General features: G+C 40.7%; 2 protein-coding genes across 3 annotated transcripts in view; one reads left to right on the top strand and one right to left on the bottom strand.

Annotated features, from left to right (window-relative positions):
- The first annotated feature begins 24,513 nt into the window (after positions 1-24,513).
- Positions 24,514-69,151, top strand: dhx30 (DEAH (Asp-Glu-Ala-His) box helicase 30). Its single transcript, XM_028473547.1, has 18 exons — positions 24,514-24,930; positions 31,066-31,176; positions 35,913-36,092; positions 36,171-36,326; positions 39,155-39,307; positions 43,055-43,513; positions 44,518-44,901; positions 44,979-45,057; positions 45,881-45,985; positions 47,086-47,261; positions 50,181-50,387; positions 54,503-54,584; positions 54,650-54,843; positions 55,649-55,808; positions 57,813-57,970; positions 58,065-58,165; positions 59,293-59,432; positions 68,540-69,151. The coding sequence occupies exons 1-18, from the start codon at positions 24,574-24,576 to the stop codon at positions 68,794-68,796; spliced, it is 3,459 nt and encodes a 1,152-aa protein (XP_028329348.1). The 5' UTR covers positions 24,514-24,573; the 3' UTR covers positions 68,797-69,151.
- Positions 69,152-71,548: 2,397 nt separating this feature from the next.
- LOC114479442 (alanine aminotransferase 1-like) overlaps positions 71,549-72,089 on the bottom strand; it is a 24,105-nt gene continuing 23,564 nt past the window's right edge. The window contains exon 12 of one of the 2 annotated variants that reach the window (XM_028473114.1): positions 71,549-71,949. In XM_028473114.1, the coding sequence (XP_028328915.1) occupies positions 71,859-71,949 (91 nt within the window). In that variant the 3' untranslated portion in view covers positions 71,549-71,858. Of the gene's footprint in view, positions 72,003-72,089 lie in introns of both variants that reach the window. The other variant, XM_028473115.1, reaches the window with a different exon arrangement.

The raw sequence follows: 72,089 nt of genomic DNA, 5'->3' as shown, positions 1-72,089 counted from the left end.
CGGCGAGCCCAGAGCCAGCAGGGGCCCGACCCCAGGCCAGAAGGACCCGGAACGGATGCAGCACCAGGAGCAGCCCGCCCAGGGAGGACGACCACACCCCAAGCCGCATAAGGCACCAGGGGCCGCTGGGAGTCTCCCCGCCGGCCCCCAGGCACCCCAACCTAGCCCCCCACGGCGCCCCCAGATCACCCTTCACTGATGCCGCCCGCGCCACGAGCTTCAGTTCTTTTTTTTTTTTTTTTTTTTTTTAAAGCCAGGGCCCCCTCCAAGGGCCAAGCCAGACCGCCCCGCCGGGATGTGGCCCCCTATTCCGGCCCCCGACACCCTACCTCACGGGGCACTGCCCAAGCAGGGGCCGTACCAGTAGGTACGCAAGGGCGCGGCACGCGCCACCCCCCCCCGAAAGACCCCCGCCAGGACCGGCCCGGCCAGCAGGCCAAGCACCCCGGGCCCCAGGAGCACCCCCCGGGACCAGGCCCCCCCAAGGGCAAGCCCCCGGGCCAAGCCCCCGGGACGCATCCACCACCACCCCGCCCCGGGACCCGGCCACGCCCAGCAGGACCGCACAGCCCCGGACAGCCCACGGCCAGCAGCCCAGGGCCCGCCGCCCCCCGGACAGCGCCAGCACGGAGCAGCGCCCCCCGCAGGCCCGCGAGCAACCGGCGATCCCCACCGCGGGGACGGAGGCACCCCAACGGCACACATCAAGTGCGGGACAGCAGCCCCCAGCCAAGATGCCCGGACCCACCCACCAGTCCGCAAACGGCAGGACAGACCCACCAGGCGGCCGACAGCAACCTCCACCACCGGAACAGCTAGCGCCGCCCCCCAGTAAACAGCATCACCCCGAGGCGCCAAGCAACCCCGCCCCAACCCCGGCGAGGACACCAGCACCCCCCCCGCACACCCACCCCCCAAACCGGCGAGGCAGGCCGCCCCGGGCCCGCACACCGCGGGGCCCGCCCCCAAGGCCACCAGGAGACAAAGCAAGCACCAAGCCACACCCAAGGGGGAGAGGCACCCCCGCGCCCCACCCGGCCGACACAGCCCGGAAAGACCCCGCAAGGAGAGACCCCGGCAAAGCCCCCCCGAGACCCACCGCCACGCCCGACCGCACCATCTTGATGTGCTTTTGCTCTATGCAGTGGCCCAGCCACCAACAGAGGGGCCAGGCCCCCACCGGAGAGGCCCAAATATGTGTACCAACCCACCACCCTGTTATGGTGCCTCTCCATTCCCCAATGGAGAGGCACTTCCCGATCCCCTGTGTGAATGTGTGTGTTTGGTGAATGTATGGGTGTGTAATTAAAAGAAGGGGGATGGAGGGGAGCGGTGCTCCCCCTCCAGCCTCTGTGGATTTATGTGTATGTGGTGTAATAGGCCGGAGGGTGTAAAAGATGATACACCCTCCGGGGGGTGACATGTTGAGATGCGATTAAAATTGGAGGGATTAGTAGGGCAACTAGAGGTGGGAGGGCCGCCCCCACGCCACTACATAGTAACACAGGTGGCGGCCCCCTCCACCCCCAGCCCCACCATCCAGCCCCCCCAAGGGTTGGGTATTGGTGTGTGGTGCATTTTGTGAGTGAGCCAGACCAGCTGGGAGTGGGGTGAAGTGAACATGTAGGAGGCCTGTCCAGTGTGAGCCGGGCCCGTCCGCGTGGCGGGCCACGCGAGAGGGTAGATGGCGCAGACGGGCAAGTGGCACTGCGGGCCCCGGAACAGCACAGCCGGAGACCCCCCCCCCACGGCACCCCCCACACCCGCGCCGGCCCCGCGAGCACGGCGACACCACCCACCCCCGGGCACAGCCAGGCACCAACAACATCCCCCGTCGCCCCAGGGGGCAGAACCCCCGCCGCCCGCCGGCCCGGAGCAACGCCCACCCCGCACCAAGGGGAGCGGCCGAGCGGGGGGAGGCCCATGCCCGCACCAGGGCCAGCACAGGCCCACCCGGCGCCACGATACAACACTCTCCACCGGGAGGCGGCCCCGGCCCCCCCGACGAGAGAGGACGCCATCCACCTCCAAGCAGGGCCATCCCGCCAGCCACGGACCGGCAAGCCAGAGTACCGAAGCACCCCAAGCCCGGAAACCGCCCCCCCACACCAACGGCGCCAATAGAGCCCCCCCCCCCCCCCCCACGGAGGGCAATCCCCGACGACCCACGCACCGGCACGAGACACCCCCCCGACGCCAGCACACCCCAAACAACAGCGGGCCCAAGGCACCAGCCCCGCCCCGCCCAAGGCTGCGCAGCGCCGCCACGAGCCGCGGCCGGTCCCCGGGCAGATGGCCGGAGAGCACCTCCCCGGACACGTAGCCCAAGGATCCGCCCCCGGGGCACCCCCGCCCCGGAATCGCGCCCACGGCGCCCGGTGCACCCAGCCAGCAGACCAGCCAATCCCAACGCGGATCCACCGGGCCAGGAACCACGCGCCGCGCCCCCGCACACCCGCCCAACACGACCCCCGGGGAGGCCCCATAGCACCCCTCACCCCACCCCCTAGCCATAACGTCCACACCCCGGCCATTGCGGTCGTACAAAAAGCCCCCGAGGGGGCCCCGCCTAGCCCGTCGCGCAAGCGACATCCCTAGCAAAGGTGCGCCCCAGGGAGCCAAGCCAAGGACCCGCAAGGGCCGACGGAGCAACCCACAGCCCCACCCCGCCACCCAGCACCCCAGGAGGCAATCGCCGACCCCGGGCAGCAGCCACCCCCAAAGCCACCCCCACCCCGGATCCCCCGGACCGGAGCCAAGGACCCCACCACCCCAGGCCCCCCAACGAGACCACCCCCCAGCCAACCCACCCGGCACGGCACCGCCCGCCCCCCCGGCGGGAGCCACAGCCCCCCCACCAGCGCCCCAGGCCAACGGGAGCCCCCCAAACCCAACCCCACAGGACGGCGGGCGCAAGAGCAAAGAGGAGGAGGGGGGGAGGACGAGACAGGGGGACAGGGAGCAAGGGGAAGGAGCGGCAGGGGAGCACGCAGGGCCCCAGCCCCAGAGACCAACCAGATGCGCATGCAAGGGGCAACGGCGCCAAATCAAACAGCCCCGGGACCCCGTGAACACCCAGAAGGAATGCACACCCGTGCTGAGGCAACAAGGCACCCCGGCAACCCACCCCAGCCATCCTGACCAAGACCACCCCAGAGGCCCAAGGCGGCCCCGGCCTACAGTTGGGCTAGTGCGTTAGTAAAGAGTGGTGCTGGCAGTCGCTTGCAGGCTAGATCATCAGGCTTTTAAAAATTTAGATTTAATGCAATTAAAAAAAGGAGTCCAACGCTCCTCAAAGCACGTTATTTTTTTTTGTTTTCTGAGAGCAGACATCTTTTCCATGGAAATAATTCTGTGAGGAGATTTTGCCATTGGTTTATGTTTAAGGATTTTTTGTCTTTCCAATTTAGTAATATTGTTTTTTTTGCTATGGCTAGTGCCGCAAGGATTGATTGTGATTGGTTTGCTGGAGGTTGAAGCATTGTCAGGTCTCCAATCAAACAAAGATTTGGAGATAAAGGAATTCTGTAGTCCAAAATGGAGGACAGTTTTCAGTGATTAGAATCCAAAAGTGTTGAACTGGGGAGCAAAGCCATAAGGCATGTAAATAGGAATCCGCTGTATTCTGGGTGCACTGAGAGCAGATGTCTGTTGCTGAGAAGCCCATTTTATGCATTTTCTGTTGGGTAATGTGGGATCTGTGGAGGACCTTGTATTGAATTAGCTGAAGGTTTGTGTTTTTTGTCATCTTAAAAGTATTACAACAAATTTCTGCCCAGAAATCAGTGCTCGGGGTGATTGAGAGTTCGGCCTCCCACTTCGCGATTGGTAAGTAATTACAGTTAGTGTTCGAAAGCGCTCTGTATATTTTTGAGAGTTTTTTTGATTTTGTTGAGATTTTTTTCATATATATAGCCAGTTCTGGAGGTTGTAACGTAGTTAAGTCTAGTGGAGTGGTTTTCTTTATTGTCTCTGTTACTTGTAAGTACTGTAGAAAGTTACTTTTATTTATATCGAATGCTTGGGTTAGATTGTTATATGACCTGATCTTGTCATTTTCAAAAAGGTCTTGGAGATGAGTGATTCCACTCTCTTCCCATGTCTTCAGATAGAGTGGTGTTTTTTTATTTTTAAAGTCGGGGTTGTGCCAGATTGGAGAGAGTATACTAGTTTTTAATTGGCCATTTGTGATGTCCAGGGCTTTCCACCATGCAGTCAGTGTGGAGGCAATTAGTGGGTTTTTAAAAGCAGTTGTGATGTTTGAGGGTCGCAGTGATAAAAGGGAGATCAGAGAGTTTAATGTGTTTGCAGTCTAACTGTTCTATTCTAGCCAGGTGTTGTAGTATTCTTTTGGATTTAGCCATTCTGTTAAATATAGTATTTGGTTTGCTAAGTAATAATGCATGAAATTAGGGGCTTCTAAAACCACCCTCGTCTTTGTTTTTTTGAAGGGTAGAAAGGCTTATTTTAGGTTTTTATTTCTAGTATAGAATTTTGTAGTTGTAGAATCTAATCTTTGAAACCATTGTTTTGGTGGTTTCAGTGGTATCATTGAGAACAAGTAGTTTATTTTTGGTAAGATTTTCATTTTAACTGAGGCTATCCTGCCAAGTAGTGAGATGGGGAGATTGTTCCATCTCCGCAGATCTTCTGTGACTTTGTCCACATCGGATCATGATTTAGTTTAATTAATTCATTTAAGTTTGGTGATATATTTAAGCCTAGATATTTAATTGTATTTGTGGTGGAGGGGTGTTGTGGATTTTGGTGTGCAGGATTCCAAGAGTTTTTTGTCAAAGGGAGGATTGATGATTTTGTCCAGTTAATGGAATAGTCTGATAATTTAGAGAAGCTGTTTATTAGATTAAATACTTCCTCTAAAGAGGATTGCGGTTCTTCCAAATAGAGTAAAATGTCATCCGCGTAGAGATTAATTTTGTGTTCTGAGATGGATGAGTGGATTCCTTTAATAACAGAGTTCTGACGTACAGCTGCTGCGAGAGGTTCAACGAATATTGCAAAAAGCAAAGGTGAGAGTGGACAGCCTTGTCTGGTTCCCCTCTGCAGTGTGAAGCTTTGGGATGTTATTTTGTTTGTGGTTACTGAGGCCTTAGGTTTATTGTACAGGGTGGAGATCCATTGTATGAATGATTCTCCGAAGCCAAATTTGCCAAGGACAGTTAGGAGGAATGACCAGTTTACTCTATCAAATGCTTTTTCTGCATCGAGTGACAAGATTATTGTTTTCTTTTAGAGTTCTGTGCCATGTTGATCACATTAAACAGTCTTCTCACATTGTCTGTGGAGTGTCTATTTTAATAAAACCTGTCTGGTCTTGGTGTATAATTGACTGTACTACTTTCTCTAACCTGGATGTGAGTGCTTTGGAAATAATTTTTAAGTCTGTGTTAATAAGTGAGATGGGACGATAGCTTGAGGGTAATATGGGGTTTTTGTCTGGTTTAAGTAACAATTTAATGTTCGCTGTATTCATGTGACCTCCTACATGCCCTTTATTTTTGATCTCTGTTACTACTCTGAAAAATAGTGGAGCCAGCATTGACCAGAAATGTTTAAGGAATTCAGCAGGGAACCCATCTGGACCTGGTGCTTTGCCTGTTGACATGCTATCTAAAGCATTTTGTAATTCTTGTAAGGTTAATGGTGAGTCTAAGGTGGTTTTCTGATCTATAGTGAGCTGTGGTAGGTTAGTTTATTAAGAAAGGTTTTAATATCTTCAGGGTCAGGGTTTAAATTTGATGAGTATAAGTTTTGATAATAATCATGAAAGATGTTATTAATGTCCTGAGGTAAGTTTAAAGTTTGACCTGCGTTATCAGAAATTGCTGCTATAAAGGAATTTTCTTTACTATGTTTGAGCTGATTTGCTAAATATTTGCCTGATTTATTATTGTAGTCAAAGTTTTTGTATCGTAATTGTTGCAAAATGAAGTCGGTTTTTTTTAGATAAGATGATATTCAGATTAAGTTTTGTATTTTGGAGTTTTTCCCATAAAAGTTCAGAAGGGTTAGCTGCGTATTCTTCCGTAAGTTTTTTGATCTTTTCTTCAAGTGTTTTTTCTGCCATCTGTTCCTGTTTTTTCTTAAAAGAAGAGTATGATATAATCTTCCCTCTAATGACAGCCTTGCCAGTTTCCCAGAGTAAGGACGGTGATATTTCCGGGGAGTCGTTTGTCAATAGAAAGTCCTCCCATTCTTTTCTTATAATTTTTTCAAATTTACTGTCATTAAGTAATGAAGTGTTAAAGCGCCATAGAGAGGATACTTTCTGATTAGAGTCACACTGCAGGGTGAGGGATATTGGGGCATGATCGCTAATAATTATAGGATGTATTTTAGAGGACATCTTATGTACGATGGAATTATTTGAAAGAAAAAAGTCAATTCGGGAGAAGGATTTATGCACAGGGGGAGAAGAAGGTATATTCTTTTTTAGTTGGGTTATTCAGTCTCCATACATCTCCTATTCCAAGGTCTTCCATGTAATCCATTAATACTTTAGCAGATCGAGATGGTTTTGTATTTGAGCACTTACTAGATCTGTCCAATGATGTGTTGAGCGCCAGATTGAAGTCACCTCCGATGATTAGAGACGAGTCTGCAGAAAGGTCTGAAAGCTCTGAGAAAATTCTATGGAAAAAATCAGGGTCATCATTATTGGGGGCATATAGATTAAGAATTGTGAAACATTTATTATAGATTACTACTTTGATAATAATATATCTACCCTCTGGGTCTATGACGGAGTTGATTATGTTAACGGGTAACCTTTTGTTGAGAAGAACCGAGACTCCTCTTTGTCTGGAATTAAAACATGAATTATATATCTTGTTAAAATTTGAATCTGTCAGGGATTTTTCTTCTGATTTAAGTAAGTGAGTTTCTTGAAAGAAGACAATGTCTGCATTTAATCTTGATACATAGTCAAATATCTTAATCTTTTTAGCCTGTGAGCGAATGCCACGCACATTCCAAGAAGTTACTGTAAACTGATACATAGAATGAGGTGAGTGTTAGTCCATACAGGTGTGAGCATAAGTGAGAATCTGTGAGCATTTGTGCACTGTGTTGTAAAAAGCTTGGATGCAAGGAAAGAAAGAAGAGGAGACATATTTATCATGCGATAGCACCACGGGGTAAAGGACTGGATTGAATAGGTTAGTGAAAAGCACAAACATACAATGACAACAACCAATATCAAAGAGTAAAGGAGCATGGGGTAATTATAGGAGGTATAGGAGGTGGGGGGTGTTGTGGGTGTTGAGTGAGTGTGAAACAAAAAAAAGAGTGAGGGGTTCGAGACGAGTGAGTTGACATGAGGGTAGAGAGTGTCCTGTGAGAGAGTACGTGCCAAAAAGTGTTTACCAAAATCTAAGCCAATATGTAGCATACATACAAACATACATACACATACGTGTCTATATATACCTATCCATGTTTTTATTTTAGTGTTATTATTATCTTTATGTATTTATTTATTTTATTATTATTATTGTTATATATATATATACATATATTTTTTTTTAATTTTTTTTTTTTTTTTTATGGAGTTATCATTATTTTATATATATTTTCTCTATTTATATATATATATATATATATACACACATACATACATACATATATACATACATACATACATACACACATACACATACATATAAACATATATATACAGATATACATAGACATATATATACATATATACATACACACATACATACACATACACACATACATACATATACATGCACATATATACACACACATAAACATATACACATACATATATATATATATATATATATATATATATATATATATATATATATATATATATATACACACATACATATACATACACACACATCTACATACACATACATATATAAACACATGCATATACACACATACATACATACATATGTATACATATATACATACACACACACACACACATACATACACACTTTTTTTTTTTTTTTTTTTTAAATGTATTTATTGTTTTTATTTGCCCTTTTTTTTTTTTTTTTTTTTTTAATGTACAGATATATACATACACACATACAACATATATATTTATTTTAATTTTTTTTTAAAATAATGCTACCTTAGCTTCACCATAAGTGGAGAATTATCCTTTCAATGTTAACTCACATAACACCTGTGTTGTGTTTTTTTTTTTTAACTTCATTATTATTATTATTTTTAGATTTGTCTTTCTCAGTAGAGCCAGGGGGTGATGTTTAAGTCCCTAAACAGTTGGCCATCTATGTAAAGCTTGTCTACGACCAGTTTGGAATTTTTGCCTTTCTGTCGGTTTTCTTTAAAGATAGGATACAGGGTTTTTCGACGTTCGTTTATTTCCCGAGGGAATTGATCATTCATGCCGAATTGCGTACCTTTAAGTTCCCGACCTTTACTTTTAACCTGGATCTTCTGTTGAAAGTGCTCAAATTTGGCAATGATGGGACGTGGACGGACAATACATCTAGTGGACAGCGATGGACGACAGCACAGGGCACAACTACGACATGCCCTCATATGCCCACAACATCTTTTCAGTGGCGAGAGCAGCCGACGGAGGAGCAACCATAACTTTCAAGAAAGGAGAGAGTCACATGATCACTAAAGATGGTAACAGATTTAAAATAACTTAATATGAGAAACTATATTACTTATCAACTGTTTATGCAAATAAAGATCAGTGGAAAGTTTGTCATGACGTACAAACATGGCACGAGATTCTAGGGCACTGCAATTTTGAGGACGTAATCAAACTCCAAACTGTGGTCAAAGGTATGGTAATTAAGGGAAATGTTGATAACCCAGATCAGATATGTGAAATCTGTACAAAAGACAAGTTTACCCAACAAGGTAAAGGGAGCTACTGTAGCTGCTAAAGCAAATCAACCCCTGGAGGTAAAGCTGCACTACCTGATTCTTGAACCATGACAGAGGGGCGTGGCTTAATTCAAATCGTAAATCCCGCACCCCACTCTGATAATTCCTCCCAGTCTCCTCCTCTCACAGAAGTGCACAACATCGTGCACGAGAGCTGAATGACTTTGTCTTCTGGGGTTTAATTAACTAAAATAATTAATTATAAGGCACAGACAGAACGCAGACGTACAATTTTTTCAGAAAGCATTACTTTTATGATATACTCTATGATGCTAATAAGATTTTTTTTTTAAATAAAGAAAATAAATCGAGTACATCAGCTTTAATCTATACAGACCTGGCAGGGCCAAAGAAAACTGAGAGCTTAGAAGGACACAAATACACTGTGTTTCACAGATGATTATTCAGGTACAGTATTAGTATATTTCCTTAAGTCAAAAAGTGATGCAGATGCTGCAACAGAAAAGTTTTTAGTAGATGTAGCATCTTACGGAAACGTGAAGTGTATACGTTCAGACAACAGCACTGAGTTTACAAACAAAGTGTTCTAAATGTTATGAACAAACAACAAAATAAGACACGAGACGTCACACCAAAAAGACACAGCAGAGAGAGGATGGCGAACACTCTTTGACATGACGAGATTCTTACTGATAGAAAGAAAACTACCAAATGATTGGTGGAACTCTGCCATTCAAACAGCAGCTCACGTTAGAAACATGTGTTACAATAGATGAACAAAGAAAACAGCATATGAGTTACTGACAGGAAATGTGTCACAAATGCAAAAGTTTGGGTCTACATGTTTTAGTTACAAACAAGAAAAAGGAAAACTAGACAAAAAGTGAGCAGGGCTTTTTCATAGGCAATGATAAAAATAGCCCAGCCTATCTGGTACATTATCCAGAAATAGAAAAGGTCCAAAAGATCAGATTAGTGAGACTCACAAACAAAACAAGTGTAGAGAGAGAGACACAAACTTTGGAACCACACGCAGGACATGACATTGGAAACAGAGACAATGCAGTGACAGTGACCAGAAGAATGAGGATGAAGTTCAGCCTGAAAACAGCGCTGAGAACTTCAATGAGAGGCAGATGTGGAACATTCAGAGACAAATGATGAAACAGGAATCAGAAAGAATCCATTCAGGATAAAACAAGATTCTGAGACTGATTCATTTCACAGGTTACAAACGTTTGATTTCTGTTTTCGAGCAGTTTGCGACATTCCAGAAACTTATCAGGAAGCCGTGTTATCATCCAAGTCAATGCACGGGAAAAATGCCATGGATGAAGAGATGAACTCACTAGAGGAAAATGACACATTCCAGTTGACTTACTTACCACCAGGTAAACAAGCTTTAAAAGTTTATGCACTAAAAACAGACACAGATGGATCTAATAAATATAAGGCAAGATTTGTTGCTAAAGGATACGAGCAGGAAGCAGGAAGTGATTACGAAGAGACGTTTTCACCGACAGCTGACACGTTAAGTGTAAGAATTCTCACGCAGAAAGCGGCACAGGAGGACCTACTCTTACATCAGATGGACGTGAAGACAGCGTATCTGCACACACCCATCGACTGCTAAATCTATCTAGAGCAACCACGAGTTTATGAGAAAAACTCTAAGACAGGTGAAAAACTGGTATGTGAACTGAACTAATCATTGTATGGACTCAAGCAGTCTGTAAATACAGTAATACAGTGTTACATACCCATTTATGTTGATGATGCAGATTTTTTTGTATACTTTATTATCTCACAATGGAGAAATTCACTAACCATTCCTTGGGGAACAGTTGGCAGCCATTTTGCAGTGCCTGGGGAGCTGTTCGGGGTTAAGGGACTTGCTCAACATCCCACAGTGATGGCCCAGGTGAGGCTTGAACTGAGAACCCTCAGATTACAAGGACAGCGTCCTTAACCACTAACTTATCATAGCTGCTCACAGCTGTACTGACGTCTTCTCAAGCGTTGGGCTCGTCTTAACTCCACACCTTGAGGATCTACCAATTTAATGATGTGTCTTATGTTATCTTGTGACACAACATATCCTCGTTGAACTGCACAGAGATGTAGCCAACGGTAAACCCTGCATCTGTCCATTTGTCATGATCTCATGTTGCACAAAGTCAGCACATCGCCCATGTCAGACTGGTTCTTCCTTCTAAAAGTAACACTTATTACTATCTGACTGTTATGTGCTAAAATTGCAAGTATTTCCTTGTTACTGAAAGACATTCTGAAGTACGGTTTGATTAAGTTGTTCAAATCCAGTATATTGCAGACCTTGTTGTGAGCAGCACAATTATGGTAACATAATCATTTTGAGAGGAAACTTTTGCAGAAACTGAAGAGGGCAATTTGGTCTCCGTAGGAAGGGATGTCATTTGGTAGAGTGACATCATCCATCAGCACGATGACGTTGTGTGTGCTTTTTTAAATGTTGTTGTTGCTGCTGATGAATTAATTAATTTAATAATAGTAAATTTTCTGATGTGTCATTTTACTGTGGTTTTTATGCTAGTGTTTATTTTCTTAACAGAGATCTAAGTGTCTGTCTCCTGCCCAGGGATTATAGATTCTAATGATTATAGTAAACTCTGGTACAGCAGAGAAGCTGTGCACTGTCAAATAAACAAACACATAAATATATGGAGCTAAAAACGAAAATCATGCTTTTTGTTTGCATGATTCTGTGTAGCGTTTAAAACACTGCAGCGCCCTCTCCTGGTTAATAATCATTTACAGTTTTTATGGATTGCTTCCACACTAAAATTAATAGTCGTACACTATTAGTAAAACCTTACACTGAAGAAGTAAAACATCAGCCCATATTTGTACAACTATAAACACATTGTTAACCTCACACTTGTTGCTAAACTCTACACAGTGATTTGTAAAACATTAAACACACTTAACATACATTACACACATAAATCTATCATGAAGTCACTTCCTTAAATACCAAAGCACTGACTGTCACATGACCACACCGTCCAACCAATTGGTTTGTTTAATTGTAGACACACTAATCAGGTGTGTAAGCCCTATAAAAAGCAGCAGGTGAGTTCATCGTCTTCAAACACAATGGAAAGAGTCAGAGAAAGAGTAAGACGAGGAGGAGGACGAGGAGAAAGAGGAGGATCAGGAGGAGAAAGAGGAATCAACAGAGGAAGAGAAGGAGGCCATGCTGGAGGTAGAGGAAGAGGAAGACAAGAAGGTTCTCAAAGAGGACCTAATCTGACCAATGAGATCAACACTGGTTGACCACGTTATCAACCACTGCCTGACGCTGAGGGAGGCTGGACTGTGAGTACAGTCACATCTAAGCTGATATACAGTAACACGTGTGATAAGAACATTTCTACTGGAAAATAGGTTTTATAAAAATATCATCATATCAAAAACATCTGCATGTTTCAGTAACTGCTTACAGTACTGTAATATATGCACTATCAGCACTTCTGTTACTGTTTCCTGTGAAATGACTTGTATTGTAAACTGTTCTTTTTTTCTACATAGTATTGAAGGTCAGGAACGACAAGGGGGAGGGGCCTCCCATGTTCACAGAACAGCAAGAGAGGGAGATAGTAAACATGGTGTTAGCCAACAATGTAATAACACTCAATCAGCTCCAAGCTAACATTATCAATAACCATATTCAACAATGTCCATCAGGTCTGGACATCAACACTGACACGCATCATAAAAAAGAACCATATTCAAATGAAGATCATTTATCCAGTGTCTTTGGAGCACAATTCTGAAAGGATGAAACGACTGTAACATGATTATGTAGAGATATGTATTCACTGTAGCAGTGTGATCATGTTTACTGTCTCATTATCTTATACTGTAATATCTATACTAGATCTACACAGTGCCTGATACTGTTCTTCAGAGAGTTCTACAAATGGATGGAGAGGAGATCCAGCATGAGTTCATGTACGTAGATGAGGCTGAGTTCAACCTGACGAGAACACGAAGGAGGGTCAGAAACATCATTGGCCACAGGGCTATAGTCAATGTCCCAGGGCAACATGGGGGTAATATAACACTCTGTGCAGCCATTACACAGAATGGGCTCCTCCACCACCATGCCCATATGGGCCGTACAACACAGCACTCATACTTACATTCTTGGACCAATAGCACAACATAACAGCATCAAATGGATCATATTCTATACATTGTTGTCTAGAACAATGTGTCTTTGCTCTGGTTCAGAACTGGTTTCAGCAACATCCACATTTCTTATATCTTCACCATACTCTCCATTCCTCAACCCTAGAGAAGAGTTTTTCTCGTCATGGCGGTGAAGGTATATGACCTCTGTTTCCAGGCTGAGGTACCCCTCATCCAATCCATGGAGGAGGCCTGGGACCAGATGGAGGTAGCAGCAATGCAAGGATGGATTCATCATTCAACACGTTTCTTTTCAAGGTGTCTTGTTAATGACGACATTGTCTGTGATGTAGATGAAATTCTCTGGCCAGATCCAGCTACAGTAGACGAAGAGACCATGTCTAGTTTTTTTTTTTTTTGTTTTTGTCACATTTTGTCTCAGTATATGAATCTCCATGTCAACATTATGGGCGTGTTGAGAAATAAGTGAGTTTCTTCAGTCTGCAACATTGGTCTTGTGTAGTGTTCGGTGAATTTACATAATATTAGTACTTTGTTGATAGTAGCTACTGTAATCATAGGGAAGTAGAAGTGCTAAAAGTGTTTTAGGTTTATCACAGCAGACTGTAACTCATGCTAACAGAGTACAGTAATGTGAAATGTGTGTGTTTCATATGGTAACAAAGTGTGGTTTTTAAAAAGAAGTTTATAGTTTTTACAAGAGTGTTTATTATGCAAATGATCTGTAGTGTTTAGCTAATTGTGTGTGTGGTTGTGCTAATTGTGTAGTGTTTTAAAACACGGGCCCTGTTTTGAAAATTGTGCTTAAGCAAACCAAAAAAACTGTAAATAAAACAAAAGCCTGGTAGTGTTAAACCCTTTACTGTGAGTCATCACTGGCATGTTTGAGTAAATGGATGTTGTCAGCAAATCATAACTGATATTATATATTTGACTCCATTCTAGACCCTTTCAAAGTAGGCAGAGCTTATGTGGTAATGATGAACTTTCACCCACACTGTTGTGTTTCAAACAACAAATGAACACGCTAACTGACTCTAAGGAGTGAAATGTCTATGTATCATTGTATGTATGTAACATTATTCTGTTTGTTATAACACCTGTATAGATTTCATATCAGTAGCTTTTCTTTCTTTTCACAAACACCATATGTTTCTTTTTCACTCACTTGTTGCTCTTACATTATTGTAATGGATTCCTCTGGGACCCCACGAACATGTAGAAACTCCAATAAATCATCCCATTTAGTTTTTTATGTCTCCCTCCATCATGTAACTTTCTCATATATCACTCTCTCACTGAAGTTGGTTCATTACAAGGAGTTTACCCATAATCCTCCCTTCATTCTGACTTTAGTCTCACAATTCTGAGAATCACATGATTCACAGTTTAGAAAGCACCGTTACCCAGAGAAATGTTCGTCATTTTAAACTGAACAGCATGAACACACACATACACATACACACACACACATACACACACACACATATACACACATAGACACCCCACACACATATACACACACATACACACATATACACACCCACACACATACACACATATACACACATACACACCCACACACAAACACACATATACACACATACACACCCATACACATACACACATATACACACATACACACCCACACACATATACACACATATACACACACATACACACATATACACACCCACACACATACACACCCACACACATACACACATACACACATACATATACACACATATACACACATACACACCCACACACATACACACATATACACACACATACACACATATACACACCCACACACATACACACATATACACACATACACACCCACACACATACACACATATACACATATACACACATACACACCCATACACATACACACATATACACACATACACACCCACACACATACACACATATACACACATACACACCCACACACATACACACATATACACACATACACACATATACACACATACACACCCATACACATACACACATATACACACATACACACCCACACACATATACACATACACACATATACACACCCACACACATACACACATATACACACATACACACCCACACACATACACACATATACACACATACACACCCACACACATACACACATATACACACATACACACCCACACACATACACACATATACACACATACACACATATACACACATACACACCCACACACATACACACATATACACATATACACACATACACACCCATACACATACACACATATACACACATACACACATATACACACATACACACCCACACACATACACACATATACACACATACACACCCATACACATACACACATATACACACATACACACCCACACACATACACACATATACACACATACACACCCACACACATACACACATATACACACATACACACATATACACACATACACACCCACACACATACACACATATACACACATACACACATATACACACATACACACCCACACACATACACACATATACACATATACACACATACACACCCATACACATACACACATATACACACATACACACCCACACACACACACATATACACACACACACACACACACACATACACACATATACACACATACACACATATACACACATACACACCCATACACATACACACATATACACACATACACACCCACACACATATACACACATATACACACACATACACACATATACACACCCACACACATACACACCCACACACATACACACATATACACACATACACACCCACACACATACACACATACACACCCACACACATACACACATACACACACACACACATACACACACACACACACACACACACACACACACACATATTTACACACACACACATACACACACACACACACACATATACACACACACCCACACACATACACACATACACACATATACACACACACACACACACACACATATACACACACACCCACACACACACACACACACACACACACACACATATTTACACACCCACACATAGACACACACACACACACACCGCAGCTCTAGAGGTTAGCAACATGGTGAAAACATGCGGCGTGCGGCCCCTTCAGGGTCACTAGTAAAGTAACCTTGGAATGGCTTGAAATTTTGGGTTTAACTGCAAAAATGAATTTAGAGATTAGTATGAAGTTGATCTCTGATATTCTGAGTTTTAAACATTTTAAACACTGCTATGAATGAGACATTTAAAGTGCATACTTGATGTTGTTAATGTGTTTCCTAGTCCCCACAGGTCTACTCATGGGTGTGTGTACAGATGTCTGACTGGTCTGATATAAAGTCACAAAGGAGGGCTGACACTGAACCAGGTTGACTGATGACAAACAACAGGTGACATGCACTGAACGCACTCAGACAACAGATGCAGACTGACATGTGATCTAACAACCAGACGATGAAATGATGTAATGACCAAACCTCTGAACAAAAGAATTTGGGGTACAGCAGAGACGCTGTGCACGTAAACTGAGCTCATAAATTGTGGGGTTTCTCTTCCCTGTCTGTCAAACGTTAAGCTAACCTGTTTCTTACAAACTGTTAAAAAGAACAAGAATGTTTTGTTTGTTTTACATGTTTAATGTTTCATTATTTTCCAGCTTTTTTGAGCGTGAGGTTGCAGAGACTCACCTTCAGATCAGATGGGCACCTGTGGCAGTCTTTCCTCACTTTTTCAGCTTCATAGAGCTGAGAACAATGGGTTTGTAAGTGCCGTCCTGTCAACATCCCAGCGCTTTGGTGAACATTAACATTAAAGGTCCGACTGTGGAGGAAGATCATCAAGAGCGTAACAGAACAAGCAGGAGGAGCCATGACCACACTCGTTTATGCCACTGGTTCCCAGGTGGAGAAGATGTGGAAGGGTCACAGAGGGAGAAGATCCATCAACTTCATCGACTTTTTAAAAAAAATTGACACCATTGGCCTCCCAAGGGGAGTACCATCAAGTATTTGACCATCGATAACCACCAATAAGAATGTGTCTATTATACTGTCCAAACAGGAGCTAATTACACCTATGAGGAACATCTGGCTGTAGTGTGGCCCTGGATGCTATTTTAGCTAAGGAGGGTGGTGTATTCAGCATGTTGGACAGCTGTGTTGCACATGTATTCCAAATAAAACTGCCCCTGATGGGAGTCTTACCAGGCCCTTAGAAGACCTCAGGACATTGTCCAGGGAGCTTAAAGCACAAAGAAGAACACGGAATCCCCTCCAAGACTGGTTCCAGGGTTATTTTAGCCAATGGGCTGCCATCATGGGATCTGTGGCTGTGTCCCTCAAAGCTATGACTTCTGTTTGGACTATCTGCAGGTGTTGCTGCATTCCCCTCATCAGAGCCTCTGTTTTTGGTGGATCGACAAGCGATTTGGAAAGGCCCCCTAGGGAGGGATGGAGCCCAAAAGAAGAGGAGGGGTGAAGGAGATAAAGCCAGGGGAAAAGCCAAAGCTTGCTCTCTTTCTTCTGGATCTCACACGGTGAAGGAACTCAGAGCCGTATAGTATCTCACTCACTCGTAAACTGTATCTGTAATAAATGGTGTCAACTATTCATTAACTTCAGCTTCATTAGACGTGTATGATTATAAATGTGTGTCCTCCTCCAGCATTAGAGAACCAAGCTCTGCTCAGCAGTGTAGATCCTCTAGGGCAGTGATTCTCAACTGGTGGGTCGGGACCCAAAAGTGGGTCGCAGACCTGTACTGGGTGGGTCCCGGACAGCTGGTCAAAAATACATAAATACTTAAAATGAAATGAATTACTTACTCACATGTTAGACGTGTCTTTTGACATGTATGTTGCACAGGAAAGTATATAGATTTATGTTTTTTTTTAAAAAAAAACATTATTTATGTGTGTTTTCAACAGCTAAGAAAAACTCAATTTGGTTGGTTGAATCAAAAAAAAATTGGGTCGCGATTTAATGATCGTGGCAAAATGTGGGTCCCAGGGTGAGACCAGTTGAGAACCCCTGCCCTAGGGACTGGACCAGAGCACATGTAGAGATTATAACCCAACAGCATCAAATGGTATCCTAACAAAACCAGCCACTAAACAAAAGTTGAAATGTTTTTCACAGAAGATGTTTGACATTTTGGGATAAAGATTGGACACTCAAAGATAATCCTTTGAGAGAAGACGCTGATGATCTGACCTGGTCATGTGCACGCAGTAAGGACTTTTAGTGACGGGTGTCGCCCGGTTTAGCCTCCCACTGTGTGTATGTGTGTGTGTGTATGTGTGTGTGTGTATTTGTCATTATTTTTGCTTTGCATACTTTAGTCAGATGTACTTGGTTATTTGTAGTTGAATGTGTTTTGTTGTCTTCATTTAGTTTCTCAGGCCAGAGACTTGACCAGTGAATATATTTGAGTTATTTTGAGGGGTTTTTTTGTTTAAAAGTACGCGGTCAGTGTGGAATGTTCATTAAATTTGTGCTGATTAATTTTGTTCGATTGTATTCTTCCTCTCCCTGCATCTGTGGCAGCCATCTGTGGCAGCCATCTGTGGCAGCCATCTGTGGTGGTGGTGTTTCTTCAGTCCTGGTGTGGGCGTTTGAGTGTTTCCCCTCTCGTAGCTGTGGCGTTGTCATATTTCTTTCACATAACTGGTTGTACTATACACCCTCGTATCGCCACATTATTATATGTAAACAAATAATCCGATTATAACTGACATAAAACAGACACTCTTTGGTTCAGGAAGAAGAGATCAGAGACATTTTGATCCACATGATGTTTTATTCAACATAATTGATATTAGTGATTAGTGTGATCAACCATTCTCTATGTGATGTTCTTTAGTTTACCTTTAGTTCCTCTTTTCCTTTGATTTACACTCAAACCTGTGATTTATGACATTATATCAGAGGAAAGTGTTGGTTGGTTTTTTCACCAAAAAAAAAACATCATAGCCTTCGCAGCCGTCAGAATATGACGTCACCTAGCGGAAGTGCGTCTGATTGTCAAAACAAACGTGACGGCCGTTTCCTAACTCCTCTCCTAACACCTTTCCTTAACCCCGTGACGTCATCCATGGGTTTATGGAAAAGTGGATAGGAAAGGAGATAGGAGGGAATATTTTTTAAACTGTAATACCTCGTGAGAAGATGGGAGGGGGACGTAGTTGGAAGCTAACCGGATCGGACGTGCAGAAGAAATTCCCGCGGAGATTGAGGAGGATTTGAAGTGCTTGAAAATATCCGGCAGATCGTCATAGTTTTACCCGCGTTTGTTGAACATTTCACTGAGTTTGGCGGGACGAGTACAGGAGGTGATGGCTTCTTCCTCGGGAGGAGGAGGAAGGATAAGTCAGGAAGAGGACAGAAGTAAAATAGGGAATAGGAAGAGGGGTGCCGACACCTCACTCGGAAGAGACGGAGGCCGATTTATGAAAATGGCAAAGGCAATTGAAGAGTTTCGAGTTATCTTTAAGTTGAAAGAGCAAACTGGGGACGGGTTTAGGTGTGTAAATCCGTTAAAAATCGCCGAGTCACTTAAAAATGTAGGCGAGGGCTTGGATGCTCGAGTGTTGGCAAATGGAGCACTGCTGGCTCTGTGTAAAAGCAAGGAGCAGATGGACAAAGTAGCCAAGGTAACAAAGATTGCCGGGAAAAGAGTGGAAGCAACAATAATAACAAAAAAGGAAATAATTCAGGGCGTCATCTACGGTGTATGTGCTGAAATATCAGAGTGTGAAATAAAGGAAAGTATCAAGGGTGGGATTGCCTGTGAAGTAAAACGGTTTAAAGCTCGTGAAGGTGGAAATCCTAATGCCCCAGTATTAATCACGTTTAGTGGAAGTACTTTACCAGAAAGAGTGTTTATTGGCTGTTTATCATTTCCGGTTAGGAGTTACCAGAAACCTCCAATGCGATGCTTCAAGTGTCAGCGATTTGGGCATTTGGCGGCTTCATGTCACGGTAAGAGGCGATGTGCCAAGTGTGGAGGAGAGCATGATATTATGTCTTGTAGTGTACCTTCTCCAAAATGTTGTAACTGTGGAGGGTGTCATACGGCATCCTATAAGGAATCCCCAATGTATGTAAAAGCTAAACAAGTAAAAGAGGTGAAAGAGCAACACAAGATCTCTTATGCAGAAGCTGTGAAAAAGGTGGAGGCAAAGCCACAAGCCCAGAGTGTAAGTATGGCTCCTCCAAGGGTCTTAAAAAGAGGTATGGAGACGGGGGGAAGTTCTAGTCAGGATCCTATTGTAAATAAAGAGTCCCTTATGGCTTTTATTGTGGATGTTGTGTACGAATCACGTGGCAAAAATTCAAGATCTGATCTAATTAGGTGGGTGGTCGAGTCTGCAGTCCGGTTTTTGGGGCTTAAGGAATATGCCCCCGAGTCCCTGTTTAAATACATGAAGGAGACGCAGGAGGCTCAAATCCAGTCGAGCGTAAGTAGTGGGGTGGGAGATGGAGTAGAGGAGGAATCATTAAGTAATATGGAGGAAGGGGGGCTGGAAGCCTGGTTCAGTGGTACTTAGCTTAAATCTTCATGGTCTGCATCCTGCAATGGAATGCTAGGAGCCTTATAGCTAATGGGCAAGATTTTAAAAAGTTTGTCAGAGATTGTGATGTGAAACCAGATATATTGTGTATCCAAGAGACATGGCTGAAGCCATGCCTAGATTTCTCAATTCCGGGTTATAATTGTTTACGTAAGGATCGAGGGCATAGGTCTGGTGGAGGGTGTGCTACATTTATCAAAAAAGGTGTTCACTATAAACAATGTGAATGTGAAATTGCATTGGAATGTTTAATCACAGAGGTATGGAGCACTGAGGGGAAAATAACTATTGTAAATTGTTATAACCCGTGTAAACCTCTGATTTTGGCAGAACTTGAGGAAATTGAGAGGAGGACAGGTAACTCTGTGGTTTGGGTAGGTGATTTTAATGCTCACAACCCTTTGTGGGGAAGCCAGGAAAGGGATGCAAATGGTTTAGTGGTAGAAGAATTTTTAGATAGAAGCAATTTTGTAATTTTGAATGATGGAAGAGCTACTCGAATTGATATTAATACAAACAAGACTTCTTGCCTTGATCTCAGTTTTACGTGCCCTTCATTGGCAATGCTAGCAAAGTGGGAAGTTTGGGATGATGATACACTCGGAAGCGATCATTTTCCTGTTATGGCTACTTTTGGTAGAACAATTATGGTAGAATCTTCAGACAGATGTCACAGATTGGATTTTTCCAGGGTGGATTGGGACAAGTTCAGAGAAGGTACTAATAAGGGGTTGGATGGGGTAGATAGTAACGGGTCTATAGATAACGTGTAAATCTTTGACAGATATGATTATGAGAGTAGCTGCAGAGACTATTCCGAGTAGAAGGTTGCCCCGTGATCGAATAATTGTTCCATGGTGGAACAAGGAATGTGCTGAAGCAGTAAGCAATAGAAGGAAGGCTTTTAAAAAGTTAAGGATGCATCCTACTCAGGAAAATGTTATTGATTATAAGAGGTGTAGGGCTTTGGCTCGGAAAACAATTAAGGGGGCAAAAAATAAATGTTGGAGGGAGTTCTGTAGTACGATAGGACCAAGAACCCAAGTTAAAGAAATCTGGGCTCGGATTCATAGAATGGTGGGGAAAAGGAGTAATACTGCTCTACCTGTGCTAAAGAATAGCAGCGCAGAAGCTGTCTGTAGCAAAGAAAAAGCTGATATGTGTGTAGAAGTATTTCAAGAAGTGCATAACTCGACAGTTTTGGGGGATGAAAGTCTTAGAATGAGAAATGAAGTTCTGCGAGATAATAATTGAAAATTAACATGCAGTGAAGACACGAACAGCTCGTTTAATCTGTATTTTTCTTTTAAGGAGCTTAAAGATGCAGTAGAGGCTGGGGCCAATACTTCACCAGGACAAGATGAGATAAGTTATAAGATTTTGTAGCATCTGGATGAGCCAGTGCTGGAAGAGATCCATGCCTTGTTTAACTACATTTGGGAAGCTGGATCGATGCCAAGTGTGTGGAAACATGCTGTAGTAATTCCAATCTTGAAGCCGGGAAAGGATCCCTCTTCTCCGTCGTCGTATAGACCTATTGCATTGACTTGCATTGATGGAGAGGATGGTCACTAATAGACTTGTGTATTTTTTTAGAAAGAACTGGTTATTTTGTGAATTATCAAAACGGATTTAGGTTTGGAAGAAATACCATGGACTCGGTTGCAGTATTGGATCAGGATATCCGAAGGGCAGTGGTTAACAAGGAGGCCGTGGTGGCAGTTTTCCTCGATATAGAAAAGGCTTATGATAGTATGTGGCGGGAGGGTTTGCTGTTTAAAATTTTCGACGCTGGCATTAGGGGAAGAATGTTTGTATGGATTAAAGAGTTCCTTAATGGTAGAACAATACAGGTAAGAGTAGAAAATCAACTTTCAAAAATCGTTAGTATTTTGAATGGTACGCCTCAAGGATCTGTAATTAGCCCTGTTTTATTTAATATAATGATAAATGGCATTTTTCAGGGTGTTAATCCAGGTTTTGGAAAATCCCTGTTTGCAGACGATGGCGCTATTTGGCATAGGGGTAAAAATACAGAACACTTAATCAAGCAAACTCAGGTAGTCCTGGATCAAGTAGTACACTGGGCAAAAATGTGGGGTTTTAGGATTTCAGCATCTAAAAGTAAGTACATGATCTTTGGCCTGAAAAAGAAAATTCCACAAATGACTTTGTATTTATATGGAAACCAGTTAGAAAAGGTAAAAGTGTTTAAATTTCTCGGAATGTGGATGGATGAGAGGCTAACATGGAATACGCATATTGAAAAGACTGTTAGTAAGTGTGAAAAAGTTGTAAATGTACTTCGTAATTTGGCTGGCAGTGACTGGGGAGCAGATAGGTCAACTCTGATTATGATTTATAGAGCAATGATAAGATCTGCATTAGATTATGGTTGTTTTGTATTTGGAGCTGCGGCAAAAACTGTGTTACAAAAGCTGGACAGAGTTCAAGCAAAAGCCTTAAGAGTGTGCAGTGGAGCTTTTAGAACCACACCCATACCTGCACTGTTGGTTGAAATGGGGGAAACATCTTTAAAAATTAGAAGGCAGAAGCTGGGGCTCCAGTACTGGGCCAGACTAGCAGGACTGCAGCATAAATCTGTGGCCAACTGCCTCTTGGAGGATTGTTGGGAGTTTGCAAAAAGGGAGGGAAAAGCGCATTTTCTGAGACATATTTGTCAGCTGGCTGGTAACGTGGGTTTGGAGAATGGGAGTGTTGCTGAGCTAATGTGGTCCCCTGTCCCATTCTGGCTTTTGCCAGAGCCGGACGTTCAATTGGGCATGCTGGGGCTGGATAAGAGTTTTGTTTGTGGCCAAGTAAATGAATTTGTGGCTCTAAATAAAGAAACGGCCTGTCACATTTTTACAGATGGGTCTAAGGATCCGAGATCAGGAAAAGCCGGTCTTGGAGTCTACATTATGAATTATGAAATTGGGAAAAGTATGCGTGTATCTGATTATGTATCTGTGTTCACGACTGAGTTGTTAGCCATTAGGTGGGCTTTAGATTGGATTGAACGAAATAAACCTGAGATGTCGTATATATATTCGGATTCCATGGCTGCCTTGCAGGCAATTTCTGACCATCCCTCCGGGTCTAGGATAGATACTGTGGTAGAGATTTTGTGTTGTCTTCACCGGATAGAGTTGATGGGGTCTAGTATTGTTTTTTCCTGGATCCCATCTCATGCAGGTATTGTGGGGAATGAAGCTGCTGATAGGCTAGCAAAGAAGGCTCTTCTCGAGACAGAAATTGAATATGTGGTCCGATTGGGGAAGGCTGAGTGTGTCAGTGTTTTCAAAGCTACTGTGTATCAGCAATGGCAAAGGGAGTGGGAGAATGAGTCTAGAGGGAGGCATTATTTTAAGTGTCAACATTGTGTGCAGGGCACTAGACTCCTGTGGGCAACTTGCCGATCAAATCAAGTTAAGCTAACCAGATTAAGACTGGGGCATTGTGGACTAGCTGCATATTTAAATCAAATAGGCAAACATCTGGATGGATTATGTCAGTGTGGTCAACTTGAGACTATTTCCCACGTTCTATTGGCCTGTGGATGTTATTCTGCTGAAAGGGGAACGTTATTTAAAGAACTTTCAACTCTTGGGCTGACAGTGTTTTCAATAAAGTCAATATTTGCATCAAGAGCAGAGTCGATTTTAATAGATAAGGCAGTCGTGAGATATCTCCAATCTTCCAACCTCTATTTGAGAATCTAAAATGGAGTGACTCTAAGTGAACAGAAGAGGGCAGCATTACGCTTCTTTTAGTGTACAGCCTGCCGGAAACCATTAGAAGAAGAAGAAGAGAAGATGGGAGGGCGCTGTGCACATCACGTGGATCCACCACAGAAGAAGAACGTTCAGTGTAAAGATGGCGCTACCCGGTGTGTCGCTCGTGCGGCTCAGAGCGCTGTGCTCGGTGGTTACCGGAGCCGTTAAAGGGGCACAAACAGCGACCGGGACCGGGTTTCTCTGTTACGGGACCAAAGCTCGGAGCTCCCAGCGGCTCGGAGCGGCTCCTCTTAGCCAGAGCAGAGGTGAGAGAAGCCCGCAGACAGAGGACTGTGGGTCCCAACGACTCAGTCCTCCCCGGAACCCGAACCTGGACCTTCTGCAGGAGTTCCCTGACCCGAAAAACCTCCTGAACCACACCTTGACCCGCTCACTGGGAGTCACAGACCTGTCCCAGTTCCTCCAGTACAGCTGCACAGAGCAAACTGGAATCAAGGTCAGACACACACACACACACACACACACACACACACACACACACACACACACACACACACACTTAGAAAACCACATAAAGAACTTCAAAAAGCCACAAAACTCTATTAAAAATGTCATATATTGATTATTTATTTATTTATTCAGTTTATGAAGCACATTGGGGAATGTTCACGGCAGTTTACGACAGTGATACTTTACGGCAGCCGATACGATTTATGTTTATTATGAAAGCCTAACGTGAATAAAGCGGAGTTAAAACAAACAGACCTTCCCTCGATCATATCTACCAAAAATACACAAAATCACTCTTAAAACATACATTTTAGACCATAACAAGAGATGACAACAAAAGTACACAAAATGAGGCCAAAAACTCATTAAAACACTAAAATCTACAAAAAAAATTTTACAAAATAACCCAAAACAAAATTGCAACAAAACCCCAACTAAAATAACTCTAAAACAAACAGAACTATAATAAAAAATATACAAAAAACCCTAAAAAAATATATACAAAAACTCATGAAATTAGTTAATGTAATTGGCTCTGTAATTACCATGACAATGCTATAAAAATTGTCTATTATAATTTAATGCTAAACTGTTGAACTACGTTATACAGTTCTATGTACAGCTCTACACATGTAGTGGCTTAGTCCGTAGGGACATCGGTTGGGAACCGGAGGGTCACCGGTTCAAGTCCCAGTATGGTCCAAAAGAACAGAAGTTGTTCTGGTAGCTGGAGAGGTGCCAGGGCACTTCTCAAGCACTGCCGAGGTGGCCTTGAGCAAGGCACCGACCCCATACACTGCTCCCTTCATTGTAAAGCGACTTTGAGTACCCAGAAAAGCGCTATAAAAAATTGATGTATAATAATAATAAAATTATTAAAATATGTTTCATATCAAGCTTTCACACATTTTACCATTAAAAAAATATATAAATAAATGCCCACATTATAAATAATAATAATACCATTATATTAATTTATTATGAATCATAACAAGGCAACCAATAGATGAGGAACTAATTAGATGATAGATAATATTTATTAATTTTTTAAATCGTATTTGGAAAACATGTCATTATCATCATAATTGTAATCATAAATGTAATTGACCCCATGCCCGAAATGAACAAATTAAAGCATTAAAAATATGTTTTTTTTTTAGTAAAAATTACAATCATACTATGTGCTACCAGCAACTCACAAAAATACACAAAATAAGACAGAAGTATACTGAATAATAAAAAGAACAAACAGCAAAATACATAAAATGACACCAAAAACACTCACACTAAGAGAGAAAAATATTTAAAAACAACAACAAAGACACTAAATGAGAGAAAAAAGATCACGACAAAATACACAAAAATAACAGAAACACCAAAAACACACACACTGAGATAGAATAACTTAATAAATAATAACACACAAAAACAACAACAAAAAAGAAAAATATACTGAATAATAAAAAGAACAAACAACAAAACTGATGTTGATTAGAACATGAACTATAAATACAAAGGTCAGCGTTAATCTCACATCAGGAGGGAGACGATAGGAAATGTAGAAACTATAGAAATAAATCTAAATACTGTTTTATTCACTTATTTTATAAAGTTAGATTCTGTAAAATGTGTGTTCTCACTCATTCATTCCATTATTTTTTTCACAGAATTCTGAACAAACGTAGTAGTTAGACATGAGGGGGGGCTCGGATTCAGAAATAAGAGAAAAAGTAACTAGAGCCAAAACAGTTTGAGAACCACGGCTTTAGAACATCCAATGTGTCCCACAGGAGAACTTAAAATATCCAGGAAACCATGAATCATTGTTTATTTACAACTAATTCAGTTATAGATATCTCAGTGCCTCCAACAATACTCTACAATATTTATAATTTATTTTTTTATTTTTTATTTATTCAGTTCATTTCCGACATGGTTGTATTCACAGAAATTCATGTGACATTCAGAGCAAAATCACATCATTGTTTTTTTTTTTTTTTTGTCCTTTTTCATGCCGGAAAGGGCGACGGAAAAAAGCATTATGCTTATCTAGATCCGTCCCCTAATTTGAACACAGATAATTTTACATCCAACCTCGTTTCTTCCTTTTTTTTTTTTTTGTCCTTTTTTATGTGATGTGTTCTCGTCTGCAGTCATTGTTCCTGTTGTTATTCCTCTTCACTGTCCTTTTTCTCCGTATCTTTGGCGCTCAATGACCAGTTAATGAGTTCCATGTCGTCGCTGTAGAGTTCAATGGAGAGTTGACTTGAGATCTGTATGTGTGTAGAAATGTACTCCTCGTTTTCTCCTTAAATCGTTTCAGATTATCGGACTGTTGTGTCTCTGCGTCAAGGCTGTTCCAGAGGTTCATGGCTCTATACACAGTACTATGTTTGCCAACGTTTGATATGACCCTGTTTGGTCTAAACACATTATTATGTCTGAATTCATAGGAATTTTGATTGTATGTGAAACGTTTTTGTATTTGATGTGGTAGTATTTTTGATGAAGCCCTAAATGCGTGTATTTGTGTGTTGTAGTGTATTATTTCTTGCAGTTTTAGGTATTTTGACTTCTCAAATAAATCGTTTGTGTGTGTGTTGTGTGGTACTTTATGTAAAATTCTTATAGCTTTTTTTTGTAGTTTAAATAGTGGTTCAAGATACGTTTTGTAGTTATTACCCCATATTTCGGAGCAGTAATTTAAGTGTGATGCTATGAGTGAAGAATAGATTGTTTTAAGTGATTTGGTATGTAGGATTTGTTGAAGCTTCCATAGGATGTAACTGCTTTTGGCAACTTTGTTTTTAACTATTTGTATATGTTTTTTCCAGGTCAGCTTGTCGTCCATCCAAACTCCTAGTGCCCTATATTCTTTTACTTCTTCTATTATTTCCATGTTTAGTTTAGTTTAGTTTATAATATAATATAAATTATTATTAATACACACATTCAATGAAACTCTACAATATTTATAATATAATATTAATTATTATTAATACACACATGCAATGAAACTCGACAATATTTATAATATAATATTGATTATTATTAATACACACATGCAATGAAACTCTACAATATTTATAATATTAATTATTATTAATACACACATTCAATGAAACTCCAATATTTATAATATAATAATATAAATTATTATTAATACACACATTCAATAAACTCTACAATAATTATAATATAATAATATAAATTATTATTAATACACACATTCAATGAAACTCTACAATAGAGAGACATAGTCTCTCCAGCGTGTCCTGGGTCTTCCCCGGGGCCTCTTTCCGGAGGGACGTGCCCTGAACGCCTCACCAGGGAGGTGTTCAGGGGGCATCCTAATTAGGTGCCCGAGCCACCTCATCTGGCTCTTCTCGATGCGGAGGAGCAGCGACTCTACTTTGAGCCCCTCCCGAATGACTGAGCTTCTCACCCTATCTCTAAGGGAGAGCCCAGCCACCCTACGGAGGAAACTCATTTCGGCTGCTTGTACCCGTGATCTTGTTCTTTCGGTCATGACCCAAAGTTCATGACCATAGGTGAGGGTTGGAACGTAGACCGACCTGTAAATCGAGAGCTTCGCTTTTTGGCTCAGCTCCCTTTTTACAACGACGGACCGGTGCAGACTCCGCATCACTGCAGACGCCGCACCAATCCGCCTGTCGATCTCTCGCTCCATCCTTCCCTCACTTGTGAACAAGACCCCGAGGTACTTGAACTCCTCCACCTGGGGCAGAACCTCATCTTCAACCCGGAGAAGACACTCCACCTTTTTCCGGTCGAGAACCATGGACTCGGATTTGGAGGTGCTGATTCTCATTCTGGCCGCTTCACACTCGGCTGCGAACCGATCCAGTGAGAGTTGAAGGTCACGGTATGTTGGAGCCAACAGGACCACATCATCTGCAAAAAGCAGTGATGCAATACTGAGGCCCCCGAACCGGACCCCCTCAACGCCCTGACTGCGCCTAGAAATTCTGTCCATAAAAGTTATGAACAGAATCGGTGACAAAGGGCAGCCCTGGCGGAGTCCAACCCTCACCGGAAACGATTTCGACTTACTGCTGGTAATGCGGACCAGACTCTGACTCCGGTCATACAGGGAACGAACAGCTCCTATCAGGAGGTTCGATACCCCATACTCCCGGAGGACCCCCCACAGGAATCCCCAAGGGACACGGTCAAATGCCTTTTCCAGATCCACAAAACACATGTGGACTGGTTGGGCAAATTCCCATGACCCCTCAAGGACCCTGCTGAGGGTGTAGAGCTGGTCCACAGTTCCACGGCCAGGACGAAAACCACATTGCTGCTCCTGATTCCGAGGTTCAACTATCCGGCGGACCCTCCTCTCTAGTACCCCTGAATAGACCTTACCGGGTAGGCTGAGGAGTGTGATCCCTCTATAATTGGAACACACCCTCCGGTCCCCCTTCTTAAAAAGGGGGACCACAACCCCGGTCTGCCAATCCAGAGGCACTGCCCCCGATGTCCACGCGATGTTGCAGAGTCGTGTCAGCCATGACAGCCCCACAACATCCAGGGCCTTGAGGAACTCTGGGCGGATCTCATCCACCCCCGGAGCCCTGCCACCGAGGAGCTTTTTAACCACCTCGGCAACCTCAGCCCCAGAGATAGGAGAGCCCACTCTCGGGTCCCCGGGCCCTGCTTCCTGATTGGAAGGCGTGTCGGTGGGATTGAGGAGGTCTTCGAAGTATTCCCCCCACCGATCCACAACGTCTCGAGTCAAGGTCAGCAGCGCACCATCCGCACCATACATAGTGTTGACGGTGCACTGCTTCCCCCTCCTGAGATGCCGGATGGTGGTCCAGAATCTCTTCGAAGTCGTTCTCCATGGCCTCACCAAACTCCTCCCATGTCCGGGCTTTTGCCTCGGCGACCGCCGTGGCTGCACTCCGCTTGGTCCGTCGGTACCTGTCTGCTGCCTCCGGAGTCCCACAGGCCAAAAAGGCCCGGTAGGACTCGTTCTTCAGCTTGACGGCATCCCTCACCCCCGGTGTCCACCAACGGGTTCAGGTATTGCCGCCACGACAGGCACCTACTACCTTGCGGCCACAGCACCGATCAGCCGCCTCAGCAACAGAGGCACGGAACATGGCCCACTCGGACTCAATGTCCCCCGCCTCCTCCGAGACATGGTTGAAGTTTTCCCGGAGGTGGGAGTTGAAGCTCCTTCTGACGGGAGACTCTGCCAGGCGTTCCCAGCAGGTCTAACCGGTCTAACCGGCATCCTCCCCCGCCATCGGAGCCAACTCACCACCAGGTGGTGATCAGTTGACAGCTCCGCCCCTCTCTTTACCCGAGTGTCCAAGACATGCGGCCGCAAGTCCGATGACACGACTACGGAGTCGATCATCGAACTGCGGCCTAGGGTGTCCTGCCAAGTGCACATATGGACACCCTTATGCTTGAACATGGTGTTTGTTATGGACAATCTGTGACGAGCACAGAAGTCCAACAACAAAACACCGCTCGGGTTCCGATCAAGGGGGGCCGTTCCTCCCAATCACGCCCCTCCAGGTCTCACTGTCGCTGCCAACGTGAGCGTTGAAGTCCCCCAGCAGAACGAGGGAATCCCCAGAAGGAGCACTCTCCAGTACTCCCTCTAAGGAATCCAAGAAGGGTGGATACTCCGAGCTGCTGTTTGGCCCATAGGCACAAACAACAGTCAGGATCCGTCCCCCCACCCGAAGGCGGAGTGAGGCTACCCTCTCGTCTACCGGGGTAAACTCCAACGTACAGGCACTAAGTCGGGGGGCAAGAAGTATAGCCACCCCGGCCCACCCACCCACCTGCCACCTGCTAATATCAGACTGATATCTTTACCAGATGGGGACACCCCTAGTGAACATACTTGATTTTAGTGTTTGAAGGATTTTATTTGTTTAGAGATTATATTTTACATAGTCTTGTACAAAAAATGAATAACTTCTGACAAATAATTGTTTGAATAATCGTGATTATTATTTTTTATAATGGAACAGCCCTCGGTAGGAGGGATCAATTATGTTGAAATTACTGGTTTTTCAGCATAAAATCTGTGGCTCTCCGTTTGTGTGTTATATTTGGTGTTTTTGTGTGTGTGTAGAGGGCTACCGTCACACTGCTGTGGCCCTGCAGGATTGAAGAGGATGGTTACGCCTCCAGAAAGGTTGACGCTGAGCGCTTTGCTGCAGCTGCTGCTTGTCTGAAGCTCAGAGTAAGACACACACACACACACAAGCTGTTGTAATCGTAATTTAGTTCAGATAATTGACTTTATAATTGTAATTGGTATGAAAATTATATAAAAATGTGGCAATTAAAATGTAATTAAACTGAAACCTAGCGAACCATGTTACAGTTCTAAGTCTTACACATACATAATTAATAATTATTAAAGGTCACATGTCATGCTATTCCATTTGTTCTAAGTTTTCCAGAGTTTTATCTTCTCTACACAAACAGGCTGATTTACGTCCTACTTATGCATATTCATGTGTGGGCGTGTCTATAGACAGGACACTGACTTCCTCCTCCCAGCACGGTGACGTAGGACCAGAGGACGGCCCACCCACTCTGTAGCTGAGCTCACGCTGCTTTATAAACATGAGACAGAGCGTGGGGGTGGGGCGTTCACCGGTACATACATAGACTTTAGAAAATACATACATAGCACTGTGTGAAGGATGCTGAAATGCTCATCTTCGTGGGCGTGTCTGTTCACATGTCAATCACGGCAGAGAGCTTCCTGGAGGCGTGGCCTCTCCAGCTCAGTGCCGCGTCAAATTCGTCATCAAAGGGGGAACGTGTCATCAAATTGTAGCGAGTAGTTTGTGTTCACCCTGCAGTAAGAAAGGAGTAAATCACCCTCTGACTATTGATTGATGGAATCAATGAAAAACACTTTGATCATGTGTATGTACAGAAATGTTAATTTAGTGTAACATGGACCTTTAAAATATGTCATATCAACTTTACCTCTCACTCCTCTTCAGGATCATTTTACAGTTTAAAACTTTTTTAAATCTAGAGATATAATTACATAGTGCTGGGCAATAAAACAATAATGATATGTATCATGATACAGATATCAATAGAAAATATGTGCAATATGATGTTAAATAATTTTACTGAACCCCATTAGAAAAAATATTTATTACTTTATTATTAAAATATCATTATTTACAAAAATTCTAAATACTCTGCATGTGTTGTATGATTTTATATTTTTAATAGTCTGTATTTGCACATTGATGTGTATGTTTGTTTATTTGACAGTTTTATATAAGTTTTTTTTTATCGTAGTTGTATAAACCTTTTTTAATTTGTTAAAAAAAATAATGTTTAAAATAAAATTACTTGCATTCGGCTTTTTCTTCTCCTGGTCATTATTTTTAAGTGGATAAAATCTATGGATGTAAATCTTTGTGTCTCATAATTCTGTTCTTAGGTCACGATTCCATTCAAAATTAATTCTCATTTTAACCGATTCTCAATTCAAAAATTGATCTAATATATCGTGTGTTAAGGCAAATTATGACATCAAAACAATACAGTTTGTATCAGATAATTATAAATAAACTGATTCTAATGATGTCATCACACAAAGGCAAAATGAAGACAAAAAGTAACATTTATTCATGCTAAACAAATAAAAACTTACTGTACAAGAAATAACTAGCATAAATAAAATAGCCTGAATAAAAGTTTAGACTTTTTCTCTCTCATAAGATGCTCATTTAAAAATACAAAGAAACTGTTTTCTTTAATATTTCAAAAATAAAATAGTACAAATAACACAACAAACTTTAACTGTTCTGTAATGTAGACTTATGTTGGGCTGTGTAGAATGTTCCAATGCAAACAAAAGAAATAAACATGTGAATATTTACGCATTTGTCATTTCAACAATTTTCTGAGAGAAGTGGTTCATTATCTGACAGAAGTGCCGGGGGGCCGATATTTCTGCCCATGACTGTATGCGTACAGTTTACAGTGCAAAATTAAGCTTTTAATTAGAATGATAGTAAAAATAAATAATGAGAAAAAGATTAACTTAAGAACCACTATTCAGGGTTAGGGTCGATTATGTTTTTCAGTTACAATTATGTTTTCAATTATCCATGTTCAATTACAATTCAAGTATGATTACAGTGACACACATTTCATTATTTTTTGTCCTCAAAAAGTCAATTACAATTACGTTTTCAATTATGAAAGTTCAATTACAATTAATGACATTTACTGAGCCTGAAATAAATAACCTAATAAGTAACCAGTCGTCCTGTCCCTGCAGCTGAAAAATGTGTTTTTTGACAAACTCTATGCAGGCTTTCATATGTCTTGCTTTGAGGAGAAGCTTCCATTGGGCCACTCTGCCTTAAAGCCCTGACTGGTGGAGGGCTGCAGTGATAGTTGACTTTGTAGAACTTTCTCCCATCTCCATACTGCATCTCTGGAGCTCAGCCACAGTGATCTTTGGGTTCTTCTTTACCTCTCTCACCAAGGCTCTTCTCCCACGATTGTTCAGTTTGTCTGGACGACCAGGTCGAGGAAGAGTTCTGATCATCCCAAACTTCTTCTAGTTAAGGATTATGGAGGTGCTCTTAGGAACCTTGAGTGGTCTTTTGTAACCTTGTCCAGATCTTTGCCTTGCTACAATTCTGTCTCTGAGCTCCTTGGGCAGTTCCTTCAACCTCATGATTGTCCTTTGCTCTGACATGCACTGTGAGCTGTAAGGTCTTATATAGACAGATGTGGCCTTTAATAATCAATCAATCAGTTTCGTTAAACACAGCTGGACTCTAATAAAGGAGCAGAACCATCTCAAGGAGGATCAGAAGAAATGGACAGTATGAGTTAAATATGAGTGTCACAGTAAAGGGTCTGAATACTTATGACCATGTGATATTTCACTTTCTTTTTTTTAATACATTTGCAAAACTTTGCAATTACAATTCCAAAGTCAATTATCTAAACTAAATTATGATTGCAACAGATTATTAAAATTACAATAACTACACCATAATTGTAATTAATTATCAAATACATGATTACAATTATAATTGACCCTGACACTGTTACAGATTGTTGTAATAATATTGTTATACAGTACAAGTATATATTAGGAATGTCAAAATTGACGCGTTAATGCAAATTCCCATTAGCGCAACTATTTTTTAATATGTGATTAACGTACACCCCGTTGGCCAACTTGCAGGAGATTGATTTATCTTAAAACTGTTCCCCACACTCTGTGTCAGTAGAAGGCGGTAATGCCCCAAATGGTGGAGGCCGACCACCGATAAAGACAACAAAGAAGAACATGTGGGCGGCCCCGTGCGTGGTTGGCAATTCAGGTAGCAACGTGTTTGTTGATCAAGGTAGAGCAGGGCGGAGCTATGGATACGGAAAAAGGGCTTTTGGAAGGAAAGTTCAGCTTCAAAGTCCTACCAGATTGTTTACAGAGAGACTGGACAAATCAACAAGCAACAACCTTTCAACAGCAATCACTAAATGTGTGGCTACATCCTGCAGGTCCATTAGCTTTGTGGAGGACGAAGATCTGCTTGGATTAATTAGCATTGCATCTAGGGCTGGGCGATATATCGAATATACTCGATATATCGCAGCTTGTAGTCTGTGCGGTGTTGAAAATGACCATACCGTTAAACTCGCGGACTTTTTTTTTTTTTTTTTTTTTTGTTTTTTTTTTTTTTTTTTTTTTTTTTTTTTTCAGATATCTTAGTGGCATTATGCACAAAAGGTGCACTTAAATTTAGTGTTGTTTTGAAATGTCATCTTAATGACAACATGCACAAAAGGGCACTATTTGTTTTAAAATATTGTAGTGGCATTATGTACAAAAAGTGCACTTTAATTTTGTGTTTTGAAATGCCATGTGAGTTGCATCCTGCACTAATGTCTTGTTTTGAAATGTCTCTGTGACAATTTTGCACAGAACGTGCACTTTCTGTTGACAATTTTATGTTTGAGCCACTCACTGTTTAATAAATACAGTTATGTCAACTTTGACTTAGTTGTGATATCCCCTTTTTTGCATGAAAGTTTAAAATTGGCATATATTAATGCAGTATGATCAAGAATGTTTTAATGTAGACATATAGAATCATCATACTGGTGTGATTTTGTGCATCAAAGTGTTAATTCAAGGGTAATGCAAAATATCGAGATATATATCGTGTATCGTGACATGGCCTAAAAATATCGCGGTATTTATAAAAGGCCATATCGCCCAGCCCTAATTGCATCAAATAACTACACGTACACAGACTATGCTGAATACAATATGAGAGCTGTTAATAACACCATTTCTTTGTTTTAATTACACGCTGCGTTGAACCTACTTTGTAGTAATGGATGATTTAGTGTTTTATTTCTACATACAGTATGTGAGGTGGTTAGACACAATCATAGTGTGTGTTATTAGCTTTGAGGTGGAAGATGATGAAATGAAAATGTCTCTGCTGTGATGCAGAAGGATCAATTATTTATGTTAAGCTCTTTGAAAACTGGATGTTTAATAATTCTTTCCAAATATATTAAATATATGTTCCCATTTGATGATTCCTGTTGGTAAGAGTTAAATTAATTAAAATATCCTTTTAATGTACAATCAGAACAGATACAAAATATGCAATTAATTAGCGATTAATCATGAGTTAATTATGGAAGTTGTGCAGTAAAAAGGAAATCTTATATAAATATATATAATATTGTAATATTATTGCAGAGCCCTTATTATGAATGTAAATAATGCAGACAATCAGGTTCTAAAATTGTGATCACAATTAAAATTTGATTAATTGTGCAGCCCTGTTTCAAGTTGAAAATAATAATTAAAATGTTTAATTGTAATTGGAAAAAATGCCAGTCACCATAATCGTAATTGAAGATGTAATTGTAATTGAGGTGTGTGTGCCGCTCTCCCAGAACCTGGGTGTGATCGGCCCCAGCAATCAGCTGACACAGAGAGGAGGAGCTGATGATGGTGGTGTGATGAACAACCTCCAGAGGCCACACCCAGTCTCTGAAGCCCTATCCATGTTCCCACAACCCAAGTCCCTGCTGAACCGGGTTCTCCAGGTGGCCACGTCCTCCAACAGACCCACGGTCAGAACCATAGCACCCCCTGCTGGACTCTCAGAGCCCCATGTGTCATCTCTTACATGCACTGTTCCACCTTCACAGGAGTTGCTCCAGTTCAGGATCACAGGAAGAGAAGGGAAGGTGAAGAGGTGCACGCTGACTCTGCTCTGGCCTCAGGAAATGACCTTCACAGCATCAGCCAACACTCGTCTCACAGCAGAGAGAAAAGCTGCAGCTCTGGCCTGTGTCAGGCTCAAGGTAAACATGGTTTGATGATTTTATGACCATCACAGGCCTCTGTAGGTTCTATTTCATCTTCTGTACTTTAGTGTTTTTTACTCATCTTGTTTCAGTTGACAAACACATTGTTCTCGTAGGAGTTCTAATTATTTATCTTCAGCAACTCCTTTGTGCTAGAAGTCCTCCTATACTATTAATGCAGCACTAATGACACATATGTCATCTCATAGGGACAATGTCTAGGATGTTCAGTTCACCTTTTTTGGAGCCAAAAGATCAAGTGTCAAAAACCAACATTTCCCATATCTCTACGAATATTTATCGTACAAATTTGATGTTTACATTTATGAAACGTTCAGACTGGTACCATTGAACAACATTTCCTTTCAATGTGTGACCTTGACCTTTGCTCAAGGTCACATTTAATATCAAGGTCAGTGTTCTGTTTTTCCTGCATTATATAACTTGTCAACAATTCCTGATACATGTTGTCATTTTTGCCAATGTTCAATTGCCAAATTCGTATTTGCCTCGTAAATACAGGTCGTGCCTAGTTTTGTATGTTTTTGGACTCATTTTTGCGTATTTGACTTTTTAAAAATGTTTGTCAGTTTATGTATTCTGTAAGTTTGTGTTGAATTTTGCGTATTTCTCAGTAATTTTTGTGTTTTTAGTCATCTTGTTTCATTTTTGCATATTTGCCATTTTTTAAGTGTTTGGTACAAGGAGTCAGAAATAAACATGAATTACAATAAATACAATTGAATATATTTAAATGAAAAATAATCAGGTTGACTGAATAAATAAAGTAACTTAACTGCCCAACATACAGCAGCAGCTCGACACACGTTAAGTGGTTAGCCTGTTAGCCTGTTCGCTAACTCTGCAAGTGTTAATGTTTATGGACATGTTGAGTTTCTAGCTGCATTTACAGTATATAGACACAGGTCACATCATTGAAATTAAAGCATTATAATTACAAAAACTTATATTAATGCTTCAAAAAATAAATCCATTCCTTTAAAGAAAAAATAAAATATTTATTTAGCGGTGACATTCCAGCAATGCACAATATAATATAAAATAAAATGGCCAATGTGGCGGTGCGCTCTGTGTGTTTCACTCAGTCACACACGTGTCCAGTGAAAGCAGGCAGAATATAACTGACAGCGCCCCCTACAGCAGAATAAATGAACTGTAACAGCCACTGAACATCGCCATGAACTGAACGTTCAGAAACCAGCTTCACATAATGTGGGAAAGTGATGATGTCACAGCTTTAATAATAGGATGGAGGCGCCGCGTCATGAATTGCACCCTCATCAGCCAATAGGGTGTGGCCTATGTCACGGAGCGGCCTTTACATAAATTTTCTTGGAAAATTGCTAAATTATTGGTATGCGGCCAATACAGCGGTGCATTCAATGGCCCGGAAAATACTGTAGATTAGTTAAATAATAATGTACAGGCCAATAACTGACTGGGTGAAAGAGTCAAAATAAATGAGTGATTATGTAGTCCACAAAGGTGCGCTGACACTACAGTTGAATCCATGCTGCTGTCAGAATGTTTTTTTAACTATATGTCCGGCGTTGACCCTAACGGAAACATAAATGACCCTTGAGAGTAACTTTCATTGTTTTTACTCCGTCTTACCTACAACGACACGTTCCAGACGCACACATGCTGTTTGGTCGCATCATCACAACATTCTGTTTCTTCTGCATCGTTTGGGTCAAAAACAGGAAATTATTTTTTTAACCTTGTCTCACGCTTCTGCAACGTCGTCGTCTTCTCTGGAGGACCAGTGGTGTTATTGGTGGAGGCGATGCAAACTGTCACCAAACGTACAGGAGTTGTAATGACACGCTACATTCATAGAGCGAGGACCAACAGCGGCAAAATCTATTTGTGGCGGGCCTCCACAAATAGATGTGTTTTCAAGATTTTTATTTGTCACATGCTCAAACAAACGTGCAGTGAAATGTAAGACTGTCCCACAAGGCCGTGCAACAACAAACACTCAATTTAGTAATACACATAAATGCAGAAAAACATATAACTCAATACAAAAAATAAAGTTACATGAATGCACAGAGAATACAGAATCAAATACTGTAGACATTGCAAGTGTGAACATGTTAAATATGCAAAGTTCATAGTGACCAGGTTCCAGTTAAATAGCAATGTAAAATAGTTAAAAAATGATTATTGAATGTATAGGATAAAAAAACCTAAACAGTGTCCAGAGTTGTCAAAGTGCAATGTGCAGATTAATTATTTTAATGTTTTTTTAACTGAGGAGAGTAGAGTTCACGATCTGGACAGAATGAGGAAAGAAGCTGTTGACAGAGAGTAGAAATGTAAACAGTCCGTTACCAGGGTGATGGGGATCACTCCTGATCCTCTTTGATCTGGCTGTGCTCCTCTTGTGAAGATGTCCTGGAGGGTGGGGAGTGTTGTACCCATGGTGCACTCTGCTGACCTTAGCACCCTCTGCAGGGCTCTCCGCTCACGTACAGTGCTGTTCCCGTACCACTGGGTGATGTTTCCCACTTTCCATAGCTCTGGAATAAAAACTCTTGAGGATCCTCACAGAAACGTTGGGAAACCCTGCATTTTGTGTGTTCACATTTTTCTGTAAATGTGTTTGTAGCATGTGGCTCCTAGCTAAGTGTTGTTGCAGCACGGTTCCCCATTTTAGCATGAGAACGGTTGAGGAATACATCAACCAGTTGAAAGTGGAATTCCCAGTCCATGGACTTGTCTGTTGTTTACATGTGTGTAGCAGATGCTCCATCTGAACGAGTGACGAAGCTGCTGATGTTTCATGTGCTCTAATGCAGGAGCTGGAGCTGCTGGATAAGAACAACCACCCTCTGACTCATGCTCAGTACCACAGAGAGCAGGTGAAGGAGGCCGTGCAGAAGGACCGACGACCTCTCTTCATCCACGTTCCAGAACACCTGCAGGGCCACATGAGGGAATACCTCACCCAGGTCAGTGGATGTTTACTTTAAGTCCTTACTAGGGCTGCTCAGGGGAGGAAAACCTCCACAGGAACGTAAAGAAGAACTAAACCCCTGCTTTTGTCTGACCTGCCACTAGGGGACGAGAAAAAAAAAAAAAAAAACTCCATTAGGGGGCGTGGCTCCTGGAGCAGTTAAGACACACCCAGTCAATGCTATAAAACCTCTAATGAACAATCTATGTTAGGGGTTCTCAACCTTGGGGTCAGAACTTAGAGGTAGTCGCCAGATGCCTTTATTAAACTAAGAATTTTTTCTTAACTATTTTAACCATTTTTCTGCAAATCAACCAAACTCACCATATTTTAATCTATTTTCATCACTTTTTCTTTCCATATTTTTGCTCCTTTTAATGTATTTTTGCTACATTTCTGACACTTCTACATCACATTTCAATGACTTTTCTGCACATTTTTTCCACTTTCCACACATGTTCATCACTTATAAACCATTTCATACATGTCACATATGTTGATCCTTTCCAAAAAAATAGAATATCATGGAAAAGTTGTTTCCATAATTTTATTCAAAAAGTTAAACTTTCATAGATTATAGATTCAGGGCCCACAATTTAAACAATTTCAAGTATTTGTTTATTTTTACATAATTTGGGTTTCCAGCTCATAAAACCCATGAAAACAGGAATTCAAAGAATTAGAACACTGTGAAGAAATCATTTACTTTTCAGTTTTTGCAGAAAAAAAGAGGAGCATAAGGACTGTTGGTCAGTGGTCCATGGTCCTCTTTTCTGATGAAAGTAAAGTGTGTCTTTTATTCTGGAATTAAGGTCCAAGGGTTTGGAGGAAGACGTGTGAGGAACAGATCCAGAGCTGCTTGACGTCCAGTGTGAAATATCCAGTCAGTCATGATTTGGGGTGAAATGTTCTGTTCCTCACCCGTTGTATGAGCTGGAAGCCCAAATGATGTAAAAATAACAAACAAATAAATACTGATGGACCCTGAGTCTATAATCTATTAAAGTTTAACTTTTTGAATGTAATTGTGGAAATTAAACAACTTTTCCATGATATTCTTATTTTTTGTAATTCTTTGATGCATTATTGACACTTTTAACCTCTTTTTACCATATTCACCATTTAACAGGAAATTGGGAGTAATTTTACATAACTGGACAATAACAAGCATAAATATGGGCTTCCACTAAAAATGTTCTCAAAGCTCTCAATTTACCGATCGATCTACGTTCCTACCCTCACCTATGGTCATGAGATTTGGGTAATGACCAAAAGGACAAGATCATGGCTACAGGCGGCCGAAATGAGTTTCCTTTGCAGGGTGGCTGGGCGCACCCTTCGAGATAGGGTGAGAAGCTCAGTCACTCGGGAGGAGCTCAGAGTAGAGTCGCTGCTCCTTCACGTCTAAAGGAGCCAGCTGAGGTGGCTCGGGCATCTGTATCGGATGCCTCCTGGTCGCCTCCCTCGGGAGGTGTTTCAGACATGTCCTACTGGGTAGAGGCCTCGTGGAAGGACATGCTGGAGGGACTATGTCTCTGAGCTGGCCTGGTGTCGCCTCGGGGTTCCCCCAGAACGGCTGGAGGAGGTGTGCGTGGATCGGGAGGTCTGGGCATCTCTGCTGAGACTGCTGCCTCCACGACCCGGCCCCGGATAAAAGCGGAAGAAGATGGATGGATGGATGGATGGATGGATGGATGGTCAAGTTGAAAACTTTGAAAAATGGTGAATTAACCAAATTGAACGTTGGACGGGGAAAATTTAGCATCTTAAATATCATCTATGGGTTATTAAAAATGACAGTTTCCAGTTAATTCCAATAGACAATTTAGATGAGAAGTTTATATTTTTGAATATTTTGAATAACCCTTTGCAACCCAAGAGAAAGTCTTTAGTTAATTTCTTGACTTTGGACTTTTGGACCATGTGTTTTACCTGGTACGATCATATGATGGTCAAAGTGACGTGTTCTAAAACTTTCATTCAGCAGGAAACTTTTCTCCTCTGTAAGATCATTATTTCTGAGTCTTAATTCCATCACGACTGAAAATATAAAGAAGTCTGAGCATATGAGAATAAAGATGTACCTTTTAAAACTGGTAATGTTACAGCACTCCAAATTCCCAGTTGAAGTGAACACAACTAACGTCGACCACAATAAAAGAGGCTCTTAGCTCTAAATCAGTCTGGTTCTTTGGAACAAACAGAGTGTTTTTAAAGTCCTTAAAGTGATAACAGTGGTGATGATAGTATTTCACCATGTGTGAAACATAAAGACAAATACAATCTCTTCTGTGTTAAGTCTGGGGTTTGTTTCACCACTGTTCAACTTGATAGACAGAGGATGCTGAGAACTATGGAAGTATATCTATTAGGGATGTAACGATTCACTCAACTCCCGATACGATTCGATTCATGATACTGGGTTCACGATACGATTTATTTTACAAAATGAGACTGTAGACAAATGATGATTGAAAAGTATTCCTTTATTTTTTTGGGGGGAAAAAAACTAGAAAATACTGTACTATTTTCCTTTTATTTTTCATTGTCAAAAGAATCCCTTGATAAACTATTCAAAATAATGCAATTTAACTAAAAATAAATCTTGAATTAAATAAATAAAGGAATAATACAAATGAAGAAGAAGCTTATTAATTTAAATTCTGGTTCTATAATAAACAATGCAAAACTGCATAATAGTTCTTTTTCTTTTAAAAGTGCAACTGAAAATGTATTTTGTGCCTTAACAATTGGACTTTAAAAAAAAAAAACCGTCAATGCCCTGTATTTACATCAGATATTTGTTTAAACCAGCAGAGGGCGCTGGTAACCCAGTGGTCGGTTGGCATGCAGCTAATCTAGCAGTGAAGAAGAGAAGCTATGCTAGCAGACAGAGCTAATAGAAAAACGTGACTTTTACAGATATTCATGTAACATTATAGATATTCTTTCGGGGCTAAAGGGGTAATGAATCATTTATTAACATATTTAAGAGTAGAAGGCAGCCAGAAAGAAAGTATTAGCAGACTCCGCCCGCCGCCTACACTTTTGGATAAAAAAAGTGCTGCGATTCAATTTTCAGAAGATCGATATCAATCGTGATACTTATGAATCGATTTTTAACTGCCTTACGATTAATCGTTACATCCCTAATATCTATACCATAATATAGCAGATTTTTTTTAACTCAAAAATAAAATGTATAATAATTAATCCAAACTAAGATGCACCGATCGATCGTATTTTCCTTATATTGGGGGATCTGCGATCCTTGCTTATGAAACCGATCTTTTTTGCTGATTTTTTTCTACTTCTGCAAATGTGTCTATGTCCGTCATAGTCAGCCACTGTCCTTTTCTGCTGTGAGATGACTGACAGACCAATCAGATTAAATGTAATACACAGCACCAAAACAGCATTGAATTATGGTTATTTTCTCAGTTTTAGAGTTCATAAATGTAACTATTTTTAGAGCCTGAGAATTTATTTATTTTGAATTGAATTCATTGGTGTTATTTTATTATGTATTTGAAGTGTTACTGTATGTAAGGGAACCGTACCAAGATTTATTACCAACAATAAACGTGAGGGGTGAAAGTATTTAGTAACTTTTACGTTGAGTACTATTTAATTGAGCTACTTTTTGTGTACTTGAGTATTTAATGTACGACTAACTTGTACTTGTACTGAGTAGATATGTCAGTACTTTTTCTCCTCGATGTAATCCCTGCTACGCCCACAGTTCCCAGTGGCAGCAGAAGTTGAGAGAGTGTGGGAGGAGGAGGAGGCGAGGGGACAGCAGCAGGCGGACCCTGAGGAAGAGGACAGTGTGAGCGACGCCATCACGGGCCGCCCGTACCGCCCTCTCTCTGAGCACCAGGCTCTCCATCTGAGCGCCCGCCTGCAGGACCAGTGGGAGCAAGCGGACCCCGGACTGCACTTGGCGCTCCCGGTCGACGCCCACAGGCAGCGTGTGATCGCGGCCGTGGCCTCTTCCAGGGTGGTGGTGGTCGCCGGGGAGACGGGATGCGGTAAGACCACGAGGATTCCTCGCTTCCTATTGGAGGAGCACGTGAGGGGAGGCGTCGGTGCCCACTGCAACGTCCTGGTGACCCAGCCTCGCAGAATCAGCGCCGTGTCCGTGGCTCATCGGGTGGCGCAGGAGCTGGGTCCGGCTCTCAAACACTGCGTGGGATATCAGGTAGGTCACCTGACCAGTCTGTCCAATCAGAACAGTGAAAGAAACACTCACACAGTTTGTCACTGTGTGAGTGTTTCACGCTTTAGGACTGGGAGGAAACCAGTTAACCATTGCTGGTGGCAGGGTGATGCTCAATTTCATAACAAGTTACAATTACGTCTTTAATTTCATGTTCAATTACAACTCATGTATGATTTCAGTTTTTTTTTCCCCTCCTTGTGTGAACATGCTGTCAGAGGTCAACACTACAAGAAGTACAATCTTTTTAACTTTCAGAGCACAGCATTTTTGCCAATTACAATTAAATAACAATTTTTTATGAATCCCCTGAAAGTCATAACAATTTCGTTCTCAAATACTAAAGTTCAATTACAATTGATCACAATTTATAAACTGTTTTTTTTAACAACATCTATAAAGCACATTTAAACTCTGCTTAAGCTGATTAAACTGAAATAAGTGTCTCTCACGCACACACAAACACTGTACACGCCCACAAACACTCGTGGCGTGTGCTCACAGTCACTTGTGCGCGCGCACATAAAAAGCCATTGTTTGCACACAAAAATCGTGATGCGCACACCCACATGCTCGTGGTGCCTGCGCACACAAACTCTGTGCACGCCCACAAAAACTCATGGTGCGCGCACACACAAAGCTTTGCAGGTGAATTAAACGGCTCAGTGACATAAATCCCACAACTCAACAAATCCATAATGAAATTTTTTGCCAACGAAAAAATGTAAAATACATTAAACTATGATTGTTGTCGTGTTAGGTTTCTTAATCAATGAAAATATTGGTATTCATATTTTTGGTGTGGGCATCTAAGCTTTTTATACTTCTAGATTTGATGTATTTTAATGATCGTGAAGAGAAGTGACAGGTAGTGGAAAAGTTGATCTGAAACATGTTTTGATAATTATTAACTACGTATGTGTGAGATGTTGGATGTTGTTACTTTAAAACATGATTTCAAACTAAAAAATGATTTGTGTTTGTAGGTTCGATTAGAGAGCCGCCCCCCGGCACACAGCGGGGGCTCCATGCTGTTCCTGACTGTGGGAGTCCTGCTGAAGAAGCTCCAGTCCAACCCACACCTGGAGGGTATCAGTCACGTGGTCGTGGACGAGGTTCACGAGCGGGACATCAACACAGACCTGTTGCTGGCCCTGCTGCGCTCCTGCCTGAAGGAGAACCCCCACCTGCGGGTGTTGCTAATGAGCGCCACGGGGGACAACCACCGCCTGGCGCACTATTTCGGGGACTGTCCCATCGTCAGAGTGCCTGGGTTTATGCACCCGGTGCAGGACCGGTACCTGGAGGACGTGCTGAGGGACATGGGTCGACCCTCGGTCGATGTAAGGGTGGCTGAGAAGAACAAACAGGTCCTTTAACCTAGTTTCACTGATGATTTCTCTTTTCTTCCTCCTCTAACGTCACCGTTTGATCTTTGCTGCTCCAGGTCCGTTCAGACGGGGCTTCTCTGGATCACCATTTAGTGGCAGATGTCATAGAGCACATTGATAGGCACGGAGAGCCAGGTGACCAATACACACTGTTAATTAGGGTTGGGTGCAATTACAACTGTGATCGCGTAATTAACGATTAATTACACTTATGGTGTAGTTATAATTGTCACTGTAACTAAAATAATCTGTTGCTGGTTTAATCATATTTGAAATATAATTTTGTTCAGATAATTGATTTTGTAATTGAAATTCTACAAAAACTCTTCATTACATGATAATTAAGTTCAAACCTGGTGAGTTAGTTCTATGTCTTACACATACAGAGTTAATAGTTAATATGTTTCACATCAATATATTCATATTTATGTTCCCACTACCTGTCACTTCTCTTTAGGATCATTTTACCATTAAAATATATAAATCTATGTGTACAGTGACAGATAAAAGACTCAAACGTCCACACCATAAATATTAATACCAATATATTCATTGATTATGAAGCCTAACAAGGTAATCAATAGATGAGAAACTAATTAGATGATAGATCATATTTATTAGTGTATTTTACTGCTGATTAAAGACATGGGTCAAACTGACCCGTTAGCATTAGAGATGCTAACACAAGTGGATGGTTACCTTTAATAAGTGATATTTAGTAAAGGCTCAGTAATTGTGATTAATTGCAATTGATAATGTAATTGTATTTGACTTTCAGGGGGAAAATAATAATTGTGAAAAATGCTGGTCATAGTAATTTAATTCAACTTTATTTAAGTAATGCAAATTACAATAATAGTCATTTTGAAGCACTAACAAATCCACATGGTAATGATGATTGAGTTGTAATTGAATATGTAATTGTAATTGAGCCCAACCGTGCTGTGTTTGTGTTCAGGAGCTGTGCTGTGTTTCCTCCCTGGATGGCAGGACATCAGGAGTGTTCAGGAGAACCTGGAATCTAGAACACGCTTTTCCTCTGGATCACAGATGATTGTGCCTCGTAAGGAACAGCCTTTACGGCTTTTTCAACCCATATACAGTCGCCTGCAATGTCTAGTAATTAATAAAAATGAATAAAAAGTATCAATTTTTTAGATTATTATTAATTTTCAAATAAAACACCATCACACAATCTCAAACAACTGTATTCTATTCTTTAACTTCCTCAAATTCAAATTTAATTTTCAAAAATAGTTTAAAAATGTAAAAAAAAATTATATTTAAAGGGGACATGTTATGAAAAATCCACTTTTGCAGTTTTTTTTTTATCACATATGAGGTAACGTGAGTGTCCACCAGAACACAAAATATATCCATCCAGTCATTTGTTTATGATTTGTGTTAGTCTGATAACACAGAGAAAATTGCTCCGTTTCAAATTTTACACATTTGTGACATTTGTGAAGTCAAATAGTGAAAGAAAATACCCTCCCCTCCGCTGGTAACTCCACCCATGGAGAAAGTGACTCAGCAGATTAACACTCTAGTGAGAGTGTGAATGGCTGCTGCTGCTGCTGAGACGGACTTAGTGTTTCATTGTCGTGCAGTTTTTTGGCTGAAAACAATAACAGTGTGTGGATAGCAAAAATAAAATCACTTTAGTGATCACTGATCACCCTGTAAAAGAGCGAGACAGGAAGTGAGTCAGCGTCTATAGACACGCCCACTCATGAATATGCATAAGTAGGACTCAAAACAGCCTGTTTGTGTAGAGTTGCTCAGAAAGTGATTTTTCAGAGGCTAAAACTCTGGAAAACATTTGTTCTTAGAACAAATGGAGATGGGTGAAAATTAGCATAGATCCCGTTTAAATGATAATATGAATAAATATATTTTTGTATAAAAAAAAAAAAAAAGATTCCCTTTCAAATTTAAAGCCACCTACAATCTCAAAAAACTGTGTTCCATACTTTCACCTCCTAAAATATATACGATGAGCTGGCGCATCTCGTTGCTGTATCACAAGCATGATCAAAAAGGAATGTTTAACAAAAAAAGTCTCTGTTGCCAGAAATTTGTGGTCACAACCCAAAAAAGGTTGGGAACCACAGGTTTCCAGGGTCCTGTTCAGATGCTGATCCATTCCAACCTCTGCTTCAGTGCACTCTAGCCTCTCCGTGGCTGACCAACAAGTGGTGTTCCAGCGCCCCCCGGAGGGACGGAGGAAGATCGTCCTGGCCACCAACATCGCAGAGACTTCCATTACCATCGATGACATTGTTCATGTGGTGGACGCAGGAACCCACAAGGAGCACAGCTACGACCCCCATACTAAGGTTAGCTTTTTGCTGCGACCCTCATACTAAGGTTAGCTATTTATTACGACCCTCATACTAAGGTTAGTTATTAGCTACGACCCCCATACTAAGGTTAGTTATTAGCTACGACCCCCATACTAAGGTTAGCTATTAGCTACGACTCTCATTCTAAGGTTAGCTTTTTGCTGCGACCCTCATACTAAGGTTAGCTATTAGCTACGACCCTCATTCTAAGGTTAGCTATTAGCTACGACCCTCATTCTAAGGTTAGCTTTTTGCTGCGACCCTCATACTAAGGTTAGCTATTAGCTATGACCCTCATTCTAAGGTTAGCTATTTATTACGACCCTCATACTAAGGTTAGTTATTAGCTACGACCCCCATACTAAGGTTAGTTATTAGCTACGACCCCCATACTAAGGTTAGCTATTAGCTACGACTCTCATTCTAAGGTTAGTTATTAGCTACGACCCCCATACTAAGGTTAGTTATTAGCTACGACCCCCATACTAAGGTTAGCTATTAGCTACGACTCTCATTCTAAGGTTAGCTATTAGCTACGACCCTCATTCTAAGGTTAGCTATTAGCTACGACCCTCATTCTAAGGTTAGCTATTTATTACGACCCTCATTCTAAGGTTAGCTATTTATTACGACCCTCATACTAAGGTTAGCTATTTATTACGACCCTCATACTAAGGTTAGCTATTTATTACGACCCTCATTCTAAGGTTAACTATTAGCTACGACCCTCATTCTAAGGTTAGCTATTTATTACGACCCTCATACTAAGGTTAGTTATTAGCTACGACCCTCATTCTAAGGTTAACTATTAGCTACGACCGTCATACTAAGGTTAGCTATTAGCTACGACCCTCATACTAAGGTTAGCTATTAGCTACGACCCTCATTCTAAGCTTAGCTATTAGCTACGACCCTCATTCTAAGGTTAGCTATTAGCTACGACCCCCATACTAAGGTTAGCTATTAGCTACGACCCTCATTCTAAGGTTAGCTATTAGCTACGACCCTCATTCTAAGGTTAGCTATTTATTACGACCCTCATTCTAAGGTTAACTATTAGCTACGACCCTCATTCTAAGGTTAGCTATTTATTACGACCCTCATACTAAGGTTAGCTATTTGCTACGACCCTCACACCAAGGTTCGCTATTACAGGGTGACCGCAGGTCCTTAAAAAGTCTTAAATATTTTTTTACAAATAAAAAGCCTTAAAAAGGTTTAAATTGTCTTAAATTCAGATCAGATAGGTCTTAAATGTGCTTCAGTCAAAGGCTGAACAACGAATCAATACAAATTGATGATTAAAAGCGTTGCAAAACATTTCATCGATTCGTTGCATTGTGCGATTAATGCGTCACTGACCGTGATGCCCAGCCGTTTGCTTCACCTGCAGAGCTTTGTTGATAAAGTTTTTGTTAAAAAAAAATAAAGAGCGAGTCAACAGAGCAAGTTGGATGCGGAGGCGGAGAACAAACTTCGGCCGAAGTAGTAAAGGAGCTCAGCAGGTAAATCACTACAACATCCTACATTTGTTCTGTTTGGAAGAGACTAAATGTTTTGTTAGCCCCTCTGGTAGCTAGTCTGACGCTAGCGTTCGCACACGAGTGTTTGTGTGTGGGAGATTTTTTTATTTCTTAGTTTCATCAGCTTAAGCAGGGTTTAAATGTGCCTTACATATAAACTTAAATTGTACACAATGGTGGTAATAGTTTAAAGATTAAGACACAAGTTTACATTTTTGACCTGGTGTTAGTGAGGACACTGGTCTGTAATGGAGTGAGGCTGGATTAATTGCATTTAGACGTGTTAAAATAAAGTCATGTACTGTAATGGGTTTAAAGTATTTTTAAGGTACTTGTACTTTGTGTGTGTGCGCGTTCGTTCTATTTCACCCTTCCTGACCGCCATAGGCGGTGCTTCAAGCACTGAATGATGCCGTTGCGTTAAGACGCAGGTCGAGTGTAATACCAACAAAGTTACGTGTGACCCCGAGGACCCGGTAGTTTATAACTTCCTGTTCTGTCTGTTGAATCTTCTTGCGTATGCATGTTGTGTTTTGAGTTCCCCCGTGGCTTTACTGAAAAGGAAGCCCGAGGTTTATCTTGTAGCCGCTCGCGGGTAGCTCCGTGACATATTACGGTTGAAAAAACGTAATAGAGAATAGAAAAATCGAAACAGATTGAAAAATCTGAGCAAAACAGAATATAAAGATATCTACCGAGCACCTGAAGAGACTAATTAGATTTTTTCTGTACTTCTAAGCACTCTAACTATTCAACAAAATGCATTTAAGGACTAAAAAAGTGGATTTAGCATGATATGTCCCCTTTAATGACAAGTGGCTTGAAAACCCAGTCGAGTTATTTACATTTTCTTAGAAGGCCTAGTTTTAGATCAAAGCTCCACATATGGCATTACACGGTGAAGGATCTGGTAAAAGCACTTTGGTGTTTGGTTTGGTCACAGGTTCCAGTTAATTTTGATTTCTGGGTTATTGTCCACTGATATTAAATGTTGATAATTGTGTTACAATAAATATCATTTAGGACGATGTTTATTTGTTCTCTTTCCACATTAATACCCACATCTGAAGAATGTTCTTGAACTGATTATTTTAATTTTTTCTTATTTTATTCTACATTATTAACTGACATCAATGCCTTTAATTGTAAAATAATAAATTTCCCCTTTGGTCTGTATTTCCATCTTAAGGTTGGTCTTAAAAAAATTTAACGTGGTATTAAAAAGGTCTTACCTACCTGTAGTCACCCTGTATTAGCTATGGCCCTCACACCAAGGTTAGCTATTAGCTACGACCCTCACACCAAGGTTAGCCACGACCCTCACTCAAAGGTTAGCCACGACCCTCACTCAAAGGTTAGCTATGACCCTCACCCTCCTTCTATCTCTCAGGTTTCCTGTCTGGACACGGTTTGGATCTCCCGCTCCAACGTCACTCAGAGAAAGGGCAGAGCGGGGCGATGTCAGCCGGGTCACTCCTACCACCTGTTCACCAGGAGACAGATGGAAGCCCTGATGCCGTTTCCTGTCCCAGAGATCCTACGGACTCCTCTGGAGAGTCTGATCATGCAGGCCAAGATCCACAGCCCCAACAGCAAGGTGCGTTCCATGGTCTCTGTCCCCGCCGTAGAGCGGAGAGTGCTCAGCGAGGTAACCATGTCCACTGCCTCGGCAAGCGGTGAGTTGGGAGTGGGACGGTGCCTTCGCCTCCAGGCCCTTCCAGGCCACTTAGCCGGTCGCAGCACATCCCCGTGGAGGAAATGCGCCCAATGAGGACGTATCTCTCGTGAATTTCACGCTCAGTAACTGTAGCATTAGAGTTGCTGCTGCTATCGCTCCTTCACCTGGTTTGTTCTTTCAGGTGTCGGCAGCATCCGTAACTTTCATTTTCATTCTGCGATCAGTGGTTGTGGTCCTGTCATGTAGTTACTGTATTATGAAAAAGAATGGATTTTTTTAACATTTATGAATCGGTATCAAATCCTCATGTGTCGAATAATCTAATAATCGATGTATTGGCACACTTCTAGTATTCCACTGCCTAACAGTTGCACCGATGCGTTTCGGTACCGAAACATGGCACCAGTTGACTTTACGTGAATCGGTACCCGGGAGTACCAAAGGAATTCGGTCGGTACCTAAATTGTACCGTATTCGGTACCCATCCCTAATTGAAAGTAATGAATTTGTTTGTTTATTTTATATTTGAATGAATATTCTTCTAGGTCTGGAGCCTAATGTGGCTCTTTGACTTTTATGCAATGGCTTCCTATAGCTTGGCCACCGTCCTACTTCATCTCCTGCACATACCTGTCAAGTTTTGGATTTGAAAATAAGGGAAATTTGGTGGCCACTACCAGCCGTCCCACCTGCTCAACCAAGCTCCAGTATTCCTTATATTTTAATATAGATGTACAAGAAATCTAAAATACACACTTATCAACCACTTACTAAATACAGTTATGTGATTAGAATCTGATAGGTCGACCTTTATTAACATTAAAACGCTGTGAACATTCCTACTAGGGCTGGTGATATGGACCAAAACTCATATCTCAATATATTTTTCTCAAAATGGTGATTTATGATATAAATCGAGATAATTTTATCAAATAAAGTCTGGCGGCGGGCGTAGTCTGCTGCTACTTTCTTTCTGGCGGCCTTCTACTCTTAAACATGTTCATAAATGATTCATTTCCCCTTTAGCACCGAAGGAATATCTGTAATATTACGTGAATATCTGTAAAAGTCACATTTTTCTATTAGCTCTGTCTGATAGCATAGCATCTCTTCTTCACTGCACAGAATATTTGCATCACAACCGACCACTGGGTTACCAGCGCCCTCTGCTGGTCAAAACAAATATCTGACGTAAATACAGGGCAATGACTGTTTTTTTTTTTAAGTCCAATTGTTAAGGCACAAAATACATTTTCAGTTGCACTTTTAAAAAGAAAAAGAACTATTATGCAGTTTTGCATTGTTTGTTATAGACCCAGATTTTAAATTAATAGGCTTCTTCTTCATTTGTATTATTCCTTTATTTATTTCATTCAAGATTTATTTTTAGTTAAATTGCATTGTTTTGAATAGTTTATCAAGAGAGTCTTTTGACAATGAAAAATAAAATGAAAATAATGCAGTATTTTCTATCATCTATCATTTGTCTACATTCCCATTTTGTAAAATAAATCATGAGAGAATCGTATCATGAACCCAGTATCGTGAATCGTATCGGGAGTTGAATGAATCGTTACATCCCTAATATATATATATATATGAAATATTATAGTTTTCTATATTGCCAAAATGGAAAACTCAATACATCTTTAATCTCGATATATCTCCCAGCCCTAATTCCTAAATTGTAAAACAGCCTAAATTATAACATAAATGTGTATATGAAGCATTATTTAATATATTAACAGTAAATATACAACACGTTGCATATTTACTGTTAATTTCACGTTGCTTGTCTAAGTTCAACATTAATATTTTATTTTATTACATATTTTATTATAATTTCTCATGCTCATGTGGTTCTCTGGTATTCACTAATGACTTATTAGACACATTTGTGATTGGATGATTTTTCATGGTGACTTACGTGGTTCCTTCTGCTGTGGTAGACGTTAAAATATCAGTTATTAATCTAACAGAACGTGTAACTGTGTCACATCCTGATGGTCTTTATGAAGATAAACTCTGTTATATTTTACAACATATTTACACCAGTTCTTTGTTTTTTTCATCAGAATGTTTTTATTGCCGCTGTCGACACTAATCTCATAAGAACTGCCACTCAGGCATTTCAGGTGGAAGTTCTCACGAGGCTAGTGACGGCGTTCATTTTAATAAGGAATCTTTTAATTATTATTACATTAAAATATGGGATACTTACAGGGAAATATTAATACGGGAAGATGGCGGGAAAGAGGGGTAAAATACGGGAGTTTCCCGGCCAAAACGGGATACTTGACAAGTATGGTCCTGCAACATCTACAGACCATCAACTTTCCTGCACCTGTGACTAACCTTAAGTTTTAAATCCCTGGTAAGAAACTAAACCAACAAAAACACTATTTCTGGAAGAAAATACAGATTTTAATTGTGTGGGAACAGATTCATTTAACCACCAATGTACAGGTTAAATATGTATGTTTTATGTGTGGCAAGAAATGAGTAATTAGCATGTGTTGATCACATGATCATGTGTTATCATATTCATGTTACTTTTTATAGACTTTCATATACATTAACTATAAAAATCTACTTTATAAACATTGTGTTCATATAAACTGAGATGTGTAATAATTTGAAGATAAAGATACTGTTTTATTTATTGATGTAAATTTATTTTATTTTAAACTGTTTTTAAGTTTCCATTTACATGATCAATATAAATGAAATCAAACATTATTCTATATAATAATAACTGTATATAATGTAATACACTGTATTGTCTTCATAGAGAAGGTATTTATGGCTCCAGGAGGACTTTAATCCAGGTGAGATGAGGTTCAATGGTTCCTTGTAGAGTAAAGGTTACAGACCCCTGTGCTGGTTTGTATATGGACTGTGTCCTCTGGAAGTGTTATTTTTCTCCACCTCATAAAATTCCTGGAAAAGTTATGAAATTTGAAAAACTGATTTTCCAGTCTTGAAATCATGGAATATTTGAACTGTTTTGGAAAAGTTTTGGAAATTTTATTTTATTATAATGTTTAAAATATATGAAATCCCAAAGATGTTAAGCGTCATCTCAAAGTGAGAGTGCTGCATACCCACAGCATCATTGAGCGTGAATCACGAGATCTCGCAAATTCGCTATCCGCCTCATAAAACTGTGCGTAGGTATGATCACTTCAGCTGGCGTACGCTAAGAATCAGGAAATGCTTACGCAGAAAAAGATCTTAGGGCTGCAGAATTAAGTAATTGAAATTTGGTCAAATATTTTGGAAAAGTTTTGAAAAATCATTGCGAAGAATGTGTGAGAACCCTGTACTCAGTGTAGAGGTAGGACTAATGACATCATCACATCACATCAGCCAACCGATATTATCGGCCGATTTTTGCGTCTTTTACGTGTATCGGCATCATCCGATGCGGGCTGCGGCATTTGCTGATCTGCATTATTTACAGAGCACAGAAATATGTTTTACTTGTTCTTGTTCTACATCAACTGTTTTTAATAATTGTTAAATATTTTTTACTTGGTGTCGTTCTACCTCACCTTTGTTCATTTCAATAAATGTTCCTTTTTTAAAACTTTTTAGAACTTGTACCATTTGTTAACATCATTTTGTAATTTAAAAAAGTAGTATTGACCCCAAATATTGGCTCCAAAATATTGGCAATCCATATCAGTCATCGGCTAAGGCTGATTAAAAAAAAATCGTTATCGTTATTGGCCCTGAAAAAATCCATATTGGTCAAACCCCACTTGGTATATATGTATTTTATTAAGTTTTGTTTGTTTTATGTAATACAACACACAGAAATGTGTATAAATTTAGTTTTGCCTCAAAGTAAAATAAAAAGGTTTAAAATTTAAAAAGTAACTATTTTTCTTAATCCCTTTCTGTTCTTTAAAATTTACATAAAACACTCATCACTGGAAACACTTAAACGTCCCGGGCCATCAAAAAACGGTGTTTCGTATTGTTGCGTTCCTGGTCTCCACACCCACTGACCACGTCTTGTCCTTGTGCAGGCTGTGGACTTCCTGTCCCAGGTGTTGGACAGTCCACTGAAGGAAGCGGTGAGGGACGGCGTCCAGAGTCTGCAGGACATCGGTGAGTTCCTAAAGCTGCTGTGACTGATGGGATGAAGACCTGCTCACCTGCTTTCTTCCACCCAGGAGTCCTGGATAAGGAGGAGAGCCTGACCCCGCTGGGGAGGCGTGTGGCGTTTATGTCATGTGACCCGCGACTGGGGAAGTTGCTGGTGCTGAGCTCAGTATTCAGGTGTGTCCTGCCTCTGCTGTCTGTGGCCGCCTGCCTCACCAGGGACCCGTTCCACAACAGCCTGCAGAACCGAGCGCTGGTCAAGAAGGTAGGACGAATGCAGGGTCACGCTCAATTACAATTTATCATTACAATTACGTCTTCAATTATCCCTTATCTATAGGTTAGGGTTAACCCTAACCCTTATCTATGTCTAGTTCACTACACAGCTCCTCACCTGAGCTAGAGTCACGTGTGCTGCCAGAGCCAATCACTGCACACACAGACTGTAGGAAGAAAGTTTAGACCAGAGAGGGGGGAGGAGCTTCTGAGCAGCCGTGCTCACACTGATAAACTAGTAAAGCTCTCAAGTCTCACTGATTATACCTGATGTAAGTCATGTGCGCGGCTAAAGCTTGTGTGTGAGAGCCACGGAGTAGCAAGACACACACACACATTCACATCAAATGACAAGAAAAATATTTAAATGACTCAAAATACACAAAACTAAATATTTATACAAAAAATACACAAAATGACAAAAAGAAATGCACAAAACTTCACCAAAAAGATAGAAAAATACACAAAATCATTCCAGAATCACACTACAATAAGCAGCAAAAAACAATAATTATACAAAAAATGCACAAAATCACAACAGAAAGATACAAAAATACACATAATGACTCCAAAAAACAAACTCATTTGGCCATAATTTACAACTCTACTTAAGCCCCCACTATATGAATACATACTTCTGACAGGGACTGTAGTAGTTGTAACAAATTCTAATTATAATTAATATATAATAAGTAATTAATTGTAATTATAATTGACCCCAACCCTGGTTCAAAGCCCAGAAAATGGAGCTTTAAAGGGTTTTAAATCATGAATGGTGTGTCCTGTATGTTCAGGCTAAAGAGACTGTGAGCGGCTCCAGCTACAGCGACTATCTGATCTTCAGTCGCATCATTCAGACCTGGAGGAAAGTCCAGCACGAGGGCAACCGATACCAGCGAGATAAGTTTCTAGAAGAACACATCCTGTCCAGATCCAGCCTCCGCTTCATCAACGGTACCTTTAAAGCCTCACACTCATCCTCCATTGGTTCTGTTCTCACACGTGTTTAAAGAATGTGAGAAATCAGGAATGATCTTCTGTGTCCGAAAATCAAATTAATAAGCTTACATTTTATGGAAAGATAAAAAGCTGCTCTTTAGATTTGAAAGTTAAAACTGATAAACAATTTGTAATTTTGTCAGAGCTTCAGCAACTGTTTTCTCTGGACTGAGTTAAAGAAATACACATTTTTAAAACAATCCTTGATGATACCACCATGATCATTCACCCATTCATAACGTACGGTGTATATGAACCGGTGGTGAGGAAACTGGAGTGTTTTCTCATGAATTACAGCAGTGTGTTCCCATTAGGGCTGGGACTTTAACACAATTCATTCATTGCAGAAAAAATAATGCAGTCAATTGCTTTTTTAAATTTATTTTTTTACTTCAAAATGATCAGGAACCTTTCTCATGTCACAAGTTCCCGGTATACCCATAATACTGATGCACAGACCACAACAAAAGAAACAGGAGAATCAGAGGAGAAATTGTGGCTGTGCTTCTTGGAAGTTAAATTTATTTTAAATGAAAAGATTGGATCGAAAACTAAAGCCACAGCTAGCACCTCAATGCTAACCATGTAGCAGCTAGCACCTCAGTGCTAAACATGTAACAGCTAGCACCTCAATGCTAACCATGTAGCAGCTAGCACATCAGTGCTAAACATGTAACAGCTAGCACCTCAATGCTAACCATGTAGCAGCTAGCACCTCAGTGCTAACCATGTAGCAGCTAGCACCTCAGTGCTAAACATGTAACAGCTAGCACCTTAGTTATAAACATGTAGCAGCTCTCAATGTTAAACATGTAGTAACTAGCACCTCAATGCTAACATGTAGCAGCTAACAGCTCAATGCTAACATGTAACAGCTAACAGCTCAATGCTAACATGTAGCAGCTAACAGCTCAATGCTAACATGTAGCAGCTAACAGCTCAATGCTAACATGTAGCAGCTAACAGTTCAATGCTAACATGTAGCAGCTAACAGTTCAATGCTAACATGTAGCAGCTAACAGTTCAATGCTAACATGTGGCAGCTAACAGTTCAATGCTAACATGTGGCAGCTAACAGCTCAATGCTAACATGTGGCAGCTAACAGCTCAATGCTAACATGTGGCAGCTAGCAGCTCAATGCTAACATGTAGCAGCTAGCAGCTCAATGCTAACATGTAGCAGCTAGCACCTCAATGCTAACATGTAGCAGCTAGCACCTCAATGCTAACATGTAGCAGCTAGCACCTCAATGCTAACATGTAGCAGCTAGCACCTCAATGCTAACATGTAGCAGCTAACACCTCAATGCTAACATGTAGCAGCTAGCAGGGACAATGGTCCTAGTGGAGCAGACAGTGTCTCCAATCCACACTGACACTCAGACAGGGTTCAGAACCAATAATAAATCCATGAGTGACAAATGAACAAAGTCAGTGATAAATGATTGTAGTGACAGTCGACCACTCTGTGGTAGAGGATGTGGGCGGGGCTAGAAGCACTGCTACAGATAGCATCGTCTGACCCAACTTATCAACTGTTATGTAGAAAAACTATTTCAGACTAAATTCATCAGTTGTTCTGTTTATTTCATGATATTTACAGGTATTATAAATATTTTACACTGTTCAGTTTATATTTCTCTGGAATGTTCTGGACGTTTTTATTTCAATACAAAAACACATTTGTTTTAGAAAGTTTACTAAACATCCATAAAAGCATGAATATATCTTAGTTAAATATAAGTTAGTGTTTTGTGAATAATATCATATTATTATTTATTCATGTTACACATTATTATTCAGTCATTCACCAACACACATTTAAACTGGAAAACGTTGCTTCTCGTGTCAAATATTGTTGGCACCTTAATTTAGATTAAATAATTACACAGTATCTAATTAGATTTAACTCTAGTTCTCATGAATCCCAGCAGTGTGGTTTCTGTGTTCTCTATGCAGGTCTTATTTCTCAGTTCAGTGAGAATCTGTGTGAAGCTGAGCTTGTGTCTCGAGGCAGTGAGTGTCAGAGTCCTGAGTCTGTCTACAACACACACAGTGAGCAGGATGAGCTCCTAAAGGCGGTGCTGCTCGCTGGACTTTATCCCAACCTCATCCAGGTAGAGAACCCACAGCCAGCCTTCACTGGTCCACTAAGGTTCTGTAGTTCTGGAACCCTGCAGACCAGGAACCATCAACTGTTTCTGTGTTTAGGTGATGAAAGGTTCTGTCCTCAAAGGACGTTTTCGTCCCAACAGTGTCTCCCTGCGCACCGCCAGTGGCCAGGTGCTGCTGCACCGCTCCTCTGTCAACAGGTGAGTGCTTTGGATCACTGGTTCTCAACATGTTCAGCCCACAACCCCCAAAATAAAGGTCTCAGAGAGCAGGGACCCTCCAAAATAAAGGTCTCAGAGAATAGGGACCCTCCAAAATAAAAGTCTCAGAGAGCGTGGACCCTCCAAAATAAAGGTCTCAGAGAGTGGGGACCCTCCAAAATAAAGGTCTCAGAGAGTGGGGACCCTCCAAAAATAAAGGTCACAGAGAGTGGGGACCCTCCAAAATAAAGGTCCCAGAGAGCAGGGACCCCCACTGTAGCTGAAGGTGGTTGAACACAGACATGAACATTGAAGAACAGTCATGTGGAGACAGGACCATCTATAGGGGGAATAAAGGAGAGATTTTTGGGGTCCATCCATAAAGTCAGTAAAATGATGGTCTATTGTTCTATGAATCTGTGATAACCACATTTATTTATTCATCTGAATAATATCCACTGTTATCCAGGAACATTTATTATTATTATTATAATCATCTTAAAGATGGAAATCCTGGTTTTAATCACTAATAAAATGGTTCAAAGTGAATAAAAATGGTGGAAAAGGAGGTGAAATGGGATTTTAAAAAACACAGAAATTGATTAAAAGTTATAATTTATAGTGGATAAAAACAGACAGAAAAAATGGTAAAAAAAAGGTTCAAAGTGTCAATATTGGAACAATTAGTTTAAACTGGTAAATAATGGACATGACAAATGGTGAATGTGGTTAATTTGGCAAAAAAAATCATGAAATATGTTAAAAAGAGGTTAAAAGTGACAATAATAGGTCAACATATAAACCATTTCTACCACTTTTACACCTAATGTCACATAAGTGATGAACATGTCTGGAAAGTAGAAAAGACATTAAAATGTGATGTAGAAGTGTCAGAAATGGGAGAAATGTAGCAAAAATACATTAAAAGAAGCAAAAATATGACACAAAAAGTGATGAAAATAGGTTAAAATATGTTTGGTGTAGTTGCAGAAAAAAAAAAAAATCAGCTGAATTTGTTAAAAAGATATTCTTAGTTCCTTGAAGGTATCTGTGGACCCTCTCCCAGTGTCTTGTGACCCCAAATGGGGCCTTGAGCCCAAGGTTGAGAACTATGTTGACCTCCACAGAGGACAGGAGAAGCTGCCGAGTCGCTGGTTGACCTTCTTCGGTGCCGTGAAGTCCAGTGGAATGGTGTTCATCAGAGACTCGTCTGTGGTTCATCCTCTAGCCTTACTGCTGCTCACAGACTGTGACCTCACAGAGACCGGTACGTTCTCCTCTCTGGATCAATTACAATTATTCATGTTCAATTACAACTCAATTAGGATTACACTGACCAGAATTTATCCACAATTACTATTATTTTCCCCCTGAAAGTCAATTACAATTACGTTCTCAATTAATAAAATTCAATTACATTTAATCACAATTACTGATCCTTGAATAAATAACCTTATTAAATGTAACATTCGTCTTGTGTTAGCTTTCTGTTAGCATCTCTAATGCTAATGGGTCAGTTTGACCCATGTCATAAATCATCTGTAAAATACACTAATAAATATTATCCATCATCTAGTTACTTTATCATCTATTGATTACATTGATAGGGTTCCTAATCAATAAATATGTTGGTATTAATATTTATGGTGTGGACGTTTTAGCCTTTTTTGTCACTTTACCCATAGATTTATATATAGTTTAAATGGTAAAATAATCCTAAAGAGAAATAACAGGTAAAGTTGATAACATATTTTAATAATTATTAACTACATATATGTCAGACATAGAACTGTAACATGATTCACCTTTAATGAAATTGGAATTGTCAGTTTTTATAGATTTACAAAGTCAATTATCTGAACTCAATTACAATTCAAATATGATTACAACAGCACCAGATTTTTATTAAATTACGATTACAATTATAATTGCATCATTACTGTCATTAAAGCTGCAGTATGTAAGTTTTTTGTACATCATTTGGTTAAAACTGTCTAATCTTTGAGTATATTGTAATCAAAGTATTCTGAGTGTACAGTGAAGCTGTTCTCCTTCTGGATGGGCTTCAGCCAATCAGAGATCTTTCTACAAACACGTGTTCTATGAGCTGTTTTTGGCCTTACTATTGGCTGCTCTACTGAAGGGGCGTTCACCAACCAAGTGAAATGACGGACGTTCCAGCAGAAGTTTCCATAACAGCATGAAACATAACAGTGACACAGCAGCTCAAGAGGAAAAAGACTGACTGAGATGGTGAAGCAACAGAATAAAGCCACAAACACCGAGGCAGAATGGACAGCTTTGTGCCGTCATGAATTCCTGTGACTGAGCTTTTTCTAGTTTCTCGTGTTCCTTTTTCCTGATGTTGCAGTCACTCGGTGTTGCTATGACAACCACAACGGCTTTCCTCTGCTCTTTGTCCACCACCACAATGTCTGGTTGGTTCTCCATTACCATTCTGTCCGTCTGTATCTGGAAGTCCCACAGGATCTTGGCTCGGTCATTCTCTACCACCTTTGGAGGTGTTTCCCACTTTGACCTTGTGGTTTCCAGCCCATACTCTGCACAGATGTTCCTGTACACTATACCAGTCACTTGGTTATGGAGCTCCATGTAAGCTTTCCCTGCCAGCATCTTACACCCTGCAGTTATGTGCTGGATTGTCTTAGGGGCCTCTTTGCACAGTCTACACCTGGGGTCTTGTCTGGTGTGGTAGATCTGGGCCTCTATTGCTCTGGTGCTCAAGGCCTGCTCCTGTGCAGCCATGATGAGTGTCTCTGTGCTGTCCTTTAGTCCGGCTCTGTCTAGACATTGGTACCATTTCCTGATATCCACCACTTCAGTTATGTTTGGGTGGTACATCCCATGTAGGGGCTTGTCCTCCCATGATGGAACCTCCAGCACCTCATCTTCTGTTCCCCATTGTCTGAGACATTGACTGAACACGTCATCTGTTGGAGCCTTGTCCTTGATGTACTTATGGATCTTGGATGTTTCATCCTGGATAATGGCTCTCACGCTCACTAGTCCTCGGCCTCCTTCCTTACAGGTAGCGTACAGTCTCAGGGTGCTGGGTTTGGGGTGGAACCCTCCGTGCATGGTTAGGAGCTTTGGTGTCTTAACATCTGTGGTCTGTATCTCATCCTTTGGGCAGCTTATTATTCCTGCAGGGTATCTGATTACTGGCAGGGCGTAGCTGTTTATTGCCCGGGTCTTGTTCTTGCCATTGAGCTGGCTTCTTAGGACACGCCTTACTCATTGGAGGTATTTGGCCGTAGCCGCTTTCCTTGTCACCTCTTCGAGGTTGCCATTTGTTTGTGGGATTCCGAGGTACTTGTAACTGTCTTCAATGTCTGCTATTGTTCCTTCTGGGAGTGAGACCCCTTCTGTGTGGACTACCTTCCCTCTCTTAGTCAACATCTGACCACACTTCTCTAGTCCAAATGACATCCCAATGTCTGCGCTGTAGATCTGGGTGGTATAGATCAGTGTCTGTCTCACTCATTCTTAGCGTATAGCATGATGTCATCCATGTAGAGGAGGTGACTGATGGTGGCTTCGTTCCTGAGTCGGTATCCACAGCCAGTCTTGTTGATTATTTGGCTGAGGGGGTTCAGACCTATGCAGAACAGTAGTGGGGACAGGGCGTCTCCTTGCCATTGGCATCAAGGGTGGTTTTCCACAACCTCATCGAGTTTGCAATGAAGGTTCTGAGAGTCTTGTTGATGTTGTATAGCTCCAAGCATTCAATGATCCAAGTATGTGACATTGAGTCGTAGACTTTCTTGTAATCAATCCAGGCACTGCTCAGGTTTCTGGTTCTTCAGGCTCTAGTGACTGTTCTGTCAACCAGGAGCTGGTGTTTGGCACCTCTGGTATTTTTACTGATTCCCTTCTGAGCTCTGCTCATGTATTGATCCATGTGCCCGCTTATCTTAGCCACTATGATGCCAGCCATGAGCTTCCACGTTGTGGAGAGGCAGGTTATTGGCCGACAGTTGGATGGGACTGTACCCTTTGAGGGATCCTTCATTGTGCGTTCTTTGGTTTGCCATTCAGGGTGATTCCCATATGTATATGTACTGTATATGTATATATATTAGAGATGTAACGATTCACTCAACTCCCGATACGATTCGATTCACGATACTGGGTTCACGTTACGATTTTCTCACAATTTATTTTACAAAATGGGAATGTTGACAAATGACTCAAAATATTCCTTTATTTTTTTTGGGGAAAATACTGTACTATTTTCCTTTTATTTTTCATTGTCAAAAGAATCCCTTGATAAACTATTCAAAATGATGCATTTAACTTAAAATAAATCTTGAATGAAATAAATAAAGGAATAATACAAATGAAGAAGAAACCTATTAATTTAAATTCTGGTTCTATAGTAAACAATTCAAAACTGCATAATAGTTCTTTTTCTTTTTAAAAGTGCAACTGAAAATGTATTTTGTGCCTTAACAATTGGACTTTAAAAAAAAAAAAAAGTCATTTTACTGTATTTACGTCAGATATTTGTTTAGACCAGCAGAGGGCGCTGGTAACCTAGTGGTCGGTTGGCATGCAGTTATTCCACCAGTGAAGAAGAGATGCTATGCTAGCAGGCAGAGTTAATAGAAAAACGTGACTTTTACAGATATTCACGTAATATTACAGATATTCTTTCGGTGCTAAAGGTGTAAGGAATCATTTATGAGCATGTTTAACAGTAAATGGCGGCCAGAAAGAAAATAGTAGCAGATTCCGCCCGTCACGTCCGCTTCTGGAAGGATTAATATATAGTGCCCTCTGCTGTTTAAAAAAAGTACTGCGATTCAATTTTCAGAGCATCGACGTGAACCGTGGTACCTATGAATCGATTTTTAACTGCCTCACGATTAATCGTTACATCCCTAATATATATATATATATATACTTAATGCTCCAAACCGACCCTCAATGCACATTGTTGCGTTTGTCTAAGTTTTTGTGCAGTGAAGCTGGAGAATAAATGATCAGGTGGAAAAAGAGACACAAATATCTTGTTTTGTCTTTTTGTGATGCTGATTTACTTTTAAACAGACATTTATGATGAATAATACATATATAATGACATAATACAAAAGTTGAGTTGTTTTGAATTGATGAACCTTATTCAATCTTTGACCTGAACCTGACAAAGCAAAAATGAAACCTACAGGTCTGACAGACATTAGGTATTTATACCATCAATTAAAACCTATTGTTTCTCATACAAATGACATATTTACATTTATTTTAGTGGTAAGCAATGCTTTTATTAATAAACTGTTAATGACAACAGAACAGATCCATGCACGTCAAACACAGGTGCACAGTGTGTGCATGAGACAGTGGATCAGTGCACACAGCAGCAGCACCGCGCACACGGCTGCAGCTGTTGCTATAAAGTGACGTCAATACAAACAAATCCAGCTTGGCCGTTCACACTGAGGTCACATTAGAAAAACCTGATCTGTTTCTGATTCAGGACCATATGAAAGTGTCTAAGGGTGTACTCACACTGGCAACCAGGGCCGTTCCTAACCAGCTCTGTGCATGTGTGAAACCATGGGGGGCCATTGTCTGGCCTGCGTAGGTGTGAACTGCACCACAGGGGGGTTAACGGCCCGATGGTCCTGCTAGAAGAGGTGGTCGCGCATGCACACGTACAACCCGTCTCACGTGCAAAATGTGATGACGTTGGTACCGCGCAACGCTTTACGGCACATAAACATCCGCATTCCGCAATGATAGCGGTGTCAGAAGTGCTCGTTAGCTGATGAAAAGTTCAGAGTTGGCGTTTCCTGATATATATGAAGAACACCACAGAGAACTCATGGAGGAAGAGGACAACATGACCGTCAGGACTTCTCTTTGTTCAGCCGACAGCGGGACAGTAACGGAGTGTAGCAGCTCATCATCAGGTCCGGGTATAAATATACATATAAACACATATTACTGGTATATTAACCCATATAACCCAGAAAAAAATAGAAATTGAACATTGTACTGCTGCTAATGTATAAATAATATAAATATATATATATATATGGTGTTTCAGTGTTCTGGGACACATACTCACTAACTCTGTAGAATGAAAACAAACACAGTGTCTTGAGGAGCAAAGTGTAGTGTATTAATTTATTCATCTAAATGTAACCAAAAACAGAACATCACAAATACAAGCCCAAATAAATGAAATGTCTGAAAGAAAGGTAATAATTTTCCAAACAAAAATCAATAAGCCAGAAATAAAGTGCAACCTTTTGCAAAATGTAACATGAACCTTAAAAACAAAACATTTAAACATTGGAAGTACAAGGATGGGAATATTATGACAACAGAACCTGGAACAAGACTGTAAACTATTTATTTATTTTTAATCTTATTTTATTTCTCTTCTTAGGTCGTGTCGTGTTAGTGAACATGTGATAATACCAATTATCAGTATGTGGAGTTCCTGTTAGTCCTGCACAACTATACTGAATTGCTCAGAAATCTACACGTGTCCTGTTCTCAAAATACCAGTAATATGTTACACATTTCAGCCGTAAAATGTCCCATTTCTATATATTTTGGTTTATATGGGTTAATATACCAGTAATGTGTTTATATACATGTTTATATCCTCAAAATTACCATAGAATTATGGGTTTTACTCAAACCCCTCATCATCACGTCTCTGCAGAAGAAGACCCTCCACTGCACCTCAGCACTTTAACAACTCACTAATTTCATAATTTAAATAAACTATTTCTACCTTTGTTTTTCTGTTTACATGTCGTTTGCTTTGTATTTAATAAAATAGTTTCTCCAACAGTTAAATCTACACATTTATACTGTATATAATACACATACAGGATGATGTGTAACAATAATCAGTAAAATTAGCTGTAAACACATTTTGTAGAACTAAATATAAAGTTATGCTGTGAACAGAAAGAAAGGAAGACGAACCAGATAATTATAAACTTTAGAATATAATACAATCATAACTTTTAATCATAAATATGACTCTTCTCAAAACAACAAACTTTGATATCTTTGTCACACAATATCTAAGCTTCCAGTGAATAATTTACAAAAAAAAAAAGAAGTTCACTGATGGTGACATTGAGATCTCAATGTCACCATCAGTGGTTATTATTATTATTATTATTATTATTATTATTATTATTATTATTATTGCAGCTCTGCACATCATTGTTGTCCTGTTAAAGTATTAAAGACTTGAAAACAATCTGAAATTAGTGCTGATTCAAGTAAATCACCTTTATTATGCATTATAACAATCTGTTCCTAAAGTCTCTAAATTATTGAAACAATTAAAAACATCTAAAAAATAACATTACAGAACAATAAATAATCATTTAATATACATTTCAATAAATAAGTGCATCCCATTCTGTCTGTTGTCTGTAGAAGTGATGGGTCTAGACCTGATGATGAAACTAGGATCAGCTCATGGTTTTAATGTCCAGGGAGGGGCGTGGCCACTCTGCATGGACTTAAAGAAGAAGAAATAAAAGAAGAGTTAGATAATGTCATGTTCATCAAAAGGAAAACTGAAAGTGATGGAGATAAATATGATCAGATGGACACAGACACACACACAAAGTTTAAACAAACACACAAATAATCTGTCCTAAACTGTCTCACACATTAAAATCATCTATTTACACTTATATTAATGTACACAAAGACTAGCTCCACAAAATCAGAACATTTATTGATCCATAAATTAAACTGATCTTACCTTTATAGGCTCAGTTTCCTCCTTTGTTTTCAAATCCATTTGATCCTCCATTCATGGTGGTTTTTATCATCAGAGAGTCTTTCATTTTTAATAAATCCACCGTTATTTGGTCTGTTTTAATCTTTCTTTCTCACTCACTTGGTTCTCTCTGTTCCTTGTGTCGATTTCATCAAAACAAAGCAGCATCTTTAATGTTTCTGTTACGTGTGAGTAAAATTACCACAATGTACCGACACTGGCTGTAAAGAGCAACTTATTATCTTTCATAAACTGGTGGAATTTCTCCGATAGAGCAAATATGAGCAGAGTTACGGTCATTTAAATTAACGTGATGCGTTCAGGGGCCCTGGGAAACCCAGTCCGTGAAAAGAGCACGTGTCTGGGTAAATCTTGGTTTATAGTTACCCTACGCAACAGAAAATATGAAATTAACAGAATGTACTGTCAACAACAAACCCAGAGTCACTTAATGGTGACGTAACGCCATACGTGTGTCATAAATTAACGTGATGATGTGTTTCTCTGTGGGAACCGAGTTGAGCTGGTGATCACGTCTGTTCTACCGTGTCAGGGAGGGGGTACAGGGAGGGGGGGATTCCTGCTGTGAGCTTAGAATGGCCCCAGTTACCAGTGTGAGTTCACCCTAAATCTAATCTGGGTCAGATTTGAGTGTTCACACTGCTTTAAAAAAAAAAAACAGATCTGGGGCCTCATTTATAAAAGTGTGTTTAGGTACGCACACTTCAGCTGGCGTACGATAAAAACTAGGAAGTGCGTACAAATTTTTATTTTTTTAAAATTTATAAACGAGGGGTAAACGTACGTCCCACGCCTTTTTCGTTTATAAATCACAATCAACTCGAAAGTTGTCGCATGGTGCCTAATAAAGGTCAGGCTCCGCCCATACGGTGCCTATTAAAGGTCCGGTAAACGCCCTAAATGAATATTCACTAATACAAATTTCACGGTGGATCGAGGGGGAAAACGAGTAAATAAAACAAATTTCACTCAATGTGAGGTGGAGGTTTTAAAGGTGCAGTCTGCAAATTTTATAAAAGTGACTTGTCATATTTACTAAAGCTGTCACTATGTAAGGACAGCTTTACATCAAACTAGTAGTTTGTGTGAAAAAAACAGGCTCATTGGGGGAAAAAAAACAGACTCCCCCACCCAGATTGCCAGAAAGCACCGCGAAGTAGCAAAAAGAACCAATCAAAGCCAGGATTGTGTTTGATGGACTGTCTGACAGCTGTTGCTCACAGGCCCCGCCCCCTTCCCGGAGCTTTAGCGCCATCTTTTTTTACAGTGTATGGTCTGGAAGAGTAGAAGATGGAATTGGTGACTTTTCTGCTTGAAAGATAATTACTGCTGCTTGATTTACATTGTTAGATTTGTAATTGTTTCACTAGAACTCTGTGGTTCATGTCGTTTGTGAGTGCAGCAGCCCCCGTGTGAGCTGCTGTAAGAGACACTGTGTTGCTGCTGCTGCTGCTGAGGTGTGTGCACATTGAGAGAGAGAAGCGCTGCAGTAATATGTTATATTATTGTGATGTTGCTGTCAGACTAACATTAGCTTGTTAGCTCCTCTGAGGGAGGGACTTTGGAAAGTTTGGAGGCAGGGCAAGAGAGCAACGGGGAGGGAGGGATCTGAGAGTTTCAGACTGTACCTTTTAATTGTTGCGTTGGACACACGTAGGAGAGCGTAATGTGGTGACAGTAAACATTACAAATGATAGTCAGATTATGTTGCGTTGCCTCATCAGACTGTGACAGGTGAAAAATAAACGATCACACATAAAAGAGGAGGAGAAAATGTGGATCACTCTCCATAGGAAGAACGTCTGTTCAACAGGTGGAGGAAAGGGGCGGAGCTCAGCCTCACAAAAAGCTGGAGGATCATTGGTGGTTGGGGATCCCCTCTGTGTAACAGAGATGGGGACACACACAGACCCCTATATATATGCGCCAAAGATATGGGATTGAACTCTGCAGCAGCTCATTCCCATGGAGGGGTCCTGCCTCTCACTGGTCTTTATTCTCTCCTCCGGTGCACCTCGTCCTCCAGCAGTGCCAAGAAAGCCGTTGTACGTCTTTACGCATTACTGTGTTCCTTTTTATAACAGCGACAGGTGTTGCAGCCAATTGATCAGCAGTTTTGCGCAATGATCATGTAATTTTAATTACTATTATTATAAAACTATTTGTAGGCACACACGTCACTCACTTTCTCATGATTTTGTGCGTGCGGCAGGGTCAGAGCTGCTGTGGAGGTGCACACATTATCTTGCCAGGTTTTCTTTTTTTTTTATAAATCCCAAACTTTGTTTATATGTGGCATATGCTTTTTTTGTACATACGCAGCATTTATAAATGAGGCCCCAGGTCACTTGACCCCCAAAAAATCAGATTTGAGCTGCATTTGCCTGCAGTGCGAACGCAGCCTTACAGCGTTCACAAAGACACCGGTAAGGGAGGTTAAGTTTCAGTTTCTGTTTCAAAATGGAGCAGAGAGGATTCTACATACTGCAGCTTTAATTATCAATTATGCAATGACGATTATAATTGACCCAAACCTGGTTCTAATGGTTCCTCTGGTTTGTTTTCAGTGAGAGGAAACATGGTGGAGGTGTCGTTTCCTGGTAGCTCTCTGGTTCGCTGCCAGCTGTCGGCTGAGTCCTGGGAGCTTCTGTGGGAGGTCCGTACGTCCATCCACACCATGCTGCACCGCGCTCTCAGCAACCCTGCTAACGCACACACCACCTCCTCCCAGCACCAGCGTCTGCTCTCTTTACTGGTGGAGCTGCTCAACACGCAGGTGGACGTTGACGGTCAGGATCAGGACAGCACTGAGCAGCTAGACTGAGGACATGTCCACCAAGGTGGACCGCGGACCACCTGTTGGACCACGTTGGTAAAGGACTAATCCGTTAGTGTGGATGCTGTTGTGCTTTATGAAAAGCTGTTTCAATAGAGGCCAAAGGTCACTGAGACAATAATGATATTTATTGTAACAGTAAAAGTTTTTCTTTTTGTGAGGAAACAAACCTTATTGGTTCATATTTATTGGTTGAAAAGTGTTTGAACATTAAAAACATTTCATGTCACAAAAACTCCCTTTTTCCACACACTGTTAATTTTGTTGACCAAAATATCATCAAAGATTGACTACATTTAATTACATTACATCTAATTAAACCAATCCATGTGAATGTAGATCAAAATATATTGATAACTAATAAAAACTATAACATGAAACAAAATCAATCTGAACTGAGTTTTTTTTTTGGAAGGTATCCAATCACATCTACTTTTATTGTTTGCAAGGCGGGACAAGCCGGTAAGTGGTCCAATAGGAAGAGAGCTGATTGGTTCCTACGATCCAACTACATTGATCTGTGCTCGGCTAGTTGTCCTTCCTGATCACCCATATCAATCTAAAATGGTTTTAAAAAGGTAATCAATCGATAGAAGGAAATAACTGATGTGATTTGAATGTGTGACAGAGTTTATCTTCATAAAGACCATCAGGATGTGACACAGTTACACGTTCTGTTAGATTAATAACTGATATTTTAACGTCTACCACAGCAGAAGGAACCACGTAAGTCACCATGAAAAATCATCCAATCACAAGCTCCACAAATATACACTGTTTATAAAGTGTTAAATAATGTAAAGTCTGTAATAAATGTGTCTAATAAGTCATTAGTGAATACCAGAGAACCATATTAGAAATTATAATATACAGTATAATAAAATAAAATGTTAATGTCTAAGTTAAAGGGGACATATCATGTTAAATCCATTTTTTTAGCCCTTAAATGCATTTTGTTGTATATTTATAGTGTTTAGAAGCACAGAAAAGTTCAAATTAGTCTCTTCAGGTGCTCCATTGATATCTTTATATTCTGTTTTGCTCATATTTTTCAATCTGTTTAGATTTTTCTATTCTCTATTACGTTTTTTGAACTATTACATCACAGTATTTGCAGCAGAACTGCCAAATTAGTTCATCAACTCCAGGTCCAACACTTCGAGCAATCAGCCATTTTTATTTCTCGCTTTTATTTTGTAGTCCAAGCTCCAGGATGCAGAAGTTACGAGAGGATAAGTCAAAATGTTGGGTTGTTGGATGTAGTAACCCACACGCTTCATTACACCGTCTCCCAGCATCAGAACCTTTTCAAAGTGTCTGGTTGAGTTTTATTTTTTATAGAAATGTACCACATCTGTGGATAAGGTCATTTTTGTGTGTGTGAAGCACTTCAATGATGACTGCTTCATCAACCTCCACCAGTATAAAGAAGGATTTACAGAAAGACTTTGTCTGATTGAGGGTTCAATTCCTTCTATCTTTGGAGACGATGAACAGAGCACTTCGGTAAGCTGTAAATAACGCTAAAAAGTGTGATGATAAGACGTCCCTGTCATTGTTTTGTTAGCATTAGCAGTTGCACCGTCTTCATATGTTAGCGCTGTGTGCTCGTTTTAGATCCTTGATGATATGGCCTACGTGATTTAATTTAAGTCTAAAGTTTTCATTAGTCATTTCATTTTGACGTTTTTGTCTTTGAAAAGACTGTATTAAAATGCATTTCGTGACGTTAGCTTGGCGCTAGCGTTAGCTCGATGTTTGTGTTAGCTCACTTGTTAGGGTTCTGCAGGTTCATCATCTTCATTTTCATCTCGCTCCACTGGGTCAGACTCTGGCTGGAACATGTAAGGCTGGATGGACAAGTCTAACGTTGTTGACATTTTGTAAATAACGTGTGAATAAAAAGTTTATGCTCCGCTACATAGCCGTATCTCTTCTATCAAACTACAAAAATGGCCGAGCAGGGTGGAGTTGAACCTGGGAGGGGGGGGGGGGGGTATGAAGTGTCTCATTTGCATTTAAAGAGACAGCACCAAAACGAGTTGCTCTCAGAAGCACATCAGAAAAGGGGTAGAAAAGGGGTGGAGCTATAATAATGAGGAATTCAGACCCAAGCATTGCAGTTCTGCTTTATATAGACCACAACTGTATGATTTATATGTAAAAAGGAAGGATTTAAAACCATGATATGTCCCCTTTAAAGACATAGTGAAATTAACAGTAAATATACAACGTGTTGACTTGTATATAAACTGTAAGTATATTAAATAAACACATGTGCTTCATATACACATTTATGTTTTTATTTAGGCTGTTTTATAATTTAGGAATTAGGGCTGGGTGATATATCGAGATTCAAGATGTATCGAGTTTTCTATTTTGGCTTTATATAAAACTATTTCATATATCAATATATGTAAATATATATGTATATATTATAGCTTATTATGTATTAAAATACTAGTTTTAGGAGTCGCTGCTTTTTCTTCTCAGATCAACATGTAAAGCTCAGTTAGATGATTAATAAGTGTCATATATTGATCAGCTGTTTGTTAATAAATGTCTCTGTGTAATATTTTACATCAGCAAATTTAACCCAGAATTGTTTTTCTGGTCAGACTTTATTTAATAAAATTATCTAGATTTATATCATATTTCACCATTTAGAGAAAATATATTGAGATATGAGTTTTGGTTCATATCACCAGCCCTAGTAGGAATGTTTACAGTATTTTAATGTTAATAAAGGTCGACCTATAGATTATAATCACATGATTGTATTTAATAAGTGTGTATTTTAGATTTATTGTACATCTATATTAAAACATAAGGGATACTGGAGCTTGATTGGCGGGTGGGACGGATGTTAGTGGGCGTTAGAAAATTTCCCTTATTTCCAAATCCAAAACTTGACAGGTATGCATGTAGCGTTAGCGCGTTAGCATTAGCTCTGCAGAAGCCTCATGAAAACCATCAACCACTGCTCATTTCATCTGGGGGGTCTTCTAACTTTAACAGTGAAGTTGTTTCATTGTCAAAGCTGAGAATCTTCAGGAAAACTCCTTCATGAATTTATTGTGGAAGGTTCTCAGACGTCTCAGCAGCTCGTCCAGGACCTCCTCGTGGACCATGATGCAGATCCTGCAGAGACAACGTGGTCATGTTCCACTACATCACGTTAGATCACCAGGGCCCTGGAGAAAAACCATCTTGTTGGGCCCCTATTGTAAGTAATGTCCACTTTCTTTATGCCATGCTATGCTAGTATAGGGTGACCAGAC

Source organism: Gouania willdenowi, chromosome 17 (assembly GCF_900634775.1).
Source record: "Gouania willdenowi chromosome 17, fGouWil2.1, whole genome shotgun sequence".
Taxonomy (NCBI): domain Eukaryota; kingdom Metazoa; phylum Chordata; class Actinopteri; order Blenniiformes; family Gobiesocidae; genus Gouania; species Gouania willdenowi.
The sequence above is the reverse complement of the archived record's forward strand: the minus strand, read 5'-3'. Positions and strand labels throughout refer to the sequence as shown.

Bases quoted from the DNA above. Each gene is read 5' to 3' on its own strand.
- dhx30 (XM_028473547.1), top strand. From the start codon at position 24,574: ATGGCGCTACCCGGTGTGTCGCTCGTGCGGCTCAGAGCGCTGTGCTCG. The intron at 39,308-43,054 runs GTCAGTGGATGT...CTACGCCCACAG, and splicing joins TGAGGGAATACCTCACCCAG to TTCCCAGTGGCAGCAGAAGT. The intron at 44,902-44,978 runs GTCCTTTAACCT...TTGCTGCTCCAG, and splicing joins TGGCTGAGAAGAACAAACAG to GTCCGTTCAGACGGGGCTTC.